Here is a 71,086-nt window from a genome sequence, read left to right as displayed (position 1 = left end):
GATATTTCTCCCCTGGGATGGATTCCAGCAGATCGAATATTTGCTGACATGCTAAACAAATCTATCTGCTGGAATCCATCCCAACGGATGGATCCGCTGGTCTGTACAGACTCACCGGATCCATCCGTCCGAAGGGATCCCCCGCATGCGTCGTAATGATTCGACGCATGCGTGGAATTCCTTATATGACAGCGTCGCGCACGTCGCCGCGTCATAATCACGGCGACGGCGCGACACGTCATCGCCAGAGGATTTCGGCGCGGATTTCAATGCGATGGTGTGTACACTCCATCGCATAGAAATCCGCGGAAATCCTCGAGAGGATTTATCCGTGGAAACGGTCCGCTGGACCGTATCCGTGGATAAATCCTCCCGTGTGTATGGGGCCTTAGAAGTTCATTATAACAGAGCGGACAATGCTATGCGCTCTCCGTTATACTATGTAGGGCTACACATACCGCAACCCGCATTTTACAGCTCATTTATAAAATGTGGGCCACCCTGTGTATCCCGCGCTAGATCACGGCACAGCAGAGAGAGATCTATGATTGGAGGAGAGCCGGTCGCCTGACTTTGACAGATCTCCATACCGGGATCTCCTCCCAGCTTTCTCTTTTCTCCCACAAACTCCATTTATTCTTGTTGTTCTCCACCAACTCTAATGCCTCATACACACGACCAGTTTTCCCGCCATGACAGCTTTTGGTCGGGAAAACCAGCCGTGTATATGCTCCATCGCAGTTTTCCCGGCGGTCTTTTTCTCAGCAGTTTTCCTATGGGAAACAATGCGATGGAGCATACACACGGGCGGGATTCCCGGCCAAAGCTCTCACCGCACCTCTGGTGTGTACAGGGGGAAAGTTACCGAGCAAGTCCCCCGTCCCCCCCCCCCCCCCCCGGGATTCCCAGCGGACTTTTTACCGCCGGGAATCCTGGTCGTGTGTACGAAGCATCAGACTCCCGAAGCCGGGGCGCAACGCACATTTATAAAGCACATCGCTGGGCTCCATTAATGCTTTTTTTTTTAAAAGCGGCAATATCTTTATAAATCCCCCCCCAAAGAATTCCACTATAAATAAAACTACTAAAGGAATTTCCTACTTACCAATTGCGTCTTTGTCCAGTGCGGGGGACGCTAATTTTGTTGATGATCCTGTGGGCGATCACTTGCTGCATTAGTTTCCTGATGATAAAGAAAAGAAAGGTATATGAGATATCGGTTCTACACAGAAGAATAGAACGCCTTCCAAACATTTCTGCCGAGTGCAGGAAATTGTAAGAACCGTCACATGACAACTTTGTGAGAAATAATAAATAACATGAAATGTATATTTAAAGGGAAGTATAATATTTTGGGGTTTATTTTATAGTTTGTATAATTTTTTTTAATGTTTTAATTATATTTATTTTACTACGTAAAAAAATACCTGTTTAAAAAAAATTATATATATATAACGCAGGGTGTCCGGTGACAGAGCTTTATAGGTTTTCTAGTAGAAGAGTACAGCAGTAGCCGATTACTTTTATACTATCTCTCTCTGATTAAAATGACTTATTCAAACAGAGCAGGTGTTATTACTTATTTGCTTACATTTGGAAAATCAATCTCAAAGCGGAGTTCCGCCCCCAAAAAAATAAATATTAAAAGTCAGCAGCTACAAATACTGTAGCTGCTGACTTTTAATATTAGGACACTTACCTGTCCAGGGCGCCCTGCAGTGTCCTCACCCGAAGCCGATCTGTCGCAAAGCTCCCGGGTGGAGGCGCCGCCATCTTCGGTAAGGGAATCAGGAAGTGAAGCCTTGCGGCTTTACAGCCTGGTTCCCTACTGCGCATGCGGGATCTTACTGGTCCCTGCTGCTGTCTCCTGGGACCTGTCTCCCAGAAGACAGCGGGGGGGGGGGGACAACGGAGGAGGGGCCAGACATGGCGTAGATCGCCGCGATTCTGTGGCAATCTATGCCCGGAAGTGGGAGAAAATACCTGTATTAGACCGACATTTGCTCCCCCCTGAAAGGTGCCAAATATGACACCGGGGGGTGGGGGGAGGGGTGGCGGTCCGAAAAGTGGAAGTTCCATTTTTAGGGTGGAACTTTGCTTTAAGAGTTTAAGTTCTGCAAACAGGCTGATTTCAGCAAAGAAAGCAACGCCAGCCTAGAAATAATACAAAAATGGGTCCAGAGCTCCATCTGCTGCCTGGATTTGGGAATACAAAAAATGTATGCAGAATATTCCGTAATTAACCCTCAAGAAGCACATTGCTATATATGGCCCATATTCTCATAGAAGTTACGATGGAGTATCTCAGGATACTCCATCGTATCTCTCTTTTTTGGCCCGTGTATCTATGCGACTGATTCTTAGAATCATTTTCGCATAGATACACTTAAGATCCGCCATGTGTAAGTCACTTACACTGTCGGATCTTAAATGTAATTACGCCGCCCGCCGCTAGATGGCATTTACGTGAAGGTCTCATTTGTTTATGGAAATGAGCCTGCTACGCCGATTCCCGAACGATTTCGCGTCGCGTACCCGTCGCTAACGTCGTTTGCGTAAGCCGAAACTTACTCCTGCTATATGAGTAGTAAGTTTCCGCATGTCCCACGTAGGCCATGTTACGGATAGCGTCGGGTCTGCGTCGTGTTTTTCCGTCGGCTACGTCGTTTCCCTAAGTCGTTCTTGAATACGACTTTACGTCAATGACGCACACGTCGGCGTCATTGACGTTTTCCGCCGAGAACTGGAGCATGCGCACTGGGCTTTTTTTAAGCCCGGCGCATGCGCAGTTACTTAGAATCGGGGGCGCGCTTAATTTGAATAGAAGCCGCCCTCTTGAAGATACGCGTGGCTACGCCGGGCCATTTACACTCCGCCCCCCCCCAAACTACGGAGCAAGTGTTTGGGGAATACAGCACTTGCTCCTGTAGTTTGGGGCGGCGGAGTGTAAATGCCTTACGCGCCGCCCGCGGACATTTACAGAGAATATGGGCCTATCTTTTTTTTTTTATAATTTAAAATTTATCAACAGTCTGGGCAAACTCTACCCAAAGCCTCTCACATAGGTACAAACCAATCACAATCTGCCTCTGATCAGGAAAGGGAGGGGACTCTGTTTATCGATCGGTTCTATGGATTTCCATCATTCCAGTTCTCTAGTTTGAGTTTTCTGAAAGTCAGAGGGGCATGAAAAGGTCCCCCGATGATTTCTGTTCTCTATACCTGGGGGTGTGTCTAGATGACACGCCGATGAACGAGTTACATTTTTTTTTTTATTTATTTATTATTATTTTTTTGGGTGGGGTTGCGTTCCTCCTTTTTGTGCCATAGGGAGGTCATAAGGTGATGGGATCTAGGGGGTCACGGGGGAGGAAGGGGAGGGGAAGGTTTTTTTTTTTTCTTTCCTCTTTTTTTTTTTGCGCTCTTTCTCTTCCTCTTTCCTTTTCCCCCTCCTCTCTCTTTCCCTCCCTGGCGTCCCACCCTGCCTCTTGTAGGTGGGGGGCGGTACGGGGGGGACTGGAGGAGGGGGAGGGGGAGGCTGATGGTGCTCATGGGGGGGGTAATGTAATGTATGAAGGTTTTTTTTTTAATGTATTGATATGTCTTCTTATAGTTTCTTTTGTTACTGTTATTTTTTTTTGTGTATGTGGTATAATTTGGAAGAAAAAATAAAGAAAAGAAGCAATTATAAAAAAAAAAAAAAGAAGGGAAAACAAGTTACATATTTTACTTCTGAAGTGTAATCCTTCATGAAGGCAATTTGACGGCTTCAGTTGACATTTACGTATTCTATATGGCCTTACAATGCAATGGGGGGGGGGAGATTTACTAAAATTGGAGCACTCAGAATCTGGTGCAGTTGTGCATGGCAGCCAATCAGCTTTTAACTTCAGCTTGTTCAATGAAGCTTTGACACTAAAACCTGGAAGCTGATTGGTTCCTATGCAGAGCTGCACCAGATTTTGCACCATGCAGTTTTATAAAAAAAAAATTATAAAAAATCTGTATATTTACAGAGGAAAATGTGTACTTACCTCCTCTCTTCTGGGTCCTCCACCCTTGCCATTGTTCTTATCATTTGCATCCTTTGCCTTTCATTGCTCATCATTGCAATCTTTCTTTCCATCTTTCTCCTTTCTTTCAGTTCTTTCTTCGGAGTGCTGTACTCTTCAGTGAAAGTGTTTATCCTCTCCACCTTTTCCTTCTGCTTTTTCACTTTCACTTCCATCTCTGGCTTCTCCTCCTTCTGCACTTCTGGTTCTTCTTTCTTCTCTTCCTCCACCACTATGCTGTAAGAGAAAGTTTAATTAAAATAATTTTGTGTTGCTAAAACTTTGGGATGAAATTAAACTAAAACAGAGAATATACAAGCTTTATATTTTACTAAAATGATGTCCATTCGTTCAGATCTCCCTCATGTTTCTTTACAGGGCAGATCCTAGAGACACAGACGCCTGGGTGCAGAAATGTTTCTGGTGCCCCCACATGGGCGTGGTCATATTACCAACTCCTCCCCCTTTACAAATGTTTCTATGGCAACGACTCAAACACGAGATGCTCCCCTAACACAGACAAGGAGAACACGTCAGGTGCGGACCACCCCCCCAGCAACATCACTGCACGGCTGGTCTCTCTCCACACAGAGACAGCCGCTGCTTTGCTCTCCTCCTCTGACAGGAGGAGGGAGGGGGGGCTTGGGCAGGAAACACAGTGGTGGCGGCGGTGACCGGTGGAGAGAGCCGCCTCTGGACACGGACAAGGAGAGGAGGAGGAGGGAGGAGAGCACTCTGGCTCTTCAGTGCCCCCACCTCTGTGGTGCCTGGGTGCACTGCACCCCATGCACCTGCCTAGGATCAGCCCTGTTTTTTATACCTTCACCTCCTTTAATGCACGTCTAACCAAAACTTTTCTTTGATTTGAATAGAGTAGGTAAGGGTTAGATTCCCTATGTGGTTATTTATTTGCTGTCTGTGTCCTATTATGCCGGAATTTCTGACAACAAAACCGTGGTTGTTTATTCCGACGGATGTTGGCTCACACTTGTCATGCACAAAAGTTGCTCGGAAATTCCGATGGTAAAGAACGTGGAGACATACAACACTGCGGCGAGCCAAGAAATATGAAGCACAATGATTCCGAGCATTGCGTCTAATTGATTCCAAGCATGCGTCTAATTGATTCCGAGCACGAGCAGCACTTTTGTGCATCGGAAATGGCTACACATGGTCGGGAAATTTCCGACAAGAACTCGGAAAAATAGAGAACCTGCTCTCAATCATATGTTGTCGGAAATTCCGACAGCAAATGTCCGATGGAGCCTACACACGGTCGAACATTTGTTGTCGGAAATTCCGACTGCGTGTACGTAGCATTATTTGGGGATTTTATAATCTCCAAATTTTCTCATTTTCTCATTTCCGAATTTCGAGTTTGCGAAATTTTGGATTTTCTAATTTTCGAATATCGAAAATTCGGACCGTGTGTACGTGGCATTAGGCTGTTTTCCTTTTACTTCCCATCTTGGTGATGCTACAGGAAATGAGAGTAAATCTCCCCAAACTGAGGACAATCCTCGTCTTGGGCAGATGTCACCACATTGTCCCCATTGGAAGATTTTCCCTCACCTCTCGCTGTCAAGACAACTCTAAAATTTAGGATTCCCCCCATACTTTGTGTCTCAGTGACAATGGTCACCAGGACATATGGAGGGAAGAATCTCCCCAGCAGGGACACAGGCAGCTATAAATACTTGGCAGAGAGTCTAAGGCCTCGTACACACGGCCGAGGAACTCGACGTGCCAAACACATCGAGTTCCTCGGCCAGTTCAGCCCTGAAACCGCCGAGGAGCTCGGCGGGACGAGAGCTCCCATAGAACAACGAGGAAATAGAGAACATGTTCTCTATTTCCTCGTCGAGCTCCTCGTCGGCTTCCTCGGCCGAAAGTGTACACACGACCAGTTTCCTCGGCAGAATTCAGCCAGAAACTCGGTCGGAAGCTGAATTCTGCCGAGGAAACTGGTCGTGTGTACGGGGCCTAACACTTTGACACACTATATCAAAAAAAAAAAAAAAAAAGTTTTGCCTTTATATATGCTTTTAAATAGAAGGTTATGTCTAGTGACAAGGCCTCTGGAGCATCATCATCCGAAAGAAAAAATCTCAACTCTAAGAAGTTCATTATAACAGAGCGGACAATGCTTTGCGCTCTCCGTTATACTATGTAGGGCTACACATACCACAACCCGCATTTTACAGCTCATTTATAAAATGTGGACCACCCTGTGTATCCTGCGCTAGATCACGGCACAGCAGAGAGAGATCTATGATTGGAGGAGAGCCGGTCACCTGACTTTGACAGATCTCCATACCGGGATCTCCTCCCAGCTTTCTCTTTTCTCCCACAAACTCCATTTATTCTTATTGTTCTCCACCAACTCTCAGACTCCCGAAGCCGGCGGAGCGCAACGCACATTTATAAAGCACATCGCTGGGCTCTATTAATGCTTTGGGTTTTTTTTTTGAAGCGGCAATTTCTCTGCTTTTTAAATCCCACCCCCCCCCCCCCCCAAGAATTCCACAATAAATAAGACTACTAAAGGAATGTTCTACTTACAAACGTATTCCATCTCTATCGAAGCTGATGCAAATTTGTTTGACCGTCCTTTTGGCGACCATTTCCCGCCATTGTTGTCTGAGGATAAAGAAAGAAAGGTAGATGAGATATCGGTTCTACACAGAAGAATATAACGCCTTCCAAACATTTCTGCCGAGTGCAGGGACTTGTAAAAACCGTCACATGACAACTTTGTGAGAAATTATAAAATAAAATAAAATCCATATTTAAAAAGGGAAGTGTATTGAGTTGTAAATGTTTTTTATTTTACATTTATCTGATATGTACTATGTTTTATCTAATGGTTCATTATATTTATTTATTTATTATTATGGATTTCCATAATTCCAGTTTTCTCAGTAATATGAAAGTCAGAGGGGTATGAAAAAGACCCCCCAATGATTTCTGTGCTCTGTACCTGGGGGTGTCTATAAGACATGGAGATGAATGAGTTATATATTTTAATACTGAAGTGTAATCCTCCATGAAGGCAATGTGACGGCTTCTATTGTCATTTATGTTTTCTATGTGGTCTTAAAATATATTTACAAAGACAAATGTGTACTTACCTCTTCTCCTCTGTGTCCTCTGTGCTTTTCGTATTTGTACGCAGTGTCATCTTCATCATTCTATCCCACAGCGCATCAACCTTCTCTTTATGGAGTCTCTTTGCCTCCGCTTCTTCCTTCACTTTCCTTCTCTCCTCTTCAGTGAGGCAATTCAATTTCTCCCTCTCCATTTTTTCCTCTGCCCTTGCCTTTTTCCGCTGGGCTATTTGCTCCGGTTCCAGGGCGATCTATAGAAGGAAAAAAAAACTTAGCTTGATGTACAGATTTTAAGTGGAACTAAATTCAAAACGTTGTCTCTCGGTTGGCCGTTGGGTTTCCTATCAGGTATGGAAGGGTTACGGAAACTCCTAATAGGAACCCAATGGACAACTGAAGCAGCGTGAATTATTAGTTTTGGATAGAGTAGGGGAGGCTGAAACCCCCATCAATGTTTTTTTTGTAGTCTTTTTCCTTTTAGGGAGATTTCCCTTTTACTTCCTGATTTGGAGCTGCAACAGGAAGTGAGAAGAAATCTCCCTGAAGTGAGGGGAATTCCCAAACTTAGTAAGTTCCCTGAACATTGGATGATCCACCTTCAACTCTTGCTTTCATGACAACTCTAAAATTTAGGGTTGTCACCAGAACAAGTAAAGGGGGAATCTCTCCAGCGGGGGACACAGACTGCAATAAAAACTTGGCAGAGGATCTAATTTTACCTTCCTGTTGGAGGATACTTACTGTTGTGGTCTGGATGTTCCAAGTTTTTTCCATATAGTTCCACATACGGACGTCTCTCCGGATCACGGTCTCCTCTTCTTCCTCCTCTTCCTGCTCCAAATTTCTGCGAGGAATCATGTAAGAGAAAGTGTCAATTAAAATATTTAGTTTTGCTAAAATGTTGGGATTAAATTCAACTAAAACAGAGAATATATGAGCTTTATATTTTACTAAAATGATTAGTTAATATCTTCCTCGTGTTTCTTTATACCTTCCCCTCCTTAGGTGCATGTCTAGCCCAAATTTGTTTTGTTTTCCATAGTGTAGGTAAGGGTTAGATCCCCTATGTGGTTATGTATTTGCTCTCTGTGTCCTATGGGGCTGTTTTCCTTTTACTTCCCATCTTGGTGATGCTACAGGAAATTAGAGAAAATCTCCCCAAAGTGAGGAGAATCCTCGTCTTGGGCAAATGTCACCACATTGTCCCCATTGGAAGATTTCTACCTTAACCCGCTTGCTGTCATGGGAACTCTAAAATTTAAGATTCTCCCCCATACTTTGTGTCTCAGTGACAATGGTCACCAGGACATACGGAAAGAAGAATCTCCCCAGCAGGGACACAGGCAGCTATAAATACTTGGCAGAGAGTCTAACACTTTGCCACGCTATCTTAAACTTAAAAAAAAAAAAAGGAGTTTTGCCTTTATATATGCTTTTAAATAGAAGGTTATGTCTAGTGACGAGGCCTCTGGAGCATCATCATCCGAAAGAAAAAATCTCAACTCTAAGGCCCCGTACACACGACCGAGTTTCTCGGCAGAATTCAGCCAGAAACTCGGTCGGAGCTGAATTCTGCCGAGAAACCCGGCCGTGTGTACACTTTCGGCCGAGGAAGCTGACGAGGATCTCGGCGAGGAAATAGAGAACATGTTCTCTATTTCCTCGTTGTTCAATGGGAAATTTTGGCTCGCCGAGATCCTCGGCGGCTTCACAAGGAACTCGACGGGCAAAACGATGTGTTTTGCCCGTTGAGTTCCTCGGACGTGTGAACGGGGCCTCAGGCCTCGTACACACGACCGAACATGTCTGGTGAAACTGGTCCGCGGCCCAGTTTCAGCAGACATGTTCGGTCGTGTGTACGGCCGACCGGACAAATGTCCGGCGGATCGGACAGGTTTCCAGCAGACAAATGTTTCTTAGCATGCTAAGAAACATGTCCGCTGGAAGCCTGTCCGTCGGACATGTTCGGTCGTCTGTACGACTTACTGGACATGTCCGCTCGGCCGAAAGCCCTCGCATGCTTCGAAGTGATTCGACGCATGCGTGGAAGCATTGACCTTCCAGGGTCGCGCACGTCGCCGCGTCATTGTCGCGGCCACGTCACCGCGTTCTCTGTCCGCGCGGATTTCGGCTTGATGGTGTGTACAGCCATCAGACCGAAATCTACGAGCGGACATGTCCGATGAAAACGGTCCGCGGTGTGTACGCGGCCTAAGAAGTTCATTATAACAGAGCGGACAATGCTATGCGCTCTCCATTATACTATGTAGGGCTACACATACCGCAACCCGCATTTTACAGCTCATTTATAAAATGTGGGCCACCGTGTGTATCCCGCGCTAGATCACGGCACAGCAGAGAGAGACCTATGATTGGAGGAGAGCCGGTCACCTGACTTTGACAGATCTCCATACCGGGATCTCCTCCCAGCGTTCTCTTTTCTCCCACAAACTCCATTTATTCTTATTGTTCTCCACCAACTCTCAGATTCCCGAAGCCGGCGGAGCGCAACGCACATTTATAAAGCACATCGCTGGGCTCTGTTGCTTTGTTTTTTTGTTTTTTTAAAGCTGCAATTTCTCTGCTTTTTAAACCCCCCCAAAGAATTCCACTATAAATAAAACTACTAAAGGACATTTCTACTTACGATTTTCGTCTTTGTCCAGCGCAGGGGACGCCAATTTTGTTGATGATCCTGTGGGCGATCACTTGCTGCATTAGTTTCCTGATGATAAAGAAAGAAAGGTAGATGAGATATCGGTTCTACACAGAAATATAGATCTGGTCTTAAAATATATTTACAAAGACAAATGTGTACTTACCTCTTCTCCTCTGGGTCCTCGGTGTCTGTCATCTTTTTATACAGTTTCATCCTCTGTATTCTATCCCTCATCGCTTTAACCTTCCGTTTATTCTTTTTCTTTTCCTTCACTTCTTCCTCCACTTTCCTTTTCTCCTCTTTAGTGAGGGTGTTTGTCTTCTCCTTCACTTTCATTTCCTCCTCCATCTCCAGCGTCTTCTTTTCCATTTCCTTTTCCTCTGTCTCTTTCTGCTGGGCTACTTCCTCCGGTTCCGGGGTGATCTATAAATGAAAAAAAAAAAAAAAACTTAGCTTGATGTACAGATTTTAAAGTGGAACTAAATTCAAAACGTTGTCTCTCGGTTGGCCGTTGGGTTTCCTATCAGGTATGGAAGGGTTACGGAAACTCCTAATAGGATCCCAATGGACAACTGAAGCAGCGTGAATTATTAGTTTTGGATAGAGTAGGGGAGGCTGAAACCCCATCAATGTTTTTTTGTAGTCTTTTTCCTTTTAGGGAGATTTCCCTTTTACTTCCTGATTTGGAGCTGCAACAGGAAGTGAGAAGAAATCTCCCTGAAGTGAGGGGAATTCCCATCTTAGTAAGTTCCCTGAACATTGGATGATCCACCTTCAACTCTTGCTTTCATGACAACTCTAAAATGTAGGATTGTCACCAGAACAAATAAAGGGGGAATCTCTCCAGCGGGAACACAGACTGCAATAAAAACTTGGCAAAGGATTTAATTTTACCTTCCTGTTGGAGGATACTTACTGGTGTGGGATGGATTTTCCAAATTCTTTCCAAATATTCCCGATAACGGATGTCTCTCCGATGCTTTATCAGCTGTTCTGCCTCCCCTTCCCGCAACCTACTTCTGCGAGGAATCCTGTAAGAGAAAGTGTCAATTAAAATATTTAGTTTTGCAAAAATGTTGGGATTAAATTCAACTAAAACAGAGAATATATGAGCTTTATATTTTACTAAAATGATTAGTTAATATCTTCCTTGTGTTTCTTTATACCTTCCCCTCCTTAGGTGCATGTCTAGCCAAAATTTGTTTTGTTTTCCATAGTGTAGGTAAGGGTTAGATCCCCTATGTGGTTATTTATTTGCTCTCTGTGTCCTATTAGGCTGTTTTCCTTTTACTTCCCATCTTGGTGATGCTACAGGAAATGAGAGAAAATCTCCCCAAAGTGAGGAGATTTCTCGTCTTGGGCAGATGTCACCACATTGTCCCCATTGGAAGATTTCTACCTTAACCCGCTTGCTGTCATGGGAACTCCAAAATGTAAGATTCTCCCTCATACTTTGTGTCTCAGTGACAATGGTCACCAGGATATATGGAGGGAAGAATCTCCCCAGCAGGGACACAGGCAGCTATAAATACTTGGCAGAGAGTCTAACACTTTGCCACACTATCATAAACTTAAAAAAAAAAGTTTTTCCTTTATATATGCTTTTAAATAGAAGGTTATATCTAGTGACGAGGCCTCTGGAGCATCATCATCCGAAAGAAAAAATCTCAACCCTAAGGCCCTGTACACACGATCAGTCAAAACTGATGAAAACGGACTGAGGGCCATATTCTCATAGAAGTTACGATGGAGTATCTCAGGATACTCCATTGTATCTCCCTTTTTTGGCCCGTGTATCTATGCGACTGATTCTTAGAATCATTTTCGCATAGATACACTTAAGATCCGCCATCTGTAAGTCACTTACACTGGCGGATCTTAAATCTAATGACGCCGGCCGCCTCTAGATGGCATTTACGTGAAGGACTCATTTGCGTATGCAAATGATCCGTCTACGCCGATTCCCGAACGAGTTTGCGTCGCGTAACCGTCGCTAACGTAGTTTGCGTAAGCGGAAACTTACTCCTGCTATATGAGGAGTAAGTTTCCGCAAGTCCCACGTAGGCCATGTTACGGATGGCGTCGGGTCCGCGTCGTGTTTTTTCGTCGGGTACGTCGTTTTACTAAGTCGTTCTTGAATACGACTTTACGTCAATGACGCACACGTCGGCGTCATTGATGTTTTCCGCCGAGAACTGGAGCATGCGCACTGGGCTTTTTGAAGCCCGGCGCATGCGCAGTTCATTAGAATCGGGGGCGCACTTAATTTGAATACAAGCCGCCCCCTTGGAGATCCGCCAGGCTACGCCGGGGCATTTACACTCCGCCGTCCCAACTTACGGAGCAAGTGTTTGGGGAATACAACACTTGCTCCTGTAAGTTGGGACAGCGGAGTGTAAGTGCCTTAAGCGCAGCCCGCGGATTTTTAGAGAGAATATGGGCCTGAATGTCCGTTTCATCTGTTAACTGATGAAGCTGACTGATGGTCTGATGTGCCTACACACCATCAGTTCAAAAACCGATCGGGTCCAACGCGGTGACGTAAAACACAACGACGTGCAGAGAAAAATGAAGTTCAATGCTTCCAAGCATGCGTCCACTTGATTCTGAGCATGCGCGGGTTTGGAACCAATGCTTTTGCGTAATAACCATCGGTTTAACCTATCGGTCAGGCGTCCATCAGTCCAATTTTAAAGCAGGTTCTCTTTTTTTGGACCGAAGGACAGCTGACCGATGGGGCCGACACACGCTCGTTTTGGACCGATGAAACTGAACTTCAGTCCGTTTTCATCGGTTTTGTCCGACCGTGTGTACAAGGCCTAAGAAGTTCATTATAACAGAGCGGACAATGCTATGCGCTCTCCGTTATACTATGTAGGGCTACACATACCGCAACCCGCATTTTACAGCTCATTTATAAAATGTGGGCCACCATGTGTATCTCGCGCTAGATCACGGCAGAGAGAGACCTATGATTGGAGGAGAGCCGGTCACCTGACTTTGACAGATCTCCAATACCGGGATCTCCTCCCAGCTTTCTCTTTTTTCCCGCATACTCTATTTATTCTTATTGTTCTCCACCAACTCTCAGACTCCCGAAGCCGGCGGAGCGCAACGCACATTTATAAAGCACATCGCTGGCCTCTATTAATGCTTTTTTTTTTTTTTTTAAAGCGGCAATTTCTCTGCTTTTTAAATCCCCCCCCCAAAGATTTCCACAATAAATAAAACTACTAAAGGAATTTTCTACTTACGAATTGCGTCTGTGTTCACTGCAGGGGACGCCAATTTTGTTGATGATCCTGTGGGTGATCACTTGCTGCATTAGTTTCCTGGTGATAAAGAAAGAAAGGTAGATGAGATATCGGTTCTACACAGAAGAATATAACGCCTTCCAAACATTTCTGCCGAGTGCAGGGAATTGTAAAAACCGTCACATGACAACTTTGTGAGAAATGATAAATAACATGAAATCCATATTTGAGTTGGAAATGTTTTTTATTTTACATTTATCTGATATGTACTATGTTTTATCTGATGTTATATTTATGGATTTCCATCATTCCAGTTTTCTGATTTCTGTAATATGAAAATCAGAGGGGCATGAAAAAGACCCCCAATGATTTCTGGGCTCTATACCTGGGGGTGTCTATAAGACATGGAGATGAATGAGTTATATATTTTCCTACTGAAGTGTAATCCTCCATGACGGCAATGTGACGGCTTCTATTGTCATTTATGTTTTCTATATGGTCTTAAAATATATTTACAAAGAAAAATGTGTACTTACCTCTTCTCCTCTGGGTCCTCGGTGTTTGTCATCTTTGTATACAGTTTTATCCTCTGTATTCTATCCCTCATCGCATTAACCTTCCGTTCCTCCTTTTTCTTTCCCTCCACTTCTTCCTCCACTTTCCTTTTCTCCGATTCTTTCTGCATTTCTTTGTCCTCTTCTCTGAAATTGGTGCTCCAGTCACACCGATTCTCCAGATCCTGGAAGTCTTCCGCCTCCAGCTCACTTGCTCGGGCAGGAATCCTGTAAGAGAAATTGTAATGTGAAATATTTTTCTTTAAAAATTTGGGATTAAAGGGCCAGATTCACAGTGGAGATACGACGGCGTATCTCTCTGTTTCTATCTATGCGACTGATTCATAGATAGCCAGAAGATCCGACAGGTGTAATTGTTTTACACTTTCGGATCTTAGGATGCAATACCGCGGCCGCCGCTGGGGGGAGTTCGCGTCGTAAACCAGCGTCGGGTATGCAAATTAGGAGTTACGGCGATTCACAACGGATTTTCGCGTTCGCTACGTCGCCGCTAGTCTAGTTTCCCGTCGCAAAGTTAGTCGTCGTTTAAGGTGCCCTAACTTTAGTCAGCAAGCGTATTGCTGTCTAAAGTATGGCCGTCGTTCCCGCGTCAAAATTTAAAAATCAACGTCGTTTGCGTAAGCCGTCCGGGAATACGGAATTACGATACGCGCGTCGCCGTTCGAAAAAATGACGTCACGGCGCGCAATGCACGACGGGAGTTCGAAAACAGAGGATGCGAGGTAGGTCCGGCGCGGGAGCGCGCCTAATTTAAATGGCACACGCCCATTTAAATTGGCCCGCCTTGCGCCGGAGGCCGCCGGCGTAGGTTTTCATCGCAAGTGCTCGGTGAATCAGGCACTTGCGATGAAAAATTGCGGCGGTGTAACGTATCTACGATACGTTACGCCGCCGCGATTCTATGTGAATCTGGCCCAAAGTGAACTAAAACAGAGAATCTATAAACTTTATATTTTACTAAAATGATGCCCATTAGCTAAAATCGTCTTTTTATTTCCTTAAACCTTCCCCGTCCTTAAGTTCATGTTTAGCCAAAACTTTTCTTTGCCTTGAATAGAGTAGGTAAGGGTTAGATTCCCCTATTCATTTTTTTTTTTTTTGCTATCTGTGTCCTATTAGGGAGAATTCCTTTTACTTCCCATCTTGGTGATCCTACAGGAAATGACAAATCTCTCTAAAGTGAGGAGAATTCTCATCTTGGACAGATGTCACCACATTGTCCCCATTGGAAGATTTTCCCTCACCTCTTGCTGTCATGACAACTCTAAAATTTAGGATTCCCCCCCCCCCCCCCTTACTTTGTGTCTCAGTGACAATGGTCACCAGGACACATGGAGGCAGGGATGGACTGGCCATTGGGACTACAGGGAGTTTCCCGGTGGGCCAATGGCTCAGTGGGCCGGCTTCAGTGACAGCGGACTGCCGCCCCCCTCCGCTCCTCTGTCTCTCCCTTCCCACAGCGCTCACCTCCTCTCCCTCCCCGCAGCGTTCACCTGGGGGGGGGGGAACGGAGAAGCAGGGGGAGGACCAGAGGGGACGACAGAGGAGCATGGGGGAGGACCAGAGGGGATGACAGAGGAGCATGGGGGGAGGGGACAGACAGCTGACTCAACAGCTATGGCCTGGGAGTTTCTCACGTCTGCCTAATCTTGTCCCATAAGGGGGGGCACAGAACTGATTCTTTGCCCCGGGTTAAATAATGTCTAGCTTCCCCACTGGTACTGCCTATAAGAGTACCAGTACCAGCCGTTCTACTCTGATAAAAGTAGAACGGCTAGTAGCTAGTGAAGGGGGAGAGGGGGTGCGGGTGGCTGGGGGGGGGGGGTGCGGGAGTTGCCCGGCTGCCATGGGAGAGACCTGTCAAAGTGGGCCAGTCTGAATGAAGTCCAGGGCCAAATTTCTGTCCCAGTCCAGCCCTGTATGGAGGGATGAATTACCCCAGTGGGGACACAGGCAGCTATACATACTAGGCAGAGGGTCCAACACTTTCTTACGCTATCCCAACTAAAAATTTGTTTTGCCTTTATAAATACTTTGAAATAAAAGGTTAAGTCTAGTGAGAGGGGTCTCTGAAGCCTCATCATCCAAAAATTCTTAACATTAAGGAGTTCATTATAACAGAGCGGACAATACTTTTTCGCTCTCCGTTATACTATGTAGGGCTACACATACTGTAACCCGCATTTTACAGCTCATTTATAAAATGTGGGCCACCCTGTGTATCCTCCGCTGGTTCATGGTGTTCCCTCCGCTTGTCTCAGCAGAGAGAGATCTATGATTGGAGGAGAGCCGGTCACCTGACTTTGACAGATCTCCATACCGGGATCTCCTCCCAGCTTTCTCTTTTCTCCCACAAACTCCATTTATTCTTATTGTTCTCCACCAACTCTCAGACTCCCGAAGCCGGCGGAGCGCAACGCACATTTATAAAGCACATCGCTGGGCTCTAGATATCTTCAATGCTCTTCTTTTTAAGTGGCAATAACTCCGCATTATAAAACTCTTCCAAAGAATTCCATTATTGAGAAGACTACGAAGTAGATTCTTTACTTACCTGTGGCGCATTTCCTCAGGACATATTGAAGGAACTTTCTTGATGATCCTTTGGGCGACCACTTTGTTCATGGCATCCCTGATGACAAAGGAAGAAAGAGGTATATGAGATATCGGCTCTACACATATATAAGAATAAATATAACGGCTTCCAAACATTTTCACTTAGTAGAGGAACTTGTAAAAAGCGTCACATAGAAGTTCTATAAACTGGATATTGGAGAGGACTCTGCTTACTGATCAGTCCTATGGATCTCCATAATCCCAGTTCTCTAGTTTGAGGAATATGAAAGTCAGAGGGGCATGAAAAGGCCCCCCCCAGTGATTTCTGTTCTCTATACCTGGGGGTGTCTTCACAACACATAGAGGAACGAGTTACATATTTTACTACTGAAATGTAATCCTCCAGGAAGACAATGTGACGGCTTCAATTGTCATTGACATAGTCTCTGTGGGCCAGATTCACAAACGAGATACGACGGCGTATCTACTGATAGGCCGTCGCCGTCGTATCTCTGTTTCTAACTATGCGACTGATTCATAGAATCAGGTTACACATAGCTAGCCCTAAGATCCGACAGGTGTAATTGAATTACACTGTCGGATCTTAAGGATGCAATTCTAGGCCGGTCGCTAGGTGGCGATGCCATTGCGGCCGGCGTAGAATATGCAAATGAAGACTTACGGCGATCCCCGAACGTCCCGTCAATCTAAATCTACGTCGTTTCCGTCGAGTTACGCCGCGTAAAACTAGGGCTGAGCCCTAGTTCTCTTAAGCCATGGTAAGTATGGCCGTCGTTCCCGCGTCGAAATTTAAACATCAACGTCGTTTGCGTAAGACGTCCGTGAATGGCGCTGGACGCCATTTACGTTAACGTCTAAGCAAATGACGTCGCTGCGACGTCAGTTAGCGCAATGCACGTCGGGTAATTTACCCGACGGAGCATGCGCAGTACGTCCGGCGCGGGAGCGCGCCTAATTTAAATGGGACTCGCCCCATTCGATTGGGCCCGCCTTGCGCCGGACGGATTTAAGTTACACCGCTGCAAATTTCCAGGTAAGTGCTTTGTGGATCGAGCACTTAGGCAGAAAATTTGCGGCGGTGTAACTTAAATCAGAAAAGTTAAGTTGCGCCCGCTGGCTGTGAATCTGGCCCTGTGTTCTTAAAGTATATTTATATAGAAAAAGGTGTACTTACCTCCTCTCCTCTGGGTCATTGGTGTCAAAGTAAATTCTCATCAGTTCCGTCCTCCGAGCCGGCGCCTCCTTAGGGTTCGTATACTCTTCCGGTGGCATTTTCTCCGATTCGTGGTAGGTAGTCACAATTGAAAGCTATAAAAGGAAAAAAAAAAAGCGGTTAAGTTGATGTACAAATTTTAAAGTGGAACTAAATTTCTTACTTTGTCTCCCGGTTGGCAGTTGGGTTTCCTATCAGGTATGGAAGGGTTACGGAAACTCCTAATAGGAACCCAAATGGACAACTGAAGCAGCGTGAATTATTAGTTTTGGATAGAGTAGGGGAGGCTGAAACCCCATAATTTTTTTTTGTAGCCTATTTCCTGTTAGGGAGATTTCCCTTTACTTCCTGATTTGGAGCTGCAACAGGAAGTGAAAAGAAATCTCTCTGAAAGTGAGGGGAATTCCCATCTTAGTAAGTTCCCTGAACATTGGATGATCCACCTCCAACTCTTGCTTTCATGACAGCTTTAAGATTGTCACCAGAACAAATAAAGGGGGAATCTCTCCAGCGGGGACACAGACTGCAATAAAAACTTGGCAGAGGATCTAATTTTACCTTCCTGTTGGAGGATACTTACTTTTGTGGTCGTCCTGTTCCCAGCTTTTTCACACCAGCTGCAGCTTCGGCGTTCTTTCTGGACCTCTTTCTGCTCTTCTTCCTTCTCTTCCCGCGGCATATCTCTGCAAAGAATCATGTAAGAGAAAGTGTCATTTAAAATATTTAGTTTTGCTAAAATTTGGGGATTAAATTAAACTAAAACAGAGAATATATGAGCTTTATATTTTACTAAAATGATGTCCATTAGTTAATATCTTCCTCGTGTTTCTTTATACCTTCCCCTCCTTAGGTGCATGTCTAGCATACTTTGTTTTTGTTTTCCATAGAGTAGGTAAGAGTTAGATCCCCTTATGCCCCGTACACACGGTCAGAAATTCCGACAAGAAAAGTTCTTTTTGTTTTCCGAAAAATTCCGACCGTGTGTAGGCTCCGTCTGACTTTTTCTGTCGGAATTTCCGTCAACAAAAATTTGAGAGCTGGTTCTCAATTTTGCCGACAAGAAAAGTTCCTGTCGGATTTTCCAATCGTCTGTATGCAATTACCGACGCATAAAAAAAAAAAAAAACACGCATGCTCTGAATCAATTCGACGCATACTCGGAATCATTGAACTTCATTTTTCTCGGCTCGTTGTAGTGTTGTACGTCACCGCCTTCTTGACGGTCGGAATATTGTGTGACCAATAGGCAGATTCAGGTATAGTTACGCCGGCGTATCAGTAGATACGCCGTCGTAACTCCGAATCTGCGCCGTCGTATATTTAAGCGTATTCTCAAATTGAGATAAGCTTAAATGGTGCTAAGATACGACCGCCGGCGCCGTCGTATCTTAGCTGTCTATTTACGCTGGCCGGTAGGGGTGTGTACGCTGATTTAAGCCTAGAAAACGTAAATCAGCGAGATACGCCTATTCACGAACGTAAGCTTGCCCATCGCAGTAAAGATACGCCGTTTACGTAAGGCGTTTTCAGGCGTAAAGATAATCCACCAAAAAGAAGGCGCAGCCAATGTTAAGTATGGACGTCGGAACCGCGTCGAATTTTTCAATTTTTACGTCGTTTGAGTAAGTCGTCCGTGAATGGGGCTGGCCGTAATTTACGTTCACGTCGAAACCAATGAGTTTTTGCGGCGTAATTTGGAGCATACGCACTGGGTTACGTTCACGGACGGCGCATGCGCCGTTCGTTCAAAACGTCTTTTACGTGGGGTCATGCTTAATTTACATAAAACACCCCCACCTCTTCCACATTTGAATTAGGCGCGCTTACGCCGGCACATTTACACTACGCCGCCGTAACTTAGGACGCAAGTTGTTTGTGAATGCTGTACTTGCCTCTCTAACTTACGGCGGCGTAGCGTATATGAGATACGCTACGCCTGCCTAAAGTTAGGCACGTCTACCTGAATCTGGCTACATGTGTATGCAACACAAGTTTGAGCCAACATTCCGTCGGAAAAAAATTCCGCGGTTTTCTTGTCGGATTCTCCGATCGTGTGTACGCGGCATAAGTCTCCGCCAACTCTCAGATTCCCGAAGCCGGCGGAGCGCAATGCACATTTATAAAGCACATCGCTGGGCTCCGTTGCTTTGTTTTTTTTGTTTTTTTAAAGCGGCAATATCTCTGCTTTTTAAATCCCCCCCAAAGAATTCCACTGGCCCAGATTCAGGTAGAGTTGCGCTATATTTGAGCGGGCACAGGGCAACGATTTTGCCCTGCGCCCACGCAAATATTTTGCGCTGCCCTCGATTCACGGAGCAGTAGCTCCGTGAATTGCGAGGGCGCGCCGGCAAAATTGCCCGGCGTAAGCGCGCGCAATGTAAATGATCCCGCCGGGGGCGGGAATCATTTAAATTAGGCGCTCTCCCGCGCCGAGCGTACAGCGCATGCTCCGTCGGGAAACTTTCCCGACGTGCATTGCGGCAAATGACGTCGCAAGGACGTGATTTACTTCAAAGTGAACGTGAATGGCGTCCAGCGCCTTTCACGAATCACTTACGCAAACGCCGTGAAATTCAAATTTCACGGCGCGGGAGCGGCGGCTATACTTTAGCATTGGCTGCCCCTGCTATTAGAAAGGGCAGCCTTGCGCTAAAGTTGTCGTACGGAAACTCCGTACCTGGCTTGCGCGGGGCCCGCGCAAGTTTGTTAATCAGTTGGTAGTATGCAATTTGCATACTACACGCTGATCACAATGGGAGCGCCCCCTAGCGGCACACGCAAGAATGCAGCCTAAAATCTGCGAGGCATAAGAGCCTTATGCCGCGCAGATTTTAGGCTGCAGTCGGTGTAACGAGGTTCCTGAATCAGGAGCACTCGTTACACCGGAGCAAGTAAGCAATTGCGCCGTGTAACTTATGGTTACACGGGCGCAATTGCTTCTTGAATCTGGGCCATTATAAATAAGACTACTAAAGGAATTTCCAACTTACGAATTGCGCCTTTGTTCACTGCAGGGGACGCCAATTTTGTCGATCGTCCTTTGGGCGATCACTTGCTGCATTAGTTTCCTGGTGATAAAGAAAGAAAGGTAAATGAGATATCGGTTCTACACAGAAGAATATAACGCCTTCCAAACATTTCTGCCGAGTGCAGGGACTTGTAAAAACCGTCACATGACAACTTTGTGAGAAATGATAAATAAAATGAAATGTATATTTGAGTTGGAAATGTTTTTTATTTTACATTTATCTAATATGTAGTGGGCTGGATTCAAGAAGCAATTGCGCCTGTGTAACCATAAGTTACACAGCGCAATTGCTTACTTGCCCCGGCGTAACGAATGCTCCTGATTCAGGAACCTCGTTACGCCGACTGCAGCCTAAGATATGCGCGGCATAAGGCTTTTATGCCCCCATATCTTAGGCTGCATTCTTGCGATGGCCGCTAGGTGGCGTTCCCGTTGTGCTCAGTGTATAGTATGCAAATTGCATACTAACGCCGATTCACAACGTTACGCGAGCCCTGCGTACGCAATCTACGTAGTTTCCGTACGGCGGTTTTCGCGTAAGGCTGCCCCTGCTATTAGGAGGGGCAGCCAATGTTACGTATACCCGTCGTTCCCGCGTGGCGAAATTTGAAAGTTACGTAGTTTGCGTAAGTGAATCGTGAATGGCGCTGGACGCCATTCACGTTCACTTTGAAGCAAATGACGTCCTTGCGACGTCATTTGCCGCAATGCACGTTGGGAAAGTTTCCCGATGGAGCATGCGCTCTACGCTCGTGGCGCGCGAACGCGCCTAATTTAAATGATTCCCGCCCCCCTACGGGATCATTTAAATTGCGCGCGCTTACGCCGGGCATTTTGCCGGCGCGCCCACGCAATTTACGGAGCAATTTAAATGATCCCGTAGGTGGGCGGGAATCATTTAAATTAGGCGCGTTCCCGCGCCGAGCGTAGAGCGCATGCCCCGTCGGGAAACTTTCCCGACGTGCATTGCGGTAAATGACGTCGCAAGGACGTCATTTGCTTCAAAGTGAACGTGAATGGCGTCCAGCGCCATTCACGATTCACTTACGCAAACTACGTAAATTTCAAATTTCGCGACGCGGGAACGACGGGTATACGCAGCGATGGCTGCCCCTGCTAATAGCATGGGCAGCCTTACGCAAAAACCGCCGTACGCAAACGACGTAAATTGCGTACGCAGGGCTCGCGTAACTTTGAGAATCGGCGTTAGTATGCAATTTGCATACAATACGCTGACCACAACGGGAACGCCACCTAGCGGCCTGCGCAAGAATGCAGCCTAAGATATGAGGGCATAAGAGCCTTATGCCACGCATATCATGCCACGCATATCTTAGGCTGCAGTCGGCGTAACGAGCTCTCTGAATCAGGAGAAGTCGTTACGCCGGGGCAAGTAAGCAATTGCGCTGCGTAACTATGGTTACGCAGGCGCAATTGCTCTTTGAATCTACCCCCCTCCCCGTCCTTAAAGCGGAGGTCCGCCCACCGGTGCAAAAATTAAAAGCCAGTAGTTGCACATACTGCAGCTGTTGACTTGTAATGATTGGACACTTACCTGTCCTGGAGTCCAGCGTTGTCGGCACCGCAGCTGATGTTTCCATCAGCTGTCGGGTGCATGCCGCCTCCATTGCGGGTAAGGGAACCCGTTACGGCTTCACGCTGGGAACACTACTGCCCATGTGCGAGGCTCTGCTCCTCTCTCCTACTGGCCCGGCTGCCAGGAAAGGAGGAGGGAGCCCGAGCGGTGGCACAAATATCTGCGGCGAAGGCTCTCAAAAGTGGGGTCAGGATACCTGTGAAAGACAGATATCCTGTCCCCCCCCCCTAAAAAGGTGTCAAATGTGGCACCGGAGGGGGGAAGGAGTACAATGAATGGAAGTTCCACTTTTGGGTTGAGCTCCGCTTTAAGTGCATGTCCAGCCAAAACTTTACTTTGCCTTGAATAGAGTATTTCAGTATTACATCCCCTATTCAGTTATTTGTTTTTTGCTATTTGTGTCCTATTAGGCTGTTTTCCTTTTACTTCCCATCTTGGTGATGCTACAGGAAATGAGGACAAATCTCCCCAAAGTGAGGAGAACTCTCATCTTGGACAGATTTCACCACATTGTCCCCATTGGAAGATTTTCCCTCGCCTCTCGCTGTGATGACAACTCCAAAATTTAGGATTCCCCCCTTATTTTGTGTCTCAGTGACAATGGTCACCAGGACGTGTAGAGGGACGAATTACCCCAGCGGGGACACAGGCAGCTATAAATACTCGGCAGAGGGTCCAACACTTTCTCACTCTCTCCCAACTAAAAACGAGTTTTGCCTTTACAGATACTTTGAAATAAAAGGTTATGTCTAGTGAGAGGGGTCCCTGCAGAGATGTATTATGGCCTAGGCCGACAAGGCCCAGGCCTAGGGCGGCATTTTGCTCATCCCACCCTGTCCCCCTGTCCTCATCCCACCCTGTACCCCTGTGCTCATCCCACCCTGTCCCCCTGTGCTCATCCCACCCTGTCCCCCTGTCCTCCTCCCACCCTGTCCTCATCCCACCCTGTCCCCCTGTGCTCATCCCACCCTGTCCCTCTGTGCTCATCCCACCCTGTCCCCCTGTCCTCATCCCACCCTGTCCCCCTGTGCTCATCCCACCCTGTCCCCCTGTCCTCATCCCACCCTGTCCCCCTGTCCTCATCCCACCCTGTCCCCCCGTCCTCATCCCACCCTGTCACCCTGTCCTCATCCCACCCTGTCCCCCTGTGCTCATCCCACCCTGTCCCCCTGTCCTCATCCCACCTTATCCCTCTGTCCTCATCCCATGAAAATGACAGGACGAGTCTTAAAAAGGAAGGGGTGCGTCATATATAAAGTAGGGGGTGCGCGAGTTTCACCAGGCCTAGGGCAGCACAAAACCTAAATACACCCCTGGGTCCCTGGAGTATCATCATCCAAAAATTCCTAACACTAAGGAGTTCATTATAACAGAGCGGACAATGCTATGCGCTCTCCGTTATACTATGTAGGGCTACACATACCGCAACCCGCATTTTACAGCTCATTTATAAAATGTGGGCCACCCTGTGTATCCTGCGCTGGTTCATGGTGTTCCCTCCGCTTGTCTCAGCAGAGAGAGATCTATGATTGGAGGGGAGCCGGTCACCTGACTTTGACAGATCTCCATACCGGGATCTCCTCCCAGCTTTCTCTTTTCTCCCACAAACTCCATTTATTCTTATTGTTCTCCACCAACCCTCAGACTCCCGAAGCCGGCGGAGCGCAACGCACATTTATAAAGCACATCGCTGGGCTCTAGATATCTTCAATGCTCTTCTTTTTAAGTGGCAATAACTCCGCATTATAAAACTCTTCCAAAGAATTCCATTATTGAGAAGACTACTAAGTGGATTCTTTACTTACCTGTGGCGCATTTCCTCAGGACATATTGAAGGAACTTTCTTGATGATCCTTTGGGCGACCACTTTGTTCATGGCATCCCTGATGACAAAGGAAGAAAGAGGTATATGACATATCGGCACTACACATATATAAGAATAAATATAACGGCTTCCAAACATTTTCACTTAGTAGAGGAACTTGTAAAAAGCGTCACATAGAAGTTCTATAAACTGGATATTGGAGAGGACTCTGCTTACTGATCAGTCCTATGGATCTCCATAATCCCAGTTCTCTAGTTTGAGGAATATGAAAGTCAGAGGGGCATGAAAAGGGCCCCGTTCTCATCGGATTCCCCCCTCCCTCCGGTGCCACAATTGGCACCTTTCGGGGGGAGGACAAGATACCTGTTGTGACAGACTCAGATTCTCCTATGTCTAGGGTCACCTTATGTCCAATCTGTCTTTGACAGGTATCCTTTCCCAATTCCGGCCCCCGAAAGGTGCCAATTGTGGCACCGGAGGGAGGGGGGAATCCGATGTGCGGAAGGGTGAAACTCCACTTTAAGAACATATAAAATATGTCAATGACAATTGTCACATCGTCTTCCTGGAGGATTACATTTCAGTAGTAAAATATGTAACTTGTTCCTCTATGTGTTATAAAGACACCCCCCAGGTATAGAGAACAGAAATCGCTGGGGGGGGGGGGCTTTTCATGCCCCTCTGACTTTCATATTACTCCAATTATAGAACTGGAATTATGGAGATTCATAGGACTGATCAGTAAGCAGAGTCCTCTCCAATATCCAGTCCGGCCGCAGCCAGCGGCCGGTGACGTCACCGCAGGACCCCTGTCGTCATCCTCCGCCGGGCCAATAGGAAAAAGGAGCGGGGCCTCGCACATGCGCGGTAGGGTTCCCGGCATGAAGCCCAAAAAGGCTACACTGCTGGGTTACCTTACCTGCAATGGCGGCGGCAGCACCCGACAGCTGATGGAAAAATCAGCTGCGGTGCCGGCATCGAGGGACTCCAGGACAGGTAAGTGGCCATTTATTAAAGAGGAAGTAAACCCTGATGGGCGTTACTTCCTCTTTGTTTCCCTGCAAAGGTAAAGCGTAATGGACTACTATGCATCTCATAGTAGCCAATTATGTGACACTTACCTGCAGGCAGGGCTGGACAGGGACAGAAATTTGGCCCTGGACTTCATCCAGACTGGCCTCTCCCATGGCAGCTGAGCAACTCCCGCACCCCCCCCCCCCAGCCACCCAAGCCCCCTCTCCCCCTTCACTAGCTACTAGCCGTTCTACTTTTATTAAAGTAGAACGGCTGGTACTGGTCCTCTTATAGGCAGTACCAGTGGGGAAGCTAGACATTATTTCACCCGGGGCAAAGAATCAGTTCTGTGCCCCCTTATGGGACAAAATTAGGCAGAAGTGAGAAACTCCCAGGCCCTAGCTGTTGAGTCAGCTGTCTGTCCCCTCCCCCCATGCTCCTCTGTCGTCCCCTCTGGTCCTCCCCCTGCTTCTCTGTTCCCCCCAGGTGAAACCTGCGGGGAGGGAGAGGAGGTGGGCGCTGTGGGAAGGGAGAGACAGAGGAACAGAGGGGGGCGGCAGTCCGCTGTCACTGAAGCCGGCCCACTGAGCCATCGGCCCACCAGGAAACTCCCTGTAGTCCCAATGGCCAGTCCATCCCTGCCTGCAGGAGAAGCCCGTGATGTCCCCGTCTTCCTCGCTAGTAGCGAGCGTCCATCTTCACCCCTCTTCCTTCCGGGGACCCAAACTCCGGCTCTGTGAGTGGCCGGAGTCGCGTGACGTCACTCCCGCCACTCCTGGCATGACCCGAGTTAGAAATGGCGCAACGTGCCCCAACGTACGTCGTTTCGCAAATATCTCCTAGACCGTGCAGGTCTGGGAGATATTTCCGAGCACCTACAGGTAAGCCTTAATCTAGGCTTATCTGTAGGTTAAAGTGGTTGTAAAGGGTTTGAAATTTACGTAGTTTGCGAAAGTGAACGTGAATGGCGTCCAGCGCCATTCACGATTCACTTACGCAAACTACGTAAATTTCAAATTTCGCGACGCGAGAACAACGGGTATACGTAGCGATGGCTGCCCCTGCTAATAGCATGGGCAGCCTTACGCAAAAACCGCCGTACGCAAACGACGTAAACTGCGTACGCAGGGCTCGCGTAACGTTGAGAATCGGCGTTAGTATGCAATTTGCATACTATACGCTGACCACAACGGGAACGCCACCTAGCGGCCTGCGCAAGAATGCAGCCTAAGATATGAGGGCATAAGAGCCTTATGCCACGCATATCTTAGGCTGCAGTCGGCGTAACGAGCTCTCTGAATCGGGAGAAGTCGTTACGCCGGGGCAAGTAAGCAATTGCGCTGCGTAACTATGGTTACGCAGGCGCAATTGCTCTTTGAATCTACCCCCCTCCCCGTCTTTAAAGCGGAGGTCCGCCCACCGGTGCAACAATTAAAAGCCAGTAGCTGCACATACTGCAGCTGTTGACTTGTAATGATTGGACACTTACCTGTCCTGGAGTCCAGCGATGTCGGCACCGCAGCTGATGTTTCCATCAGCTGTCGGGTGCATGCCGCCTCCATTGCGGGTAAGGGAACCCGGCAGTGTAGCCTTACGGCTTCACGCTGGGAACACTACTGCCCATGTGCGAGGCTCTGCTCCTCTCTCCTACTGGCCCGGCTGCCGGGAAAGGAGGAGGGAGCCCGAGCGGTGGCACAAATATCTGCGGCGAAGGCTCCCAGAAGTGGGGTAAGGATACCTATGAAAGACAGATATCCTGTCCCCCCCTCCGAAAGATGTCAAATGTGGCACCGGAGGGGGGAAGGAGTACAATGAATGGAAGTTCCACTTTTGGGTGGAACTCCGCTTTAAGTGCATGTCTAGCCAAAACTTTACTTTGCCTTGAATAGAGTAGGTAAGTATTACATCCCCTATTCAGTTATTTGTTTTTTGCTTTTTGTGTCCTATTAGGGAGATTTTCCTTTTACTTCCCATCTTGGTGATGCTACAGGAAATGAGGACAAATCTCCCCAAAGGGAGGAGAACTCTCATCTTGGACAGATTTCACCACATTGTCCCCATTGGAAGATTTTCCCTCACCTCTCACTGTGATGACAACTCCAAAATGTAGGATTCCATTCTTACTTTGTGTCTCAGTGACAATGGTCACCAGGACGTGTAGAGGGACGAATTACCCCAGCGGGGACACAGGCAGCTATAAATACTCGGCAGAGGGTCCAACACTTTCTCACTCTCTCCCAACTAAAAACGAGTTTTGCCTTTACAGATGCTTTGAAATAAAAGGTTATGTCTAGTGAGAGGGGTCCCTGCAGAGATGTATTATGGCCTAGGCCGACAAGGCCCAGGCCTAGGGCGGCATTTTGCGGGGGGGCAGCGAAAAAGCCCCCTGTGCTCATCCCACTCTGTCCCCCTGTGCTTATCCCAACCTGTCCCCCTGTGCTCATCCCACCCTGTCCCCCTGTGCTCATCCCACCCTGTCCCCCTGTGCTCATCCCACCCTGTCCTCATCCCACCCTGTACCCCTGTGCTCATCCCACCCTGTCCCCCTGTGCTCATCCCACCCTGTCCCCCTGTCCTCCTCCCACCCTGTCCCCCTGTGCTCATCCCACCCTGTCCCTCTGTGCTCATCCCACCCTGTCCCCCTGTCCTCATTCCACCCTGTCCCCCTGTGCTTATCCCACCCTGTCCCCCTGTCCTCATCCCACCCTGTCCCCCTGTCCTCATCCCACCCTGTCCCCCTGTCCTCATCCCACCCTATCCCCCTGTGCTCATCCCACCCTGTCCCCTTGTGCTCATCCCACCCTGTCCTCATCCCTCCCTGTCCCCCTGTGCTCATCCCACCCTGTCCTCATCCCACCCTGTCCCCCTGTGCTCATCCCACCCTGTCCCCCTGTCCTCATCCCACCTTATCCCTCTGTCCTCATCCCATGAAAATGACAGGACGAGTCTTAAAAAGGAAGGGGTGCGTCATATATAAAGTAGGGGGTGCGCGAGTTTCACCAGGCCTAGGGCAGCACAAAACCTAAATACACCCCTGGGTCCCTGGAGTATCATCATCCAAAAATTCCTAACACTAAGGAGTTCATTATAACAGAGCGGACAATGCTATGCGCTCTCCGTTATACTATGTAGGGCTACACATACCGCAACCCGCATTTTACAGCTCATTTATAAAATGTGGGCCACCCTGTGTATCCTGCGCTGGTTCATGGTGTTCCCTCCGCTTGTCTCAGCAGAGAGAGATCTATGATTGGAGGGGAGCCGGTCACCTGACTTTGACAGATCTCCATACCGGGATCTCCTCCCAGCTTTCTCTTTTCTCCCACAAACTCCATTTATTCTTATTGTTCTCCACCAACCCTCAGACTCCCGAAGCCGGCGGAGCGCAACGCACATTTATAAAGCACATCGCTGGGCTCTAGATATCTTCAATGCTCTTCTTTTTAAGTGGCAATAACTCCGCATTATAAAACTCTTCCAAAGAATTCCATTATTGAGAAGACTACTAAGTGGATTCTTTACTTACCTGTGGCGCATTTCCTCAGGACATATTGAAGGAACTTTCTTGATGATCCTTTGGGCGACCACTTTGTTCATGGCATCCCTGATGACAAAGGAAGAAAGAGGTATATGACATATCGGCACTACACATATATAAGAATAAATATAACGGCTTCCAAACATTTTCACTTAGTAGAGGAACTTGTAAAAAGCGTCACATAGAAGTTCTATAAACTGGATATTGGAGAGGACTCTGCTTACTGATCAGTCCTATGGATCTCCATAATCCCAGTTCTCTAGTTTGAGGAATATGAAAGTCAGAGGGGCATGAAAAGGGCCCCGTTCTCATCGGATTCCCCCCTCCCTCCGGTGCCACAATTGGCACCTTTCGGGGGGAGGACAAGATACCTGTTGTGACAGACTCAGATTCTCCTATGTCTAGGGTCACCTTATGTCCAATCTGTCTTTGACAGGTATCCTTTCCCAATTCCGGCCCCCGAAAGGTGCCAATTGTGGCACCGGAGGGAGGGGGGAATCCGATGTGCGGAAGGGTGAAACTCCACTTTAAGAACATATAAAATATGTCAATGACAATTGTCACATCGTCTTCCTGGAGGATTACATTTCAGTAGTAAAATATGTAACTTGTTCCTCTATGTGTTATAAAGACACCCCCCAGGTATAGAGAACAGAAATCGCTGGGGGGGGGGGGCTTTTCATGCCCCTCTGACTTTCATATTACTCCAATTATAGAACTGGAATTATGGAGATTCATAGGACTGATCAGTAAGCAGAGTCCTCTCCAATATCCAGTCCGGCCGCAGCCAGCGGCCGGTGACGTCACCGCAGGACCCCTGTCGTCATCCTCCGCCGGGCCAATAGGAAAAAGGAGCGGGGCCTCGCACATGCGCGGTAGGGTTCCCGGCATGAAGCCCAAAAAGGCTACACTGCTGGGTTACCTTACCTGCAATGGCGGCGGCAGCACCCGACAGCTGATGGAAAAATCAGCTGCGGTGCCGGCATCGAGGGACTCCAGGACAGGTAAGTGGCCATTTATTAAAGAGGAAGTAAACCCTGATGGGCGTTACTTCCTCTTTGTTTCCCTGCAAAGGTAAAGCGTAATGGACTACTATGCATCTCATAGTAGCCAATTATGTGACACTTACCTGCAGGCAGGGCTGGACAGGGACAGAAATTTGGCCCTGGACTTCATCCAGACTGGCCTCTCCCATGGCAGCTGAGCAACTCCCGCACCCCCCCCCCCCGGCCACCCAAGCCCCCTCTCCCCCTTCACTAGCTACTAGCCGTTCTACTTTAATAAAAGTAGAACGGCTGGTACTGGTCCTCTTATAGGCAGTACCAGTGGGGAAGCTAGACATTATTTCACCCGGGGCAAAGAATCAGTTCTGTGCCCCCTTATGGGACAAAATTAGGCAGAAGTGAGAAACTCCCAGGCCCTAGCTGTTGAGTCAGCTGTCTGTCCCCTCCCCCCATGCTCCTCTGTCGTCCCCTCTGGTCCTCCCCCTGCTTCTCTGTTCCCCCCAGGTGAAACCTGCGGGGAGGGAGAGGAGGTGGGCGCTGTGGGAAGGGAGAGACAGAGGAACAGAGGGGGGCGGCAGTCCGCTGTCACTGAAGCCGGCCCACTGAGCCATCGGCCCACCAGGAAACTCCCTGTAGTCCCAATGGCCAGTCCATCCCTGCCTGCAGGAGAAGCCCGTGATGTCCCCGTCTTCCTCGCTAGTAGCGAGCGTCCATCTTCACCCCTCTTCCTTCCGGGGACCCAAACTCCGGCTCTGTGAGTGGCCGGAGTCGCGTGACGTCACTCCCGCCACTCCTGGCATGACCCGAGTTAGAAATGGCGCAACGTGCCCCAACGTACGTCGTTTCGCAAATATCTCCTAGACCGTGCAGGTCTGGGAGATATTTCCGAGCACCTACAGGTAAGCCTTAATCTAGGCTTATCTGTAGGTTAAAGTGGTTGTAAAGGGTTTGAAATTTACGTAGTTTGCGTAAGTGAACGTGAATGGCGTCCAGCGCCATTCACGATTCACTTACGCAAACTACGTAAATTTCAAATTTCGCGACGCGAGAACAACGGGTATACGTAGCGATGGCTGCCCCTGCTAATAGCATGGGCAGCCTTACGCAAAAACCGCCGTACGCAAACGACGTAAACTGCGTACGCAGGGCTCGCGTAACGTTGAGAATCGGCGTTAGTATGCAATTTGCATACTATACGCTGACCACAACGGGAACGCCACCTAGCGGCCTGCGCAAGAATGCAGCCTAAGATATGAGGGCATAAGAGCCTTATGCCACGCATATCTTAGGCTGCAGTCCGCGTAACGAGCTCTCTGAATCGGGAGAAGTCGTTACGCCGGGGCAGTAAGCAATTGCGCTGCGTAACTATGGTTACGCAGGCGCAATTGCTCTTTGAATCTACCCCCCTCCCCGTCTTTAAAGCGGAGGTCCGCCCACCGGTGCAACAATTAAAAGCCAGTAGCTGCACATACTGCAGCTGTTGACTTGTAATGATTGGACACTTACCTGTCCTGGAGTCCAGCGATGTCGGCACCGCAGCTGATGTTTCCATCAGCTGTCGGGTGCATGCCGCCTCCATTGCGGGTAAGGGAACCCGGCAGTGTAGCCTTACGGCTTCACGCTGGGAACACTACTGCCCATGTGCGAGGCTCTGCTCCTCTCTCCTACTGGCCCGGCTGCCGGGAAAGGAGGAGGGAGCCCGAGCGGTGGCACAAATATCTGCGGCGAAGGCTCCCAGAAGTGGGGTAAGGATACCTATGAAAGACAGATATCCTGTCCCCCCCTCCGAAAGATGTCAAATGTGGCACCGGAGGGGGGAAGGAGTACAATGAATGGAAGTTCCACTTTTGGGTGGAACTCCGCTTTAAGTGCATGTCTAGCCAAAACTTTACTTTGCCTTGAATAGAGTAGGTAAGTATTACATCCCCTATTCAGTTATTTGTTTTTTGCTTTTTGTGTCCTATTAGGGAGATTTTCCTTTTACTTCCCATCTTGGTGATGCTACAGGAAATGAGGACAAATCTCCCCAAAGGGAGGAGAACTCTCATCTTGGACAGATTTCACCACATTGTCCCCATTGGAAGATTTTCCCTCACCTCTCACTGTGATGACAACTCCAAAATGTAGGATTCCATTCTTACTTTGTGTCTCAGTGACAATGGTCACCAGGACGTGTAGAGGGACGAATTACCCCAGCGGGGACACAGGCAGCTATAAATACTCGGCAGAGGGTCCAACACTTTCTCACTCTCTCCCAACTAAAAACGAGTTTTGCCTTTACAGATGCTTTGAAATAAAAGGTTATGTCTAGTGAGAGGGGTCCCTGCAGAGATGTATTATGGCCTAGGCCGACAAGGCCCAGGCCTAGGGCGGCATTTTGCGGGGGGGCAGCGAAAAAGCCCCCTGTGCTCATCCCACTCTGTCCCCCTGTGCTTATCCCAACCTGTCCCCCTGTGCTCATCCCACCCTGTCCCCCTGTGCTCATCCCACCCTGTCCCCCTGTGCTCATCCCACCCTGTCCTCATCCCACCCTGTACCCCTGTGCTCATCCCACCCTGTCCCCCTGTGCTCATCCCACCCTGTCCCCCTGTCCTCCTCCCACCCTGTCCCCCTGTGCTCATCCCACCCTGTCCCTCTGTGCTCATCCCACCCTGTCCCCCTGTCCTCATTCCACCCTGTCCCCCTGTGCTCATCCCACCCTGTCCCCCTGTCCTCATCCCACCCTGTCCCCCTGTCCTCATCCCACCCTGTCCCCCTGTCCTCATCCCACCCTATCCCCCTGTGCTCATCCCACCCTGTCCCCTTGTGCTCATCCCACCCTGTCCTCATCCCTCCCTGTCCCCCTGTGCTCATCCCACCCTGTCCTCATCCCACCCTGTCCCCCTGTGCTCATCCCACCCTGTCCCCCTGTCCTCATCCCACCTTATCCCTCTGTCCTCATCCCATGAAAATGACAGGACGAGTCTTAAAAAGGAAGGGGTGCGTCATATATAAAGTAGGGGGTGCGCGAGTTTCACCAGGCCTAGGGCAGCACAAAACCTAAATACACCCCTGGGTCCCTGGAGTATCATCATCCAAAAATTCCTAACACTAAGGAGTTCATTATAACAGAGCGGACAATGCTATGCGCTCTCCGTTATACTATGTAGGGCTACACATACCGCAACCCGCATTTTACAGCTCATTTATAAAATGTGGGCCACCCTGTGTATCCTGCGCTGGTTCATGGTGTTCCCTCCGCTTGTCTCAGCAGAGAGAGATCTATGATTGGAGGGGAGCCGGTCACCTGACTTTGACAGATCTCCATACCGGGATCTCCTCCCAGCTTTCTCTTTTCTCCCACAAACTCCATTTATTCTTATTGTTCTCCACCAACCCTCAGACTCCCGAAGCCGGCGGAGCGCAACGCACATTTATAAAGCACATCGCTGGGCTCTAGATATCTTCAATGCTCTTCTTTTTAAGTGGCAATAACTCCGCATTATAAAACTCTTCCAAAGAATTCCATTATTGAGAAGACTACTAAGTGGATTCTTTACTTACCTGTGGCGCATTTCCTCAGGACATATTGAAGGAACTTTCTTGATGATCCTTTGGGCGACCACTTTGTTCATGGCATCCCTGATGACAAAGGAAGAAAGAGGTATATGACATATCGGCACTACACATATATAAGAATAAATATAACGGCTTCCAAACATTTTCACTTAGTAGAGGAACTTGTAAAAAGCGTCACATAGAAGTTCTATAAACTGGATATTGGAGAGGACTCTGCTTACTGATCAGTCCTATGGATCTCCATAATCCCAGTTCTCTAGTTTGAGGAATATGAAAGTCAGAGGGGCATGAAAAGGGCCCCGTTCTCATCGGATTCCCCCCTCCCTCCGGTGCCACAATTGGCACCTTTCGGGGGGAGGACAAGATACCTGTTGTGACAGACTCAGATTCTCCTATGTCTAGGGTCACCTTATGTCCAATCTGTCTTTGACAGGTATCCTTTCCCAATTCCGGCCCCCGAAAGGTGCCAATTGTGGCACCGGAGGGAGGGGGGAATCCGATGTGCGGAAGGGTGAAACTCCACTTTAAGAACATATAAAATATGTCAATGACAATTGTCACATCGTCTTCCTGGAGGATTACATTTCAGTAGTAAAATATGTAACTTGTTCCTCTATGTGTTATAAAGACACCCCCCAGGTATAGAGAACAGAAATCGCTGGGGGGGGGGGGGTTTTCATGCCCCTCTGACTTTCATATTACTCCAATTATAGAACTGGAATTATGGAGATTCATAGGACTGATCAGTAAGCAGAGTCCTCTCCAATATCCAGTCCGGCCGCAGCCAGCGGCCGGTGACGTCACCGCAGGACCCCTGTCGTCATCCTCCGCCGGGCCAATAGGAAAAAGGAGCGGGGCCTCGCACATGCGCGGTAGGGTTCCCGGCATGAAGCCCAAAAAGGCTACACTGCTGGGTTACCTTACCTGCAATGGCGGCGGCAGCACCCGACAGCTGATGGAAAAATCAGCTGCGGTGCCGGCATCGAGGGACTCCAGGACAGGTAAGTGGCCATTTATTAAAGAGGAAGTAAACCCTGATGGGCGTTACTTCCTCTTTGTTTCCCTGCAAAGGTAAAGCGTAATGGACTACTATGCATCTCATAGTAGCCAATTATGTGACACTTACCTGCAGGCAGGGCTGGACAGGGACAGAAATTTGGCCCTGGACTTCATCCAGACTGGCCTCTCCCATGGCAGCTGAGCAACTCCCGCACCCCCCCCCCAGCCACCCAAGCCCCCTCTCCCCCTTCACTAGCTACTAGCCGTTCTACTTTTATTAAAGTAGAACGGCTGGTACTGGTCCTCTTATAGGCAGTACCAGTGGGGAAGCTAGACATTATTTCACCCGGGGCAAAGAATCAGTTCTGTGCCCCCTTATGGGACAAAATTAGGCAGAAGTGAGAAACTCCCAGGCCCTAGCTGTTGAGTCAGCTGTCTGTCCCCTCCCCCCATGCTCCTCTGTCGTCCCCTCTGGTCCTCCCCCTGCTTCTCTGTTCCCCCCAGGTGAAACCTGCGGGGAGGGAGAGGAGGTGGGCGCTGTGGGAAGGGAGAGACAGAGGAACAGAGGGGGGCGGCAGTCCGCTGTCACTGAAGCCGGCCCACTGAGCCATCGGCCCACCAGGAAACTCCCTGTAGTCCCAATGGCCAGTCCATCCCTGCCTGCAGGAGAAGCCCGTGATGTCCCCGTCTTCCTCGCTAGTAGCGAGCGTCCATCTTCACCCCTCTTCCTTCCGGGGACCCAAACTCCGGCTCTGTGAGTGGCCGGAGTCGCGTGACGTCACTCCCGCCACTCCTGGCATGACCCGAGTTAGAAATGGCGCAACGTGCCCCAACGTACGTCGTTTCGCAAATATCTCCTAGACCGTGCAGGTCTGGGAGATATTTCCGAGCACCTACAGGTAAGCCTTAATCTAGGCTTATCTGTAGGTTAAAGTGGTTGTAAAGGGTTTGAAATTTACGTAGTTTGCGAAAGTGAACGTGAATGGCGTCCAGCGCCATTCACGATTCACTTACGCAAACTACGTAAATTTCAAATTTCGCGACGCGAGAACGACGGGTATACGTAGCGATGGCTGCCCCTGCTAATAGCATGGGCAGCCTTACGCAAAAACCGCCGTACGCAAACGACGTAAACTGCGTACGCAGGGCTCGCGTAACGTTGAGAATCGGCGTTAGTATGCAATTTGCATACTATACGCTGACCACAACGGGAACGCCACCTAGCGGCCTGCGCAAGAATGCAGCCTAAGATATGAGGGCATAAGAGCCTTATGCCACGCATATCTTAGGCTGCAGTCGGCGTAACGAGCTCTCTGAATCGGGAGAAGTCGTTACGCCGGGGCAAGTAAGCAATTGCACTGCGTAACTATGGTTACGCAGGCGCAATTGCTCTTTGAATCTACCCCCCTCCCCGTCCTTAAAGCGGAGGTCCGCCCACCGGTGCAACAATTAAAAGCCAGTAGCTGCACATACTGCAGCTGTTGACTTGTAATGATTGGACACTTACCTGTCCTGGAGTCCAGCGATGTCGGCACCGCAGCTGATGTTTCCATCAGCTGTCGGGTGCATGCCGCCTCCATTGCGGGTAAGGGAACCCGGCAGTGTAGCCTTACGGCTTCACGCTGGGAACACTACTGCCCATGTGCGAGGCTCTGCTCCTCTCTCCTACTGGCCCGGCTGCCAGGAAAGGAGGAGGGAGCCCGAGCGGTGGCACAAATATCTGCGGCGAAGGCTCTCAGAAGTGGGGTCAGGATACCTATGAAAGACAGATATCCTGTCCCCCCCTCCGAAAGATGTCAAATGTGGCACCGGAGGGGGGAAGGAGTACAATGAATGGAAGTTCCACTTTTGGGTGGAACTCCGCTTTAAGTGCATGTCTAGCCAAAACTTTACTTTGCCTTGAATAGAGTAGGTAAGTATTACATCCCCTATTCAGTTATTTGTTTTTTGCTTTTTGTGTCCTATTAGGGAGATTTTCCTTTTACTTCCCATCTTGGTGATGCTACAGGAAATGAGGACAAATCTCCCCAAAGGGAGGAGAACTCTCATCTTGGACAGATGTCACCACATTGTCCCCATTGGAAGATTTTCCCTCACCTCTCACTGTGATGACAACTCCAAAATGTAGGATTCCATTCTTACTTTGTGTCTCAGTGACAATGGTCACCAGGACGTGTAGAGGGACGAATTACCCCAGCGGGGACACAGGCAGCTATAAATACTCGGCAGAGGGTCCAACACTTTCTCACTCTCTCCCAACTAAAAACGAGTTTTGCCTTTACAGATACTTTGAAATAAAAGGTTATGTCTAGTGAGAGGGGTCCCTGCAGAGATGTATTATGGCCTAGGCCGACAAGGCCCAGGCCTAGGGCGGCATTTTGCGGGGGGGCAGCGAAAAAGCCCCCTGTGCTCATCCCACTCTGTCCCCCTGTGCTTATCCCAACCTGTCCCCCTGTGCTCATCCCACCCTGTCCCCCTGTGCTCATCCCACCCTGTCCCCCTGTGCTCATCCCACCCTGTCCTCATCCCACCCTGTACCCCTGTGCTCATCCCACCCTGTCCCCCTGTGCTCATCCCACCCTGTCCCCCTGTCCTCCTCCCACCCTGTCCCCCTGTGCTCATCCCACCCTGTCCCTCTGTGCTCATCCCACCCTGTCCCCCTGTCCTCATCCCACCCTGTCCCCCTGTGCTTATCCCACCCTGTCCCCCTGTCCTCATCCCACCCTGTCCCCCTGTCCTCATCCCACCCTATCCCCCTGTGCTCATCCCACCCTGTCCCCTTGTGCTCATCCCACCCTGTCCTCATCCCTCCCTGTCCCCCTGTGCTCATCCCACCCTGTCCTCATCCCTCCCTGTCCCCCTGTGCTCATCCCACCCTGTCCTCATCCCACCCTGTCCCCCTGTGCTCATCCCACCCTGTCCCCCTGTCCTCATCCCACCTTATCCCTCTGTCCTCATCCCATGAAAATGACAGGACGAGTCTTAAAAAGGAAGGGGTGCGTCTTATATAAAGTAGGGGGTGCGCGAGTTTCACCAGGCCTAGGGCAGCACAAAACCTAAATACACCCCTGGGTCCCTGGAGCCTCATCATCCAAAAATTCCTAACACTAAGGAGTTCATTATAACAGAGCGGACAATGCTATGCGCTCTCCGTTATACTATGTAGGGCTACACATACCGCAACCCGCATTTTACAGCTCATTTATAAAATGTGGGCCACCCTGTGTATCCTGCACTGGTTCATGGTGTTCCCCCTGCTTGTCTCAGCAGAGAGAGATCTATGATTGGAGGAGAGCCGGTCACCTGACTTTGACAGATCTCCATACCGAGATCTCCTCCCAGCTTTCTCTTTTCTCCCACAAACTCCATTTATTCTTATTGTTCTCCACCAACTCTCAGACCCCCGAAGCCGGCGGAGCGCAACGCACATTTATAAAGCACATCGCTGGGCTCTAGATATCTTCAATGCTCTTCTGTTTAAGTGACAATAACTCCGCATTATAAAACTCTTCCAAAGAATTCCATTATTAAGAAGACTACGAAGTGGATTCTTTACTTACCTGTGGCGCATTTCCTCAGGACATATTGAAGGAACTTTCTTGATGATCCTTTGGGCGACCACTTTGTTCATGATATCCCTGATGACAAAGAAAGAAAGAGGTATATGAGATATCGGCTCTACACATATATAAGAATAAATATAACGGCTTCTAAACATTTTCACTTAGTAGAGGAACTTGTAAAAAGCGTCACATAGAAGTTCTATAAACTGGATATTGGAGAGGACTCTGCTTACTGATCAGTCCTATGGATCTCCATAATTCCAGTTCTCTAGTTTGAGGAATATGAAAGTCAGAGGGGCATGAAAAGGGCCCCTGTTCTCATCGGATTCCCCCCTCCCTCCGGTGCCACAATTGGCACCTTTCGGGGGGAGGACAAGATACCTGTCTTTGACAGGTATCCTTTCCCAATTCCGGCCCCCGAAAGGTGCCAATTGTGGCACTTTAGGGTGAAACTCCACTTTAACTACTTGCCGACCAGCCGCCGTCATTCTACGGCGGCAGGTCGGCTCTCCTGGGCGAGAGCACGTAGTATAACGTCAGCTCTTCGAGCGGCCCCCCGCTCGCCCCCGACTGCCGTGCGTGTGCCCGGCGGGCGCGATCGCCGCCGGGCACACGCGATCGCTCGTTACAGAGCGGGGACCGGGAGCTGTGTGTGTAAACACACAGCTCCCGGTGCTGTCAGCGGGGGAAATGCTGATTTTCTGTTCATACAATGTATGAACAGAGGATCAGTGTTTCCCCTAGTGAGGCCACCCCCCCCCCCACAGTAAGAACACACCCAGGGACATACTTAACCCCTTCCCCGCCCCCTAGTGTTAACCCCTTCACTGCCAGTGGCATTTTTATAGTAATCCAATGCATTTTTATAGCACTGATCACTATAAAAATGCCACTGGTCCCAAAAATGTGTCAAAAGTGTCCGAAGTGTCCGCCATAATGTCGCAGTACTGAAAAAAAATCGCTGATCGCCGCCATTACTAGTAAAAAAAATATATTAATAAAAATGACATAAAAATACCCCCTATTTTGTAAACGCTATAACCTTTGCGCAAACCAATCAATAAACGCTTATTGCGATTTTTTTTAAGAAAAATACGTAGAAGAATACGTCTCGGCCTAAACTGAGGAAAAAAAATGTTTTTTTATATATTTTTGGGGGATATTTATTATAGCAAAAAGTAAAAAATATTGATTTTTTTTCAAAATTGTCGCTCTATTTTTGTTTATAGCGCAAAAAATAAAAACTGCAGAGGTGATCAAATACCACCAAAAGAAAGCTCTATTTGTGGGAAAAAAAGCACGCCAATTTTGTTTGGGAGCCACGTCGCACGACCGCGCAATTGTCAGTTAAAGCGACGCAGTCCCGAATCGCAAAAAGTGCTCTGGTCTTTGACCAGCAATATGGTCCGGGGGGTAAGTGGTTAAGAACATATAAAATATGTCAATGACAATTGAAGCCGTCACATCGTCTTCCTGGAGGATTAAATTTCAGTAGTAAAATATGTAACTTGTTCCTCTATGTGTTATAAAGACACCCCCCAGGTATAGAGAACAGAAATCACTGGGGGGGGGGGCTTTTCATGCCCCTCTGACTTTCATATTACTCCAATTATAGAACTGGAATTATGGAGATTCATAGGACTGATCAGTAAGCAGAGTCCTCTCCAATATCCAGTCCGGCCGCAGCCAGCGGCCCGTGACGTCACCGCGGGACCCCGTCGTCATCCTCCGCCGGGGCCAATAGGAAAGAGGAGCGGGGCCTCGCACATGCGCAGTAGGGTTCCCGGCATGAAGCCCGAAAAGGCTACACTGCTGGGTAACCTTACCCGCAATGGCGGCGGCAGCACCCGACAGCTGATGGAAAAATCAGCTGCGGTGCCGGCATCGAGGGACTCCAGGACAGGTAAGTGTCCATTTATTAAAGAGGAAGTAAACCCTGATGGGCGTTACTTCCTCTTTGTTTCCCTGCAAAGGTAAAGCATAATGGACTACTATGCATCTCATAGTAGCCAATTATGTGACACTTACCTGCAGGGGAAGCCCGTAATGTCCCCATCTTCCTCGCTAGTAGCGAGTGTCCATCTTCACCCCTCTTCCTTCCGGGGACGCGAACTCCGGCTCTGTGAGTGGCCGGAGTCGCGTGACGTCACTCCCGCCACTCCTGGCATGACCCGAGTTAGAAACGGCGCAACGTGCCCCAACGTACGGCGATTTGCAAATATCTCCTAGACCGTTCAGGTCTGGGAGATATTTCCAAGCACCTACAGGTAAGCCTTAATCTAGGTTTATCTGTAGGTTAAAGTGGTTGTAAAGGGTTTACAACCACTTTAAAAGCCAATGGCTGCAGTATGTGTAGCTGCCGGCTTTTCATTATTATTTTTTCCCCCGGAACACCGCTTTAAAGTATATTTATATAGAAAAACGTGTACTTACCTCCTCTCCGCTGGGTCATTGGTTTTCAAGAACATTCCCATTAGTTCCGTCCTCTGAGTTGCCACCTCCTGCTCATGTTTCGTAGACTTTGGCTCTTCCGGTGGCATTTCCTGTGATTCTTGGTTGGTTTCCACAATTTTAAGCTATAAAAAAAAAAGAAGATGTTAAGTTGATGTTCAGATTTTAAAAATGGAACTAAAATTTCTATCTTTGTCTCTCAGTTGGCCGACAAATTGGATCCTCTGCCAAGTTTTTATTGCAGTCTGTGTCCCCGCTGGGGAGATTCCCCCCTTTATTTGTTCTGGTGACAACCCTAAATTTTAGAGTTGTCATGAAAGCAAGAGTTGGAGGGGGATCATCCAATGTTCTGGGGAACTTACTAAGTTTGGGCATTCCCCTCACTTCAGAGAGATTTCTTCTCACTTCCTGTTGCAGCTTCAAATCAGGAAGTAAAGGGAAATCTCCCTAACAGGAAATAGACTACAAAAATTGATGGGGGTTTCAGCCTACCCTACTCTATCCAAAACTAATAATTCACGCTGCTTCTTTTGGCCGTTGGCTTTCCTATCAGGTATGGAAGGGTTACGGAAACTCCTAATAGGAAACCCAAGCAGCGTGAATTATTTGTGTTGGATAGAGTAGGGGAGGCTGAAACCCCCATCAATTTTTGTAGTCTATTTCCTGTTAGGAAGATTTCTCTTTACTTCCTGATTTGAAGCTGCAACAGGAAGTGAGAAGAAATCTCTCTGAAGTGAGGGGAATTCCCATCTTAGTAAGTTCCCTGAACATTGGATGATCCCCCTCCAACTCTTGCTTTCATGACAACTCTAAAATTTAGGGTTGTCACCAGAACAAATAAAGGGGGAATCCCCCCAGCGGGGACACAGACTGCAATAAAAACTTGGCAGAGGATCTAATTCCAGCTTCCCGTTAGAGGATACTTACCGTTGTGGTCTCGCTGCTTTTAGATGTTTTGTCCCGGCGGAATAATTTTAGAAAGCGTCTGAATCGGCTTTTTTTCTTCTCTTCTCTTGGAACATTGCTCCGTTCCAAGATCTCCTCACAATGCTGGACGCCTTCCTTCTCCTCCTCCTCGGGTGGAATCCTGTAAGAGAAATGTGAAATATTTAGTTTTGCTAACATTTTAGGATTAAAGTAAACTAAAACAGAGATTGTATGAGCTTTATATTTTACTAAAATTATGTCCATTAGTTAAAGGGGTTGTAAAGGTACAATTTCTTTTTCCCTAAATATCTTCCTTTACCTTAGTGCAGTCCTCCTTCACTTACCTCGTCCTTCCATTTTGCTTTTAAATGTCCTTATTTCTTCTGTGAAATCCTCACTTCCTGTTCTTCTGTCTGTAACTCCACACAGTAATGCGAGGCTTTCTCCCTGGTGTGGAGTGTCGTGCTCGCCCCCTCCCTTGGACCACAGGAGAGCCAGGACGCCCACTAACACACAGCTCCTTTCTCTATCTGCAACGTAGAGAGCGTCCTGTCAATACCATAGGCGTGCGCACAGGCACACCCTAATCATCCTGTGCAGCACAGATTTCCCTTACTGCCCTGGCTCCCATCTTTCCCCTTGCAGCGCTGCCCCCTCTCCTATCGGCTGTTACTGCTGGGATGTTTTAGGAGTCTGGAAGGGGTCAGTAAATATGTAATTTACCCGCCCCTTCCCTTTCTGAACGAACACCGTTAGCGATCGGTAGTGTGTGTTTGGGCTTTGGGGTGCAGACCCTAATGCAATAGGCCTGCGAAAACCTATGGTCAATACTAAGGAGTTCATTATAAGAGAGACAATGCCGTGCGCTCTCCGTTATATAGGGCTACGCATACTGCAACCCGCATGCAGCTCATTTATAAAATGCGGGCCACTAATTTCCCCTTATATGTTCTTAAAATATATTTATATAGCAAAAGGTGTACTTACCTCTTCAGATGGAGTTCTGCATGCTCATTTGAATCTTCCACCCTTCTCAACTTCTTTTTCAACTTCTTTTCCGCCTTTTCCCACTCCTTTTCCTCTTTTTCCCACTCCTTTTCCTTCTTTTTCCGCTCCTCTTTATTTTTCTTAAGCTCCTTTTTCACCTTTTTCCACTTCTTTTCCTCCTCGTGGTCCTGTTTTTCTCCCTTCAGTGCCTTCTTTACGAAAGCTTTTAGGCTCCACTTTGGCTTTTCTTCGTATGTGTTCATGGTTCTAATCTATAAAAGAAAAAAAAGAAAAAAAAACTACGACGTTAGTTTGATGTAAAGATTTTAACCGGTTCCCGACCGGCTCACATAGATATACTGCTGCAGAAGGATTCTCCTGGGCAAAACCCCCTTACAGGTACGGCTTTTCCTTTAAGAGCCGCCAGAGGGCGTGCGTGCGCCCGCCCGCCATGACTCTCCTGGGCAAAACCCCCTTACAGGTACAACTTTTCCTTTAAGAGCCGCCAGAGGGCGTGCGTGCGTGCGCCCGCCCGCCCGCCCGCCATGACTCTCCTGGGCAAAACCCCCTTACAGGTACAACTTTTCCTTTAAGAGCCACCAGAGGGCGTGCGTGCGCCCGCCCGCCATGACTCTCCTGGGCAAAACCCCCTTACAGGTACAACTTTTCCTTTAAGAGCCACCAGAGGGCGTGCGCGCCCGCCTTGGCTCTCTAGGGCGAAACCCTGTGCGGCTTTTACTTTAAGAGCTGCCAGAGGGCGTGCGCGCGCCCGCCCGCCATGACTCTCCTGGGCAAAACCCCCTTACAGGTACGACTTTTCTCTTAAGAGCATGCGCCCGCCCTCCATGGCTCTCCCAGGCAAAGCCCTGTACAGCTTTTCCTCTAAGAGCCGCCAGAGGGCGTGTACGTGGACGCCCGCCATGGCTCTCCTCGGCGAACCCCTGTAGGCTTTTTCTTTAAGAGCCGTCAGAGGGCGTGCGCACGCCCGCCCGACATGGCTCTCCTGGACGAAACCCCATACAGGTACGGCTTTTCCTTTAAGAGCCGCCAGAGGGCGTGCGTGCGCGCCCGCCTGCCATGGCTCTCCTGGGCGAAAACCTATACGAGTACGTCTTTTCCTTTAAGAGCCGCCAGAGGGCGTGCACGCACCCGACCTGCCATGGCTCTCCTGGGTGAAAACCTATACGGGTATGGTTTTTCCTTTAAGACCCGCCAGACGGTGTGCGCGCACCTGCCTGTCATGGCTCTCCTGGATGAAACCCCATACCGGTACGGCTTTTCCTTTAAGGGCCGCCAGAGGGCGTGCGCCCGCCCGCCATGGCTCTCCAGGGAAAAACCCTGTACGTGTACGGCTTTCCCTTTAAGAGCCGCCAGGGGGCGTGCGCCCGCCCGCCATGGCTCTCCAGGGCGAAACCCCGTACGTGTACGGCTTTCCCTTTAAGAGCCGCCAGAGGGCGTGCACCCGCCCGCCTGCCATGGCTCTCCTGAGTGAAGCCCTGCTAGGCTAGGGAGATTTCTCTTTATTTCCTGAATTGGAGATGCAACAGGAAGTGAGAAGAAATCTCCCTACAGTGAGGGGAACTCCCATCTTAGGCTGTAGTGCCCAGAACATTGGATGATCCACCTTCAACTCTTGTTCTCGTGACAACTCTAAGGGGCAGATCCACAAAAGAATTACGCCGGCGTATCTATTGATACGCCGCGTAATTTAAAATTTTCAGCGTTGTATCTTTGTTTTGTATCTACAAAACAAGATACGACTGCATCTGGGATCGATCCGACAGGCGTACGTCTTAGTACGCCGTCGGATCGTAGATGCATTTTTCCGCCGGCCGCTAGGTGGCGTTTCCGTCTAATTCCACGTCGAGTATGCAAATTAGCTAGTTACGGCGATCCACGAACGTACGTCCGGCCGGCGCATTTTTTTACGTCGTTTGCGTTCGGCTTTTTCCGGCGTATAGTTACCCCTGATATTATGAGGCGTACTCAATGTTAAGTATGGCCGTCGTTCCCGCGTCGAATTTTGAATTTTTTACGCCGTTTGCGTAAGTCGTGCGCGAATAGGGATTTGCGTAGAATGACGTCACCGTCGGAAGCATTGGCTTGTTCCGGTTTATTTTCGAGCGTGCGCACTGGGATACCCCCACGGACGGCGCATGCGCCGTTCAAAAAAAACGTTGTTTACGTCGGGTCAGGACGTATTTACATAAAACACGCCCCCATCACATCCATTTGAATTCCGCCCCCTTACGCCGCCAAAGATACACTACGCCGCCGTAACTTACGCCGCGAATTCTTTGAGGATTCGAAAAAAAAAATAAGTTACGGCGGCGTAGTGTATCTTAGATACGCTACGCCCGGCGGATATATGCGCAGGTCTACGTGGATCTGCCCCTAAACGTTTAGGGTTGTCACCAGAACAAATAAAAGGGGGGGAATCTCCCCAGCGGGGACACCGACTGCAATAAAATCGAATGTTACCTTCCTGTTGGAGGAAACTTACCCTTGTTGTGCTGCTAAGCTCGAAAGCTTTATCAGATCTGGCGTTTGCCTCGCCTCTCTCGTCTCTCTCATGTGCTTTATAAAAGCTTGTGATTGGCTCTTCTCTCTTCTCTTTCAGATCAAATGCTCTGTAAGAAATCCTGGAAGAGAAAGTTTCATTCAATACATTTTGTTCTGCTAAAATCTTGGAAACAATGTGAAATAAAACAACAGAATATAGCGCTTCCCATGAAGGGGGTCAGCTGTTGTGGGGGAGGAGCCGAGAGAGCCGCCGCGGGACCCCAGAAAAGGAGGATCGGGGGCCACTCCGTGCAAAACGAACCGCACAGTGGAGGGAAGTATGACATGTTTGTTATTTTAAAAAATATATCTTTACAACCCCTTTAAGTTATTTTTTGCTATCTGCAGACTATTAGGGAAACGAGAGCAAATCTCCCCAAAGTGAGGAGAACTCTCATCTTGGACAGGTGCATAGGTGTGCGTTAGGGTGGGCACCAGGGGCGGCCCGTCCATTAGGAGCGCACAGGCACCGTCCCCCCCTATCCATGCATCCCACCCCCTAATCTACACGCGGGGGCGCCGGAAGCATGGATTCCTATGGGTCTTTTTTTTTAAGCACGTGATTAGAGCCATAGGCTCTGATAGGCTTCAAAAATGGGTGGGCTCGGGGCTCAGAGCACTGCACTCCGAGCGCAGTGCTCTATAATATATAATTATATATGTGAGAGCTATAGAAGTATTTATTAATAATAATAATAATAATAATAATAATATATGTGAGAGCTATATAAGTATTTAATATGAATTATTATTATTATATATGCGAGAGCTATAAAGGTATTTAATATGAATAAGAATAATTAGTAATAATAATAATAATATATGTGAGAGCTATAGAAGTATTTAATAATAATTATTATTATTATTATAATAATTATTATATATGTGAAAGCTATATTAATTCAATATGCATAAGAATAAGAATAAGAATTATTATATACGTGAGAGCTACATAAGTATTCAATATGCATAAGAATAAGAATTATAATAATAATTATTATATATGTGAGAGTTATATAAGATTTTAATAATAATAATAATAATTATTATTATTATTATTATTATTATTATTATTATTATTATTATAATAATAATAATAATAATAATAATAATAATAATAATAATAATAAATGTGAGAACTATATAAGTATTTAATAATAGTTATAATAATAATAATTATTATTATTATTATTATTATTATTATTATTATAATAAGTATTATTATTATTATTATATATGTGAGAGCTATATAAGTATTTAATATGAATAAAAATAATAATTATAATAATTATATATGTGAGCGTTATATAAATATTTAATACTAATAATAATAAGTATTATTATATATGTGAGAGCTATATAAATATTTAATACTAATTATTATTATTATTATTATTATTATTATTATTATATGTGAGCGCTATATAAGTATTTAATATGAATAAGAATAATAATAATTATTATATATGTGAGAGCTATATAAGTATTTATGAATGAGAACAATAATTATAATAATAATAAGAATAATTATAAGAATAATAGCTATAATAATAATTATTATTATTATTATTATTATATATGTGAGTGCAATATAAGTATTTAATATAAAGAAGAAGAATAATTATAATAATAAATTATATATGTGAGAGCTATATAAGTATTTAATACTAATAATAATTATTATTCTTATATATGTGAGGGCTATATAAGTATTTAATATGAATAAGAATAATACTAATAATAATTATTATATATGTGAGAGCTATATAAGTATTTAATATGAAAAAGAATAATAATAATAATTATTATATATGTGAGAGCTATATAAGCATTTAATAATAATAATAATAATAATTACAACAATAATTATTATATATGTAAGAGCTATTTAAGTATTTAATAATAATAATAATAATAATAATTATTATTATTATTTTTTTTATATTTATTATAATTATATATGTGAGAGCTATGTAAGTATTTAATAATAATAATAAACCCGGTGTGTGGCTGCGGTGGGGACATTAGAGTGTAAGCTCCTAATGCCAATAGGGAGTCATTAGACAAATATTGAACAACAAGGACCAGCAATGACATCTTATTATTTGGACAGATTTCTGAACCCATCACTAAAAATAAAGGCGCCCCCCCCCCCCCCAGATCTGAAATGTCAGTTGGAATCTAAGAATAGCGTTGCCACGGTGATGGAAAGTCCCTGCAATCAGTGTCAGTCCAGCTGTTACATTCCTCTATAGATACATTATAGTTATATATAAAAATCAGAAATATTTGGGATCAATGAACTCCAATAACATTAATAAGGACTTATAGACGATCGGGGTGAAGATTGATCGTCATCAGATCAGATTATGAGGAGAAAAGAAGGAATTTTAGGAGGAGAGAAAGAAAACGCATCCTACTTACCTGAAGCTCAAGTCACAACTGAGCAGCTAGTCCGATCCGCCTGCTACTTAAGCCTTGCTACTGTGATGTCACGAGTGGGAGGAGTCAGGGAGATTTGCTCCGCCTGCGAGTAAACAAGCTTTGTGATGTCATGAGTGGGAGATTTGGCACCACCGACCGGTGGTATATGCGCGCTTCCCAAATAAATAGTAATAAATAAATAAATAAATAAGATTTGAAATCTTTAACTCTTTCACTGCCAGAGGAATTTTTGCTTTTTTTTTTTTATGTTTTCAAACACCAAGCGCCTGAAAATGACATAACCCCGCCCACACATGTTTTTTTTTTTTTATAAACGTTTTATTTAATCACATATAGATAAATATAATATCAATTACGTTTTTTTTTCTTTTTTCTCTTATTTTGTTTCTGATTTAATTAAAAATAAATTAAAAAAATCAAATACAGATACAAAAAAGTGTTATTTAGATTTTTTTTATTATTTTTGTTACTTTCAGCGGTGAATGTAAACAAAGAGGAGCTGCACCACCGACCTCCCACCACCGGGGGCAGCCGCGTCACCACCATCCGACCCTCCCAGAGCTATACGGCGGCTCCCTCCGGTACCGGGATGGCGGTGGGTCGGCTCCCTCCGGTACCGGGATGGTGACATCGGCGACCTCTAGCGGCGGGACGGCGGATTGTCCTCCGCGGCAATTTCCGGTTGTATTAGACGCTTTCCGGTCATGCGCGGAACGAAAGTGTTGTCTGTCTTTAGTGCGGGCGGAAGTGACGGTGGCGGGAGGGGATGCTGTGCTGGCGGAAGTGGCTGTGAGACCAGGAAGTAGCCGGTGAGGCGGCGGAGGATGGAGGAGGAGAGCCTGGAGGCGCGGATCAGTGAGTGCGGGGGACCGGGACCGGGGGAGGGGCAGGTGGCGGGGAGTACTCTGTGTCGTTTTTTTTTGCCGTCTGCACAACTTCCTGTCCGTGTGACGTCACTTCTAGGGTGATGTCACGAGTTGGTGTCAGGGTGGGACACGGGACTGGGTGTAGTATGTGTGCAGCTTCCATCAGAGGCTTCTCACACAGTGTTCACCCCTCCCCCACCCAGAGCAAGAGAATCCCCATATGTGTCATGAGAGGACCAATGTCCCCAGGGGGGTTCCTATAATTGTAATGACCATATGGGGGGTTCTGGAGGTCCTCATATCTGTATCGGGGGTTCCAGGGGTCCTCATGTCTGTATCGGGGGTTCCAGGGGTCCTCATGTCTGTATCGGGGGTCCTCATGTCTGTATCGGGGGTTCCGGGCATCTTCATGTCTGTATCGGGGGTCCTCATGTCTGTATCAGGGGTTCAGGGGGTTCCTCATATCTGTATCGGGGTCCTCGTGTCTGTATCGGGGGTTCCAGGGGTCCTCATATCTGTATCGGGGTCCTCGTGTCTGTATCGGGGGTTCCAGGGGTCCTCATATCTGTATCGGGGGTCCTCATGTCTATATTGGGGGTTCCGGGGATCTTTATGTCTGTATCGGGGTCCTCATGTCTGTATCGGGGGTTCCGGGCATCTTCATGTCTGTATCGGGGGTCCTCATGTCTGTTAAGGGGGTTCTTGTGATCCTCATGTCTATATCGGGGGTTCTTGTGATCCTCATGTCTGTATCTGGGGTCCATATGTCTATATTGGTGGTTTAGGGGGCCCTCACGTCTGTATGGGGGGGGGGTCTAGGTGGTCCTCACGTCTGTATGGGGGGGGGTCTAGGTGGTCCTCACGTCTGTATGGGGGGGGGGGGGGGTCTAGGTGGTCCTCACGTCTGTATGGGGGGGGGTCTAGGTGGTCCTCACGTCTGTATGGGGGGGGGTCTAGGTGGTCCTCATGTCTGTATCCGGGGGGTCCTCATGTCTGTATCGGGGGTCTAGGTGGTCCTCATGTCTGTATCGGGGGGGGGGGGTCTAGGTGGTCCTCACGTCTGTATCCGGGTGGTTTCGGGGGATCCTCATGTCTGTATCGGGGGTGGGTTCTTGCGGTCCTCACGTCTATATGAGGGGGTCTGGTGGTCCTCATGTCTGTATCCGGGGGGTTTCGGGGGTCCTCATGTCTGTATCGGGGGTCTAGGTGGTCCTCATGTCTGTATCGGGGGTCCTCATGTCTGTATGGGGGGTCTAGGTGGTCCTCATGTCTGTAGTAGGGGGTTCTTGCGGTCCTCATGTCTGTATCGGGGGGGGGGGGGTACTTGCGGTCCTTGTGTTTGTATCGGGGGTCTAGGTGGTCCTCATGTCTGTATCGGGGAGGGGGGGGGGGCTTGCAGTCCTCATGTCTGTATGGGGGGGTTCTTGTGGTCCTCATGTCTGTATCGGGGAGGGGGGGGTACTTGCAGTCCTCATGTCTGTATGGGGGGGTTCTTGTGGTCCTCATGTCTGTATCTGGGTTCTGGTGATTCTCATGTCTGTATCGGGGGGGGTACTTGCGGTCCTTGTGTTTGTATCGGGGGTTTCGGTGGTCCTCATGTCTGTATGGGGGGGTTCTTGCGGTCCTCATGTCTGTATCGGGGGTCCTCGTGTTAGTATCGGGGGGTTTCGGTAGTCCTCATGACACCCCCCGGGGAGGAGATGGTAGTCGTAAAAAAAAAAATCTTTCTTTCTTTCACAGATCGGGCTACAAACCCCCTGAACAAGGAGCAGAGCTGGGAAGATGTGGAGGCGTTCTGTCATCAGCTCAACCGTGACCTGGAGGGGTACGACTACCACCACCATCATCTCCTCATAACTAGTGCTGACCTGTAACAATGTATCCAGATGGAGGTTCTATTTAAAGAGAAGCTCCCCCCCCCCCCCCCCCAAAAGGAAAGTCAGCAGCTACAAATACTATATAAATACTTGTAGCTGCTGAATTTTAGTATAAGGACACTTGTCCTGGGACTCGGCGCCGCCCTCGCCCGACCCGATTCTTCAGCTGGCTTCGGGCGCCGACATCTTAACTGAGGGAAACCGATTCCTCCCCCCTTCCCCAGATTTCCGGGACCTGTGATGTGTCCAAGAAAGCTGCAGGGGGAGCCGCAGCAATCCGACCAGAAGTGGGAGCGAGTACCTGTCAAAACCAGGTGTCGTCCCGCCCCCCCCAAAAAACATTCCAGTTGTTAGATGGGAGGGGAGGGGTTACAAACAAGCAGAACCTCCCCTTTTGGCTGCATATCCATATATGGTAATCGTGTAATAATATTATTAGGCGGAGCTCCTCTTTATGGGTACAGATGATATGTAATAATAGGTACGGCTCCTCCTCTTTATATCATATCAGGTGGAGCGCCTCTTTATGATATCATTATATGGCGGCCCGTTACTAATGTATCTAGGCGGAGCTCCTCTTTATGATAGATCAGTATATCTAATACTATATTCAGGCGGAGTTCCTCTTTATGATATCAGATCAGTATATCTAATACTATATTCAGGCGGAGCTCCTCTTTATGATATCAGATCAGTATATCAGGCGGAGTTCCTCTTTATGATATCATTATATGGCGGCCCATTACTAATATATCAAGGCGGAGTTCCTCTTTATGATATCAGATCAGTATATCTAATTCTATATTCAGGCGGAGTTCCTCTTTATGATCTCTTCCTTTTATCTCGGAATATAGAGGCAGAAAAAACGGGATACAAAAACTTTTAAAGCGGCTGTAAAGGAACAAGGTTTTTTACCTTTGTGCATTATATGCATGGAGGTAAAAAAAAACTTCTGAGTGCTGCTCCCCTAATACTCACCTGAGCCCCCTCACCATCCAGCGTTGTGCACAAGAGACTTGACTGTCCCAGGACTCCCTCTCCTCATTGGCTGAGACAGCAGTGGGAGCCAATGGGTATGCCCGCTGCTGTCTCAGCCATTGAGGAGAGGGAGTCCTGGCACTGCCGAGTCTTTCATGCACATCGCTGGTTCGAGAGGGGGCTCAGGTGAGTAGCAGCACACAAAAGGTTTTTCACAGCCAGTGAGCCAATTAGAAGAGAGCGGGGGGTGGGGGGGATGGGAGTGAGCTAAGCCACAGCACTATGTGCCTTTTGGACGCATAAAGCAGCAGCTCGGGAGCAAACACGCACCAGTGCCCCCAGGGAAAACCGGAGGAGCCAGGAGTGCCGATGAGGGACCCAAAAAGAGGACCGGGGCTGCTGACTTAATTTTTTTTTGTCCCCTTTTTCTGCCTCTATATTCTGTGAGAAAAACAAGAGAAACAAGATAAATGGAAGATATCATAAAGAGGAACTTCGTCTGAATATAGTATTAGATATACTGATCTGATATCATAAAGGGGAACTCCGCCTGAATATGGTATTAGATATACTGATCTGATATCATAAATAGTGCAAAACCACTACACAGAGCAGGTAAGTAGAACATGTTCGTTTAAAAAAAAAAAAAAAAAGCTTTAAAGTGGAAGTAAACCCATCCATAAAACCGTTTCATTTCCGGCACGTGCCAGAAATGTAACACCTCCCATTGGTTGTGCTCTCAACCAAACTGTCAAACCATCCAATGGCTGGTGTCATAACTGATCACATGTGCAGCATCATGGCAGCTGTAGATTAAACAGAGGCAAGGATGGCGGCTTCCTTGGCTGAGAACGATGGGGGGGTTACTTTCACTTTTAGTGCCAATTTAATATACAGACACTTTCCTCTCCGGGGATCCAGCGCTGTCTTCTCTTGGGCCGGCCCTTCGCCGGTCTTCAGGTTCCTAGTGCCGCCATGTTGACTGTGGGAAGCCAATTGTGACTTCACAGCCGACAAATCTGTGCACTCAGGTTGCTGGCAGAGGGGGGGGGGGGGGGCTAAAGTTGCACTTCGATCGCCTAGGCAATTGGAGAGGAAGTGGGAGAAGTTACGTGTCAGGAAAAAAAGCCAAATGGGGAAGAAGAGGGAGGTGGAGAATCGGGGGAACTTCCCTTTTTAGTATATGAATGGTAGAGACCACAGGAGCAACAAGAGGTTGTGATGGTATTTATTTATGTTGTAATTGCACTGGTGTCACAATTGGTGGATGGATTTAGTTCATTTTTATGTTTATAGAAGGGGTATTATAATTAAAGTGTTTTTTTTATGTCTGTATATGTAGTAATATGTCTAGGCGGGGCTCTTCTTTATGATATCAGATTGTATATGCAATATTATATCTCGGTGACGCTCCCTGTCTGATATCGGCTGTGTGTGGATAGATATAGATATAGAGAGAGAGATATATAGAGATATATATATATATATGAGAGAGAGAGAGAGAGAGAGAGATCTATAGCTAGATCTATATCTATGCAGAGCTTCTCTTTATGATATCAGAATACAGGGGCCCTTTAACAATCTATGTAGGCGGAGCTCCTCTTTATGATATCAGATGGGTCTATGTAGGCGGAGCTCCTCTGTATGATATTGGATGGGTCTGTGTAGGCGGAGTTCCTCTTTATGATATCAGATGGGTCTATGTAGGCGGAGCTCCTCCTTATGATATCGGATGGGTCTATGTAGGCGGGGCTCCTCTTTATGATATCGGATGGGTCTATGTAGGCGGGGCTCCTCTTTATGATATCGGATGGGTCTATGTAGGCGGGGCTCCTCTTTATGATATCAGATGGGTCTATGTAGGCGGAGCTCCTCTGTATGATATCGGATGGGTCTATGTAGGCGGAGCTCCTCTGTATGATATTGGATGGGTCTATGTAGGCGGAGCTCCTCTTTATGAAATCGGATGGGTCTATGTAGGTGGAGTTCCTCTGTATTCTCGATCACTAATGCGGAGTGTTTCCTCTTTCAGGCCTCAGCTGGCCACACGGCTCCTGGCACACAAGATCCAGTCCCCTCAGGAGTGGGAGGCCATGCAAGCTCTGGCGGTGACTTCATTGTTTTATCTTCTATTAGATGTATACAGATTCCGGGAATGTGGAGGGGGGAGGCTTGTTGGTAATTTACAGCTGGGGCAGGAAGACCTGATGGGGAGGGGGGGGGGGCGGTCATCTCTCCCCGTTTTCCACCCAAAGCACACACATTGCTCCCTCCCTCACCTGAGTCCGGCGCAGGCATTGCTCCCTCCCTCCCCTGAGTCCGGCGCAGGCATTGCTCCCTCCCTCCCCTGAGTCCGGCGCAGGCATTGCTCCCTCCCTCCCCTGAGTCCGGCGCAGGCATTGCTCCCTCCCTCCCCTGAGTCCGGCGCAGGCATTGCTCCCTCCCTCCCCTGAGTCCGGCGCAGGCATTGCTCCCTCCCTCCCCTGAGTCCGGCGCAGGCATTGCTCCCCCCCACGTATCCTCCTGTAGCACACACATTGGTCCCTCCCCTGTGTCCCGCCTCCAGCACACACATTGGTCCCTCCCCTGTATCTCGGCCCTAGCAAACACATTGGTCTCTCCCATGCTCACAATGGTCTGTCCTCTGTATCCCTCCCTAGCACACACATTGGTACCTCCCTCTCTCCATATCCCACCCCCAGTACATCCTTCAACCCACACACCAAACTGCCCACCAACCTACACTATCATTACTTTCTCATTGGTATGTGGCTTACCTGTACTCATCCTTCTCCTCCTCCCACAGCTCTCTCCTCTTCTGTACAACTCCCACCTGATATGTCCCAAGTGTCCTCCCCTACAGACATACATCCAGTGTCCACACTCTCGCCCCTGCGTCCCCCTTGCTCTAGCCGGCCCCCCCTGCGTCCCCCTTGCTCTAGCCGGCCCCCCCTGCGTCCCCCTTGCTCTAGCCGGCCCCCCCTGCGTCCCCCTTGCTCTAGCCGGCCCCTGTCTCCCCCACTGTGATCATGTGACTGCTGCCTTCTGTGTCTTTTTGCTGGTTGTATTTCTGCACTTTTTAGGGAAGCCAAACATTTTATTCCTAGTTATATTGGACTGTCAATAAAACAATAGCCCAAAAATTCATTTTTTCCTGATTGCTCATCATCTGATCTTAAATCTCATTCAGGTTCTGGAAGCATGCATGAAAAACTGCGGGAAAAGGTTTCACAGCGAGGTTGGAAAATTTCGGTTCCTTAATGAGCTGATTAAAGTCGTTTCTCCGAAGGTGAGAATTGTTCAGATCTCTTCCAGATTTTCTTGCAGAGAGAGCAGACCGATACAAAGGTTTCAGTGGGGAGATGACTAGGAGACCCGGACTTTGGATTGGTCACCTGCACAATGGATGTTGGTGGTCTCTCCATTATCTGGCCGTCTGAGGGATGGGATGACTGCCCACTGCTGTGTAGTCTTTCCCATTAAAGCGGTAGTCAACTCCTTTTTTTGAAGGGTGAAGATGGAAGCCTCTGCAGCGGTGGCGGTGCGCTGCTGGAGGGCTTTGTTTCAAGGTAAGTCTTTCATAATGTGCTAGTATGCGACGCATACTAGCACATAATGATATTGCCTTGCGAGAAGAAACTTATTTTTTTTTTCTCCAAGAGTTTACTACCGCTTTAGACAGAAACTACTGCGGGGAAATCTCACTATTGTGGGAGGGGCAGAGACAAAGTACTGCGGGGAAATCTCACTATTGTGGGAGGGGCAGAGACACAAAGTACTGCAGGGAAATCTCACTATTGTGGGAGGGGCAGAGACACAAAGTACTGCAGGGAAATCTCACTATTGTGGGAGGGGCAAAGACACAAAGTACTGCGGGGAAATCCCACTATTGTGGGAGGGGCAGAGACACAAACTACTGCGGGGAAATCTCACTATTGTGGGAGGGGCAGAGACACAAAGTACTGCGGGGAAATCTCACTATTGTGGGAGGAGCAAAGACGCAAACTACAGCAAAATCTCACTATTGTGGGAGGGGCAGAGACACAAAGTACTGTGCGGAAATCTCACTATTATGGGAGGGGCATAGACGCAAACTACAGCAAAATCTCACTATTGTGGGAGGGGCAAAGACACAAAGTACTGCAGGAAATATCTCCGTTGTGGGAGGGGCAGAGACGCAAAGTACTGCAGGGAAATCTCACTATTGTGGGAGGGGCAAAGACACAAAGTACTGCAGGAAATCTCTCCATTGTGGGAGGGGCAAAGACACAAAATACTGCAGGGAAATCTCACTATTATGGGAGGGGCAGAGACGCAAACTACAGCAAAATCTCATTATTGTGGGAGGGGCAGAGTCACAAAGTTCTGCGGGAAATCTCACCATTGTGGGAGGGGCAGAGAGACCCCCTCACTCTAATATTCCTCAGTCCATATCATCCTGATGATGCTCCGTTATCTCTGTTTCAGACGTTGTAATGATTATCCTCTGTTACTCCTCAGTACCTCGGTACGCGCTCGCCAGAAAGAGTGAAGCAGAAGATATTAGAGATGCTGTACAGCTGGACGCTCGGACTCCCCAATGAAGTGAAGATCACAGAGGCCTACCAGATGCTGAAGAAACAAGGTGAGCTCATTTAAAGCGGTCGTAAACCTTTGTGTTTTTTCACCTTCATGCATCCTATTAAGGTGAAAAAACACCTTGCACTCCCTCCCCGAGCCCCCGTCTTACTTACCTGAGCCCCGAACTTCAGTGGGCGCGATCCCACGTCACTTTCCAAACGGCTTGTCGGCTCTTCATTGGTTAGATTGATAGCAGCGCAGCCATTGGCTCCCACTGCTGTCAGTCAAATCCAATGACGCAGCGCACCACGCGCGGGGGAGGCGGGGGCAAGTCATACACTCTGCAGCTATGGCTGCCACCTGTATAACATGGGAATGCGCCCGCAAGGTAACCCCCTTGGAGAGAGATTCCCAGAGGTGGTTAGCTCTTGCGGGGAGGAGCCGCGAGAGCTGCCGTGGGACCCCAGAAGAGGACGATCGGGGCCACTCTGTGCAAAACGAACTGCACAGTGGAGGTATGTTTTTTTTATTATATATATATGTGTGTGTGTGTCTGTGTGTGTGTGTGTGTGTGTGTGTGTATATATGTGTGTATATATATATATATATATATATATATATATATATATATATATATATATATATATAATGGTAAACTGAACCTTTACTATCACTTTAATGATAACTGTAACTACAGTTCTATCTAGTGTCTGGCGCTATGACAAGACACCATGTGACCTTCTTGTTCCTTGTAGGTATTTTAAAGGATGACCCCCAATTGCCAGCAGAAGCAATGATGCCCCTTCCTCCACCAAGGCCCAAGAATGCTATTTTTGATGATGATGAGAAATCCAAGGTAAGCATTACAGTTCAGGTCCCAGAGAGGATAGCTGTTTTCATATTTTGTGCCAGTTTCATCAAGGATAGTCTGTATATGTGACCAGCCTGGGTTCATGTAGCTGGATGTATATGAACTGTAGATAGCCTGGTATCTGTTTTGGACTAATATATATATATATAATATATATATATATATATACATACATACATACATACATACATACATACATACATACATATACACACACACACACACACACACACACACACACACACACACACACACCTACCCTTCACCAATTAGCCCTTGTTCCCACTGCCGCGGCATCGAAATCGACATCCCTGTGCGACTTCATCGCGGCTTGGATATGACTTCTTTAACAGAAGTCAATGCAAGTCGTGTTGAAGTCGCACCAAAGTAGGGCAGGAACCTTTGACTTGAGTCGCACCGATTAGAACGGTTCTATAGCCATTAATAAGGCGTGTATACTTGTCATGCGAACTCTCAAATGGCGGCGGTGTGAACCGGGGCTATACATATACAAATCTCTCTTACACGCAGCACCTAATAAGGAACACTTATGGGGTGTAATAAGATAGAAAATAGGGAAATGGGGAGTACATGGGAGGGGGGGGGGTTTTGCTTTAACACAATCCCACAAGATATGTAGAAGAGCAAAAATGAAGAATATAGCCTGGAGGCTGTAGCTTGGAGGTCATTGTAGCTGTGCTTCGCAGCGGCGGTTGTACCTCCTGGACTTTTTTACATTACACAGCCCCCCCCCAGTTTGTTACACAGACGCCCCCCTAACAGTTCTGGACCCCCTGCATGTTGCACAGACCTCCCTACAGTGCAGACCCCCCTACATTACAGCCCCCCTATACAAAAAAGCCCATACAGACCCCCCATACATTACAGAGACGTGACCTGCGTGCCGTCACGGTCCACCGGGCATATGCCTGGTATGCCCTGTGGCCAGTCCGGGCCTGGTTCCATTCATAGCATGTTTGGCAAAGGTTGTGTAGGTTCAGTGTATTTGGATAGTTAGTAATGCTCAAATGCAAATATCCATTTTACATATTGGGTTTTTAGCACAACTGGTATATAAATGAGACTGTGCATGAATTCTATTGACCTGGCAGTTTGGGTCCTAGAAAGAAATTGCACTAAAAGGCCAGTAACTTCTGTTCTGTGTCATATCCAGTGCCCGGCTATTCTTTGAGATCATCTACTTGTATTGTGCCTTTTTATAGCGTGACCACAAATAGGTTCCTTAAACCGTCTCTTTCCTCCTCCTGGCAGATGTTGGCCCGCCTGCTGAAGAGCACTCACCCTGAAGACTTACGAGCTGCCAACAAGCTCATTAAAGAAATGGTGCAGGAGGTAAGGAGGGATGTGTTGGTCCACCAGAGAACGCCTGACTACTTGGGGTTAGTGGTTGTCTTCCATTGCACTTCATACAGCTGCCTTCTTGAAGCCGAATTCCAAGAAACGTGAAAATTCTCCCATGCTGTGTGACTGCACCTCCACTGCAAGGTTTAACGCAGGGATCCTTAAACTACGGCCCTCCAGCTGTTGTAGAACTACACATCCCATGAGGCAATGTAACACACTGACTGTCACAGACATGACTAGGCATGATGGGAATTGTACTTCCTGAACAACTGGAGGGCCGTAGTTTGAAGACCCATGGTTTAACTGATTGTTCAGGTCTAAGACCCCCATACACACTATGGTGTAGATTCAGATAGGAGATACGACGGCGTATCTCCTGATACGTCGTCGTATCTGAGTCTGGCCGGTCGTATCTATGCGCCTGATTCATAGAATCAGTTGCGCATAGATTTCCCTAAGATCCGACCGACGTAAGTCTCTTACGCCGTCGTATCTTAGGCTGCATATTTATGCTGACCGCTAGGTGGCGCTTCCGTATATTTCCGCGAGGAATATGCAAATTAGTTAGTTACGCTGATTCAGAAACGTACGTCTGGCCAGCGTTTTTTTTTTTACGTGGTTTGCGTTAGGCTTTTTTATATATATATATATATATATATATATATATATATATAATTATATTATTTCAAAGCCGGGCACCCCTTCTATATACTTCCATGTTAAACGTAAGTCTAGTCATGGGCACAGTGAGGCATGCACATGGACACCCTAGGCTTATACTCGAGTGTATATATGGTACTTATCCACTCCTCCACTGGTAGTCTGGTCCCCCTGGCGCCTTCTCCCCCTTTCTCCAGTGGTCAAAGGCCTCATTCACACGGACGGATCGTTCAGGTCCACCTGTCCGTTTTGACGGCGGACCTGAACGGCCGATCCATGCACCCCTATGGAGCTTCGGATGTCAGCGGAGACATGTCCGCTGACATCCGACCCTATCCGATCCTCTAAAAACAGACGTATGGGGGGCACGTCCCCATCCGTCCATATCGGATCGGGTAAGATCTGATGAAAACGGACATGCTGTCCGTTTTCATCAGATCGCTCCATAGGAGACAGCGGTGCCCAACAAGCCCCTCCCCGCTCAATGAGCAGAGAGGAGCTTGTCATCAGTCGGCTCAGCGGAGATCTGCGGACTGATCTCCCGCTGAGCTGGTGGGAGCAAGCGGACTCCTTAGCGACGGAGTCCGCCTCGTGTGAATGGGGCCTAAGGTTCATAGCCCTGCGTTGGACGTGGGGACAATCCACCACTGCGACACGAGCGAGCGCCGTCCGCCAGGAGAGCAGAGGATTGGCTAAGTAAAACTGCTTTTTTTTTTACTCTCCCCTGGACCTAAACAAGCAGTGCAGGGGCAGCCCCACTGCAAGAGAGAATGATTTCAAAGTCAAACCTCCTATTCTGTTCTTTTCACTTCTTTGTCAGGATCAGAAGCGCATGGAAAAAATATCTAAGCGTGTGAATGCCATAGAGGAAGTGAATAATAATGTGAGGCTCCTGGGTGAGATGTTGGGTACGTACCGAGCCGGCCAGTCCTCCGAGGGAAGTGAAGATTTGATGAAGGTGAGTGTTTGTTGGATTGCACATCTTCCAACCGGTAATATCTCTTCCCATGACTTATTTCCTGTTTGTTGGACAGGAGCTGTACCAGAGATGTGAGAAGATGAGGCCTACGCTTTTCCGCCTGGCCAGCGACACAGAAGACAATGATGAGGCTTTGGGTAAGAAGCCTGTGGGAGTTTTCTATCACACTTGGAGATCTGCTTATTCATTTTAACCGAGAAAGATAGCTGAACATAAATGCAAGGTGCTTAAAGGGGTTGTAATGGAATCCCCCCCCCCCCCCCCTAAATAGCTTCCTTTACCTTAGTACAGTCCTCCTTCACTTACCTCATCCTTCCATTTTGCTTTTAAATGTCTTATTTCTCCTGAGAAATCCTCACTTCCTGTTCTTCTGTCTGTAACTCCACACAGTAATGCGATGCTTTCTCCCTGGTGTGGAGTGTCGTGCTCGCCCCCTCCCTTGGACTACAAGAGAGTCAGGACGCTCTCTACGTTGCAGATAAAGGAGCTGTGTGTTAGTGTGCGTCCTGACTCTCCTGTAGTCCAAGGGAGGGGGGCGAGCACGACACTCCACATCAGGGAGAAAGCCTTGCATTACTGTGTGGAGTTACAGACAGAAGAACAGGAAGTGAGGATTTCTCAGACGAAATAAGGACATTTAAAAGCAAAACCTTTACAACCCATTTTTAAAGCTGAATTCTAGACTCAAAAACCTTTATTTAAAGTGGTTCTAGACCTTTTTGGAATGTCCGCTTTAGGTGACAGTGACCCCTTGACATGCCATATTTGGCATGTTATTTTTTTGGAGGGGGGGGGCGAATACCCTCTCCCACTTCCTCTCGGGGCTCCGTGGCGCCGGAAGGAAGTTCTGCAACACTTCTTCATGTAGCTCCTCCCCAACACCCCCCCCCTATCCAGCAATGTGCATGAGAGCAGCAGCTTTTCCAGATCGCTCCCTCATTGGCTCAGAGTGCTGTCAACAGTAAGTAGAGCGTGGGGGGCGAGTCTACATCTTATGGTCATAAAGAGCCAGCTCAAGAGCGAGCAGGCACGTAGACAGAGGCTACTTTCACACTGGAGCGTTGCGCCGTCGGCGGTAAAGCGCCACTATTTTAAGTGGTGCTTTACCGCAGCACCGGCGGGGCGCTTTTAACCCCCGCTAGCAGCTGAAAAAGGGTTAAAACCATGCGCAAAAGCACAAGCCCGCAATGCACTTTGCCGGCGGTTCGATGGCGCTGCCCATTGATTTCAATGGGCGGGGGGCGTTGCAGGAGCGGTGTATACACGGCTCCTACAGCGCCTCAAAGATGCAGCTGGCAGGACTGAGTGAAGAAATACACACATACACAAAAGCACACAGAGATTCCAGAAGAATGAACATCCTTGTACTAAGACCGTATTTGATTATCCCGGCGTTCAGCTTTAAATCCATGTGACATTTTTTTTTTTTTTTTATAATGAACAGGAAGAAGGTGTGACTTGTTGTCCTGAACCCACATCAGTGATATTTTATTTTTTTTTTTTAAAGCGGAAATATTACAAGCCAATGACAGCTTAACGCAGGTTATCAATACTTACCGCCAGCTGGTGAAAGGGGAAGAAATCAACGGAGAGGCGTCTTCCAGCAATATGCCAGGTGAGCAGACCTTGCCCCCCTCCCCCTCACTAGTTTGGATCAGTAATGTTGAATCTCTGAGTAAATATCTTTGTCTTCTCTCAGCCAGTTCTTCTGCTCTGCTGGATCTCTCAGGACTGGATATGACCTCTGCAGCCGCAGCTCCTTCATACCCTTCTGTTCCGGCCCAGCCCCTGCCATATTCTTCCAGCGCCCCCTCCGCCTCCGCATCTTTATCGCTGCTCGATGACGAACTCATGTCACTAGGTAAGGATCAGAACCCCTCCTTGGCTGTGCTGACTTGATATTCCCGTATCATGAGGTATTAGACTGGAAGCCACAGGTGTCAAACACAAGGCCCGCGGGCCGAATCTGGCCCTTCATGTGACCCTCGCACCTCTTCTCCAGCCCTCCTCTGGTGGTCCTCCAGACCCTTACTTTCTGCTTTCAAGCAATGCACCCAGCTTCTTCCCAGCAGCAGCATAAGGAAAGGGGGTGCACTGTGATGTAAGGGAGGGTGGAGGGCTCAACTTCTGATGGTGGGGTGGCTCTTGACATCTAATGTAAGGGGAGGGGATGCGCTGGACATCTAATCTTACAGATACAACTGGCCCTTTTGAGAACAATCATAATGCTGATGCGGCCCACCATGAAATTGAGTTTGACACCCCTGCTGTAGGCCATGGGTCTCAAATTATGGTCCTCCAGCTGTTGCGACACTACAAGTCCCATGAGGCCATTGCAAGGCCGACGTTTACAAGCATGACTCCCAAAGGCAGAGGCATGATGGGACTTTTAGTTCCGCAACAGCTGGAGGGCCAGAGGTTGAGCGTGTGAGCTATCGGCCGGGCCCTCCCCTATGTATGGTAATTGTACTATCTCACTTTATATTGTAAAGCACCAAGCAAACTGTAATGTCGCGTACACACGATCGGTCCATCGGTTAACCGATGAAGCTGACTGATGGTCCGTTGCGCCTACACAACATAGGTTAAAAAAATGATCGTGTCAGAACGCGGTGACGTAAAACACGACGACGTGCTGAAAAAAAACGAAGTTCAATGCTTCAAGCATGCGTCGACTTGATTCTGAGCATGTGTGGATTTTTAACCGATGGTTGTGCCTACTAACGATCGGTTTTGTCCTATCTGTTAAATTTAAAGCAAGTTGGCTTTTTTAAACCGATGGTTAAATAACCTATGGGGCCCACACACGATCGGTTTTGACCGATGTAAACGGTCCATCGGACCGTTGTCCTCTGTTTAACCGATCGTGTGTACGAGGCCTTAGCGTTATTACTACACAGAATTTATATAAAAATAATTTTACCAGCGATAAGGGGGATTTCAGGAGTAGTTTGGACTTCAGCACTACAGCTGTTGCCAAAAGTTTTGAAACTTTTATTTCTTTCAGATACTTATTTAGCGCCGTCAATTTACACAGCGTTTTACATATACATTGTACATTCATGAGAATGACGCAAATGTTCGTTTTCACAAAGTCGGCTGCTTCAGTGTTTTTAGATCTTTGTGTCAGATGTTACTATGGGGTACTGAAGTATAATTACAAGCATTTCATAAGTGACAAAGGCTTTTGTTGACAATGACCCGGATTCAGATAGAATAGTCTAAGTTCTAGGCGGGCGTAGCGTATCTGAGATACACTACGCCGCCGTAACTTAGGGTGCAAGTTCCGTATTCAGAAAGAACTTGCGCCCTACGTTACGGCTGCATAGTGTAAATGTGTCTGCGTAAGCCCGCCTAATTAAAATTTGGCTGGTAGTGGGCGTGTTGTATGTTAATCTATCATGACCCCACGTAATTGACGCTCTTTACGAATGGCGCATGCGCCGTTCGTGGACGTATCCCAGTGCGCATGCTCGAAATCACGTCACAAATAGTCAATGCTTTCGACGTGAACGTCACTTACGCCCAGCCCCATTCATGGACGAGTAACGCAAACGACGGAAAATTTGACGCTGTCCCAACGTCCATACTTAACATTGGCTACGCCTCATATAGCAGGGGTAACTATACGCCGGAAAAAGCCTTACGCAAACGACATAAAAAAATGCGCCGGGCGGAAGTACGTTTATGAATCGGCGTATCTACCTAATTTGCATATTCTAGGCTGAAATGTACGGAAGCGCCACCTAGCGGCCAGCGTAAATATGCAGCCTAAGATACGACGGCGTAGGAGACTTACGCCGCTCGTATCTAGGCAACTGTGAGGCGTATCTGATTCTATGAATCAGGCGCCGAGCGACGGGCCGCACTCAGAGTTACGACGGCGTATCTGGAGATACGCCGTCGTAACTGCTTTCTGAATCCGGGCCTATATTTGCAGCGTTGACTCTTCTTTTTCAAGTCCTCGGCAATTCTCCCCGGTATTCCGTCCATCAACTCCTGGGCCTCATCCTGACCTTATGTCATTATCATTGCTTGGAGTTTGTCAGAAATAAAACCCATGCTGTCCGCTTTCATCACAAGCCCCTCCCCTCTCAGGGAGCTGGCGCACTCCATAGCGCCAGAGTCCGCCTTGTGTGAAAGTGGCCCAATGCATGTTTTTTTTTTTTTTTTTTTGTAATTTGCGATGAGAACAATAAAAAGGACAAATCGGGGGGGGGGGGGGGGTTGAATCCCTGGAACGGGGGCACAGACAGCTACAGGCTCCTGTTGAGAGTTCCAGGCATGGCATAAGAATGTGATGTGATGTCTGCTTTCCTTGATTTTATTTTAGGTTTAAATGACCCTGCACCTCCTGCACTGCCTTCAGACACATCATCGTGGAACAATTTCCAGGTAACAGAGATACAACCAGCTACTGACATTCAGAGATGCAATCTAGTCATCCCCCCTCAGATCTTGAACTAGATGGCACAACTAAAAGCTTTAGAAGGCTTGCTAGATTTTAACCACATTAGGACTGCCTTACCCACAATTTTCCTGCAAACGGGCGACCCATGCAGGGCAAAGCGACACACGCTGGTATGCCGCTGCCCATTTCTGGTTTTATGGTACGCACATGGTCATAAAGGGGGTAAAATCTTCCAGAGCTTGAGTGGTTAAATATATCAGTCTCCTAACCATGGCAAAGCCTGGCCTTTCTAACCATGGCAAAGCCTGGCCTTTCTAACCATGGCAAAGCCTGGCATTTCTAACCATGGCAAAGCCTGGCATTTCTAACCATGGCAAAGCCTGGCATTTCTAACCATGGCAAAGCCTGGCATTTCTAACCATGGCAAAGCCTGGCATTTCTAACCATGGCAAAGCCTGGCATTTCTAACCATGGCAAAGCCTGGCATTTGTGGTGCCGCTCTAATGGCGTGTCAACATTTGCATTGACAACCTCAGATGTTGCGTCTCATTGCTGTGGTTTGCCATGTTGTCCCTTTTGGCTATGGTTCCCTTTGCTCCTATGAAGTGCAGAATAGGAGCTTTGCAGGGATATGGAGGAGGGGAAGAAGTAGGGATTGGTGTAGTGATGTTATGTGCGTTACAGTTTGAAATTAGGTTGTGAACAGCAAGAATTGTAAGGCCTCGTTCACACGGGCGTATCAAATCGGTACATCTCCAAAGGGGCCATCATCACCTGTGCAGAATGCACATGTGTCCTGTGCAGACGGTCCCATTCATGTCTATTGGGAAGCAGTAATTGTACGGACGCGGCTGCTGGTCCCAATTAGACAGCCATGCAAGTGTACGGCCCCAAGCGCACATTGCGGCACCAGTGCCGGCATGGCTGTCTAATTGGGATCAGCCGTCGGTACAGTCGCTGTTTCCCAATAGACATGAATGGGGCCGTCTGCGTGCCGATGCACGAAACACCTCTGCATTCCATGCGGGTGAAGACGGCCCTTGGGTGTAGGGATCGATTCACCGTTGTGAATGAGGCCCAATGGCTAAATATGATCTACCAAATTATTACTCCTCAAAATGAATTTATGTAATAATCTGCATTTCTTCTCTGCCGCTCCTGTGATTGGTCTGATCGTAGTCTTCAGAGGGGAGCACAGACTCTGCTTCGGGAGAGAAGGTCTCTTCAGTCTCTCAGACTCCGGCCCAGCCTAGTAACGCTTTGGATGATCTGGATCTACTTGGGAAAACCCTTCTTCAGCAGTCCCTTCCGCCCACAGCCATGCATGTACGATGGTGAGTGTAAGTCCTATGACTGCGGAACTTCTGCTTGGAAGAACTTCAGGAGTGTCGTATAAACCGGACATAATGTAGACGTCTGATATTCTCTGACAGAACAAAGCAAAGACGGATTATATGTTGTGTAGAGAAATTTTGGACAGATCCATAATGCATCCCCTGCCCTGGTTGGCTCATTGCTCTAGTAGCCTGCAATAAGCACCCTTGGTCTAGTCAGAATACATCCCCTGCCTTGTTCGGCTCATTGCTCAAGGGGGTTTACTGCAGGCTACTAGAGCAATGAGCCAACCAGGGTAAGGGATGTATTCTGACTAGATCAAGGGGGTTTGCTGCAGGCTACTAGAGCAATGAGCCAACCAGGGTAAGGGATGTATTCTGACTAGATCAAGGGGGTTTACTGTAGGCTACTAGGTCTAGTCAGAATACATCCTTTAACCTAGTTGGCTCATTGCTCTAGTAGCCTGCAATAAGCATCCTTGGTCTAGTCAGAATACATCCATCCCCTAACCTAGTTGGCTCATTGCTCTAGTAGCCTGCAGTAAACCCCCTTGATCTAGTCAGAATACATCCATCCCCTACCCTGGTTGGCTCATTGCTCTAGTAGCCTGCAATAAGCACCCTTGGTCTAGTGAGAATACATCCCCTTCCCTGGTTGGCTCATTGCTGTAGAATAAAAGAATATTCGAGGGGTTGTAAAGGTAAAAAAAAAAATCCCCTAAATAGCTTCCTTTTACCTTAGTGCAGTCCTCCTTCACTTACCTCATCCTTCCATTTTGCTTTTAAATGTCCTTATTTCTTCTGAGAAATCCTCACTTCCTGTTCTTCTGTCTGTAACTCCACACAGTAATGCCAGGCTTTCTCCCTGGTGTGGAGAAAGCCCCTTTAGGGGGAAGAGGCCACTCTCTACTTTGCAGATAGAGAAAGAAGCTGTGTGTTGGTGGGTGTCCTGACACTTCTGCTCGCCCCCTCAAGAGGCTTTCTCCACACAAGGGAGAAAGCCTCGCATTACTGTGTGGAGTTACAGACAGAAGAACAGGAAGTGAGGATTTCTCAGAAGAAATAAGGACATTTAAAAGCAAAATGGAAGGATGAGGTAAGTGAAGGAGGACTGCACTAAGGTAAAGCTATTTAGGGAAAAAGAAAATTACCTTTACAACACATTTTAAGTCAATCTTCTCCAGGAGCTCCTGCTGTTTACAACTTTCATAAGCCTTTGCTGGCTTATTATACTAGTAGCCTTCAGTAAGCATCCCTCTGTCTAGTAGGAATTTACCCAGCAGTCCCTTTGCTGGTTGGCTCATTGCACTTGTAGCACCCCTTGGTCTAGTAGGAATTCATTAAGCAGCTCCTTCTCTGGTTGGCTAATTGCACTGTTAACTGGCATCCATCCGTCTAGTAAGAATACACCCAGCAGTCCTTTCACTGGTTGGCTCATTGCACTAGTAGACTGTAGTAAGCACCCCTCAGGCTATTCAGAATATATCCCCTACCCTGGTTGACTCATTGCACTTGTAGCCTGCAGTACGCACCCCTTGGCCTAGTAGGGATATGTCCAGTAATCCCATTTCCTTGTTGGCTTGTTACACTAGTGGCCTGCGGTAAGCACCCCTTGGTCTAGTAGGAATACATTCAACAGCCCCTTCTCTGGTTGGTTTATTGCACTAGTAACCAGCACCCCTCGGTCTAGTAAGAATACATCCAATAGTCCTTTCACTGGTTGGTTCAGCACCCACCCTGACACAAAATTCAGCCTGGTTTTATCACGGTGGAACTTGTTAGAAGTTATCAGGCTGATAACAGAAAAACGGAGAAGGAGACGGCTACGGGACTTAGGGCTTTGAAGAGAGATAAGAAAACACTGCAGATATATATGCCCAGCTCAAATTTCACGAATGGGGTTTACATCCACTTTAAAGCGGAATTCCACCCAAAAGTGGAACTTCTGCTTAAACCACTACTCACCCCCTTACTTGCCACATTTGGCATTGAATTTTTTTTTGGGGGGGGGGGGGGGGCTTCAGGAGGGGTGGGACATCCTGTCCCACTTCCTCCCTCCACCCAGGGACCGCCTAGGCGATACGTCATATCGCCTACGGCGGCCCCTTCCTGTAGGCGATAGGTCCCAGATGATCGCCTGTCCAAACAGGTAGTGCAGCGCCGGCCGTGAAGTCGAAAGCAGTCACGGCCGGGTGCCCACAGTTAGGATGGAGGCGCTGGCGGAGAGGGGGGGGAGAGGAGCGGAGCTCCGGGCGTCGTGTCGCTGGACCGTGGAGCAGGTGAGTGTCTGTTTATTGCCACTTTTTTGTAGCTGCTGACTTTTAATAAACATAAAAATAGTCTGGAACTCCGCTTTAGGATATGTAATACAAGCCATCACTGGATTCAGCCCTTCACCAACCACAGTTGTGTTTTGCTTGAGTGGAAAGGCCTTGGTGTTCTGTGGATGAAGGTTGGAGAGCTGATGCTCAAGATCGGTGATAGCGAACCTCGGCACCCCAGATGTTTTGGAACTACATTTCCCATGATGCTCACCTACACTGCAGAGTGCATGAGCATCATGGGAAATGTAGTTATAAAAACATCCGAGGTGCCAAGGTTTGCCATCACTGGCCTAGATGATCATTCTTTCCTTTGTGCCGATTTGTATAATATTTCGTCACCTTATTTTATTTTCATTTTTTTTTATAGGGAAAAGCCCCAACACAAACCCACACTAAGGGATCTGCAGAGTAAAACGGGCACCACTCCTCTGCAGCAGCCCGCTGTCCTGGTAAACGTCCCTTTTGTCGGAGTAGAGCAGCAAGTCCCGTCCCCTGTGAAGAGCGACATCTCCCTCACCAACGTCACTGTGCCTCTGGAATCCATCAAACCCAGTACGGAATATTCCTCTTATTTATCCTACCTGTGCATAAATACGATTTTTAGATCTGATGCTGTGAGCCTCCTCTAGCCAAGAATGAAGTATCTGACTGTAGATCATGGGTGCTCAACCTGTGGGCCCGCCAGCTGTTGCAGAACAAGTCCCATCATGCCTCTGCCTTTGGAAGTCATGCTTGTAACGGTCAGGGGCTTGCAATGCATCATGGGACTTGTAGTTCCACAACAGCTGGAGGGCCACAGGTTGAGCACCAATGCTGTAGATCAGGGATGTGCAATTAGCGGACCTCCAGCTGTTACAAAACTACGATGCCCATCATGCCTTTGCCTCTGGGTGTCATGCTTGTGGCCAAGCAGGAACAAACATTGTTCCTGGAAAGCCGCACTCTGAACAAGTTGTAGCCTTTATTAAAAAAAGGACAGCACTACAAGTCACAGCAACATAAAATAAAACCAGACGGCTGACGCGTTTCGCACTGAAACTAGTGCTTTGTCATGCTTGTGGCTGTCAGCCTGGCTATGCCTCATGGGACTTGTAGTTTTGCAACAGCTGGAGGTCCGCTAATTGCATATCCCCGCTGTAGATGATTCCTTCTGAATGGCCCACCCAGTAGACTCTTTTTCAGTCCGAAGCTTCACCCACGGGGATGGTTTGTCTCCTACTTTGTAGACCTCTATACTGTGACTGCATTGTTTTGTGTCTTTTTTAGGTAGCATCCTCCCAGTCACTGTGTATGACCAGCGCAGCTTTCGGGTCCTTTTCCATTTTGCTCAGGATAGCCCTCCAGGCAGGCCTGACGTCCTGGTGGTTGTGATCTCCATGCTGAGTACGGCCACTCTGCCCTTCACTGGAATTAGTTTTCAGGCTGCTGTGCCCAAGGTTGGTCCCGTCCCATCCCAACATCCTGCCACCCTTCATCTCTTTGTGGTCTCGTCATTTTTTTTTTTTTTCTGTTTTTAAAGGCAATGAAGATAAAGTTGCAAACGGCAACTGGCAGTGAACTTCCCGCATTCAATCCCATTCTGCCCCCGACTGCTATTACTCAGGTGCTGCTGCTGGCCAACCCCACACAGGTAAGTTACTAGGCTTTTCCTCCTCATTTGTAGGACATATGCACTTTATACTGCCTGCAGCATCCTAATGCATTATCACCAATAAGAAATACTCAATCAATACCCAATGACTGCCTGGATGAGATGAGATGCAGCACCACCTTGCAGATACAGTGGGGTTTATTTCCTAGAACTGGAGAGTACAAAGTCTGCTGCAGCTGTGCATGGTAGCCAATCGGCTTCTAACTTTATCTTGTTCAATCTCCCCCATGGTCACCACTTTACTACATCCTGCCATCAACATGAGCATCACCGTCGGTACTTCCTGACTCATTGTTGGCATTATAAGATACACCATCACTGCGTCTCCGCTCTGGGGAGCACCTGGTTATTGTCACTAGTATGGTGGCCGTCATCACCACTGCCCTGAACATTGTGCCCAGTACCAGGAACAATCTCACTGCCACCTTCCACATTATTACCAGTACAAGCTACATGGTCATCACTGACCGCCACATTATCACCAGTACAAGCTACATGGCAATTTACAGCGTGATGAATGTGCTTACTCCATTATGAATGGTAGTTTTACCTGAACGAGTGCTCCCGTCTCATTACTCGCTTCTGGGTATGCGCGGGTTTAAAACGTAGTTTTAGCCCACACACGATGATTTTTTACAACCCGAAAAACGACATTTTCAGAAGCCGAAAAACGATGTGAAGCCCACAAATGATCATTTTTAAATGACGTTTTTAAAAAGTCGTTTTTTTTTTTCATGCCGAAAAACGACCGTGTGTATGCGGCATGACGCCTAACAATGGGGAACAACCCCTTTCAATTTCTCCCAACGACATAAAGGATGAGGCATTTTTCTACTCCAGATGGCCACAGTCTAGCCACCTAGAGTCTGAAGGACAGTAAACTGGCCCTTTGTTTAGAAAGTTTGGACACCCCTGATCTAGACTAAAGATCCTCAAAGCGGACGTGCCAGTATAAAAAAATATTAAAAGCCAGCAGCTACAAATACTGCAGCTGCTGACTTTTAATATTAGGACACTTACCTGTCCTGGAGTCCAGCGCCGACCGCAGCAGAGGACGAGCGATCGCTCGTCTCTCTGCTGCTCCCCCCTCCATCCACGCTGAGGGAACCAGGAAGTCAAGCGCTCCGGCTTCACTGCCCGGTTCCCTACGGCGCATACGCGAGACGCGCTGCGCCCGCCGATTGGCTCACACGCTGTGTGCTGGGAGCTGAGTGTTCCCAGCACAGAACGGGCGACAGACGGGAAGTCAGAAAAATCCGTCTTTTGCCCGTAGCGTGTGGCCGGAAGTGGGTGCAAATACCTGTCTTTAGACAGGTATCTGCACCCCCCTCCCCCCTGAAAGGTGTTAAATGTGACACCGGAGGGGGGGAGGGTGCCGATCAGCGTGAGTTCCACTTTAGGGTGGAGCTCCGCTTCAACTACCTTACTGGTAAATCCTATTTTATTTTTATTTATTTTTACTCCTCAACAAATACATTTACCATTTAAAGCGCTATCTTTTTCTCCATTTCCTACTTTTTCCCTCTGTTTCTAATTCTTCAATAAAAAAAATATTGTACCAGAAATGTACCATTCAATCTCTTTCTGTCTCGTAGGAAAAGGTGCGCTTACGATACAAGCTCACCTACACACAAGGAGATCAAAGCTTCGATGAAATGGGGGACGTGGAGGATTTCCCCCCGGTGGAGAAGTGGGGACATCTCTAGGTGGAAGTAGAACATTGGTGTATTGAAGACTACAAGCCGCCTCCTCTTCTTACGAGAACAGGCGAACCTTCAGAGAAGAATCCGGCTACAACTGCACTATCTTACCAATCATTCTGGACGTTTTTACCCAAAGCTCTTCTCTTTTCTGTTCAGGGCGCTCTGTGTTTTAGGAAGTCCCCTTTCATCCTACGTGTGACATTCTGCTCATCCTGCTGCTATGGACGCCTCCTATTAAATTATCTTCATTTCTCTATCTCTATACTCTGTTTTTTTTTTTGTCTCACTCACTTGCTCCAAGTAAGTGCAGGAGTGTGTCGTTGTAGCCTAGAAAAAAACCCGCCTCTCCTGGCCATGTAATACCCAGGAAGAAAAGCCAGAGGGCGCTCACCCCCCATTCTTGCAGCAGCAGAGGTCAGTGCTTTCCAGTCTCTTTAAATCTGTGCGCCTCCGGTGCGTGCAAAACCACTGCCTGACATTTCTCTTTTTTTCTTTTTTTTTTTCGGTATGTGCTGCATAAGGTGGCCTCAGAGTCGGGTACACACGGTGTTGTCAGAGATTGTTCATTTATT

The 71,086-nt window shown here is 47.8% G+C and overlaps 2 protein-coding genes and 1 long non-coding RNA gene across 3 annotated transcripts in view; 1 reads left to right on the top strand and 2 right to left on the bottom strand.

Moving 5' to 3' along the window:
- LOC120946164 (DNA ligase 1-like) overlaps window positions 1–18,291 on the bottom strand; it is a 20,642-nt gene extending 2,351 nt beyond the window's left edge. Inside the window, exons 1-13 of the mRNA XM_040360975.1 lie at window positions 18,018–18,291; window positions 17,399–17,532; window positions 16,202–16,279; window positions 13,609–13,854; window positions 13,073–13,150; window positions 10,735–10,849; window positions 9,982–10,241; window positions 9,807–9,884; window positions 7,901–8,003; window positions 7,184–7,410; window positions 6,615–6,692; window positions 4,035–4,289; window positions 1,106–1,183 (exon numbers count right to left, since the gene is read on the bottom strand). Coding sequence (XP_040216909.1) covers window positions 1,106–1,183; window positions 4,035–4,289; window positions 6,615–6,692; window positions 7,184–7,410; window positions 7,901–8,003; window positions 9,807–9,884; window positions 9,982–10,241; window positions 10,735–10,849; window positions 13,073–13,150; window positions 13,609–13,854; window positions 16,202–16,279; window positions 17,399–17,532; window positions 18,018–18,134 — 1,847 coding nt within the window. The 5' untranslated portion in view covers window positions 18,135–18,291. The remainder of the gene's footprint in view (window positions 1–1,105; window positions 1,184–4,034; window positions 4,290–6,614; window positions 6,693–7,183; window positions 7,411–7,900; window positions 8,004–9,806; window positions 9,885–9,981; window positions 10,242–10,734; window positions 10,850–13,072; window positions 13,151–13,608; window positions 13,855–16,201; window positions 16,280–17,398; window positions 17,533–18,017) is intronic.
- Window positions 18,292–42,046: 23,755 nt separating this feature from the next.
- LOC120944799 lies at window positions 42,047–47,312 on the bottom strand. The gene is made up of 3 exons (XR_005750473.1): window positions 46,915–47,312; window positions 44,432–44,570; window positions 42,047–42,200 (listed from the first exon to the last, which is right to left on the bottom strand). It is a non-coding gene; the product is annotated as an uncharacterized LOC120944799 (long non-coding RNA).
- A 369-nt stretch (window positions 47,313–47,681) lies between these two features.
- GGA1 (golgi associated, gamma adaptin ear containing, ARF binding protein 1) lies at window positions 47,682–70,776 on the top strand. Its single transcript, XM_040358835.1, has 17 exons — window positions 47,682–47,790; window positions 49,542–49,626; window positions 52,689–52,764; window positions 53,847–53,945; window positions 55,157–55,280; window positions 55,972–56,072; window positions 57,360–57,440; window positions 58,933–59,070; window positions 59,147–59,228; window positions 60,599–60,706; window positions 60,791–60,952; window positions 63,425–63,486; window positions 64,682–64,836; window positions 67,528–67,712; window positions 68,427–68,596; window positions 68,680–68,790; window positions 70,407–70,776. Exons 1-17 carry the CDS (start codon window positions 47,760–47,762, stop codon window positions 70,515–70,517), a joined length of 1,881 nt encoding a protein of 626 aa, XP_040214769.1. The 5' UTR covers window positions 47,682–47,759; the 3' UTR covers window positions 70,518–70,776.
- The last annotated feature ends 310 nt before the right edge of the window (window positions 70,777–71,086 follow it).

Source organism: Rana temporaria, chromosome 7 (assembly GCF_905171775.1).
Source record: "Rana temporaria chromosome 7, aRanTem1.1, whole genome shotgun sequence".
NCBI classification, from domain to species: domain Eukaryota; kingdom Metazoa; phylum Chordata; class Amphibia; order Anura; family Ranidae; genus Rana; species Rana temporaria.
This window is presented reverse-complemented; position numbering and strand designations above follow the sequence as displayed.

What these genes read in the sequence shown, in the direction of transcription:
- GGA1 (XM_040358835.1), top strand. Translation starts at nt 47,760, where the DNA reads ATGGAGGAGGAGAGCCTGGAGGCGCGGATCA. An exon ending in CCAGATGCTGAAGAAACAAG is followed by an intron (nt 55,281 to 55,971) that starts GTGAGCTCATTT and finishes TGTTCCTTGTAG; the next exon opens with GTATTTTAAAGGATGACCCC. An exon ending in TTAAAGAAATGGTGCAGGAG is followed by an intron (nt 57,441 to 58,932) that starts GTAAGGAGGGAT and finishes CTTCTTTGTCAG; the next exon opens with GATCAGAAGCGCATGGAAAA.